Source organism: Malania oleifera, chromosome 10, assembly GCF_029873635.1.
Source record: "Malania oleifera isolate guangnan ecotype guangnan chromosome 10, ASM2987363v1, whole genome shotgun sequence".
Classification (NCBI taxonomy): Eukaryota; Viridiplantae; Streptophyta; class Magnoliopsida; order Santalales; family Ximeniaceae; genus Malania; species Malania oleifera.
In genome coordinates, this window is record NC_080426.1 from 19,452,874 (window position 1) to 19,524,962 (window position 72,089).

At 34.6% G+C, this 72,089-nt stretch overlaps 1 protein-coding gene and 1 long non-coding RNA gene across 3 annotated transcripts; one reads left to right on the forward strand and one right to left on the reverse strand.

Annotated features, from left to right (window-relative positions):
* The first annotated feature begins 14,718 nt into the window (after window positions 1-14,718).
* Window positions 14,719-31,446, forward strand: LOC131165609 (transcriptional activator DEMETER-like). 2 transcript variants are annotated; one of them, XM_058123548.1, is made up of 20 exons: window positions 14,719-15,084; window positions 15,552-16,359; window positions 17,049-18,929; window positions 19,007-19,369; window positions 19,874-19,964; window positions 20,049-21,492; window positions 21,595-21,674; window positions 21,804-21,888; window positions 21,984-22,075; window positions 22,145-22,213; window positions 22,338-22,374; window positions 22,475-22,557; window positions 23,363-23,803; window positions 24,186-24,222; window positions 24,310-24,367; window positions 24,582-24,721; window positions 24,870-24,935; window positions 25,166-25,280; window positions 25,366-25,404; window positions 30,853-31,446. In XM_058123548.1, the coding sequence occupies exons 2-20, from the start codon at window positions 15,756-15,758 to the stop codon at window positions 30,975-30,977; spliced, it is 5,850 nt and encodes a 1,949-aa protein (XP_057979531.1). In that variant the 5' UTR covers window positions 14,719-15,084; window positions 15,552-15,755; the 3' UTR covers window positions 30,978-31,446. The 2 variants fall into 2 exon arrangements, with proteins under 2 accessions (XP_057979531.1, XP_057979532.1); XM_058123549.1 differs by having other exon boundaries at window positions 15,557-16,359.
* A 13,734-nt stretch (window positions 31,447-45,180) lies between these two features.
* LOC131165610 (uncharacterized) lies at window positions 45,181-47,712 on the reverse strand. Its single transcript, XR_009139611.1, has 2 exons — window positions 47,514-47,712; window positions 45,181-45,422 (listed from the first exon to the last, which is right to left on the reverse strand). It is a non-coding gene; the product is annotated as an uncharacterized LOC131165610 (long non-coding RNA).
* Window positions 47,713-72,089: the final 24,377 nt, after the last annotated feature.

Below are 72,089 nucleotides of genomic sequence, written 5' to 3' on the forward strand. Positions count from 1 at the left end.
AAGAGTAAAGTTACAGGAAGATTGAGATTATCTCGGGGCTGTGGTCATAGCTGCAGGGAGATTAGAGTTATCTCAGGGTAGCTGTGTGGCCAAATCTAAGTAAACAATCTACCATTCAGTACTTAAGGATGAACGGTGATGTTTGGGTCATATCAAAGGTTTCCTATGCCAGTGCAGTGGGGTACTTTGTCAAGAAACAGAGGGATCTGTCAGTTTTGAGTTTCATAGATGGAGACTACATAAGGGACTTGGAAGACAGAAGGCTTACAATGGGGTACGTTGTGGGAAGGCCTAATTGTTGAAAGTCCAGGGTATAGTCTCAGGGTGTGCTAGTTACAACTAGATTGGAGTTCTTGGCAGAAGCTGAGGCTACTAAGGTAGCATTGTGGTTTAGAGAATCGTTCAAGGAGCTAGGTATTCATCTAGGTGGAGTTCGTGTTACCCCACTCAAGTTCAAGTGTTGCTTGGACTTGGTTTACGTCTTTAGGTGTTAGACGGGAGGCGGGTCCCAATCTACTGGATCAGGTGGAGCACCGAGGCTTTGCTTTCATATTTTCCAAGTAGTCAATATTCGCCAAGGTGGATGTTGTTGGGGATGTGGTTCATATTCTAAGCGGAACGCATGTATCGGGGAAAGCATTGTGAAGCGAGGGACCAAGAGAGAGATATAGTGTGCAGCATTGAGAGCAAACCGTGGCTCATATTCTAAGTGGAATGCATGCACCAAGAAAAGCACCATGAAGCGTGGGGCCAAGAGAGAGATGCAGGGTGCAGCATTAAGGGCAAACCGTTGACGACTTGGGGTGTAACCGTCGACGGTTTCAGGCAATGCTACAAGGTGTTCTTCTCAGCTTCAAATCGTCGACGGTTTGGCCTAAATCGTCAACGATTTCACTTGCGGATGTCACGGATGAGATCATCAAATTGGGAGTTTTTGGAGGAATTTCCTCTAGGGTATCGCTACATAAGTGTTTTAGATTAACTATAGGTCATTTGTACACAATAGATTGATATATTTTCAACATTATGTAACCCTAGATAGATTAAGCTTGGTGTGAGCTTCAAGGGCTTGTAAGCTTCATTGAGATAGTGGAAAACAATCGCTGCTCCCGTGGACGTAGGCAAATTTCCGAACCATGTAAATTTCTTGTGTTTTGATTGTTGTTTTCATTGATTCACATTGTTGAGTGATTGCTAGGTTCATATAGTTCATTATTGAGTGTTTGCTTGCTTATTTCATTAATTGTTCATGAGAGTTCGTGTGAGGTCTTACGTTATGCACATTCGCCACCGACAATTAGTTTATGAGGGCCGATTATTGAGAACAACTGGTATCAGACCTGGGTGATTGTTGGTGTGGTGAACGACAAGTGGTATTAGAGCGAGGAGATTGTTGTTCATACAACAATTCTTTTGAATCAATAATTACAATCATTTTTAGTTGGACCTGAAAGTCGCTTCTTATTAGAAGGAGTTCTTGTTATCCTACAATGTTCTAAATTAATTTAAAAAATGAATAAAATTATGGACAATTTGTAATTTTTTATTGAAGACTTTGGAATCATGAAAATCAAGTTACATTTCAATGAGTACAACCTAATCTTAAGGCTAAAAATGAATCAAACTTGTAACACCCCAACCTGGATCTGTCAAAGAGTACTGCGTCTCTTCTCCTCCACCTGGACCAGACAACAGGGGGTGGGCCTTATCGGACTAATGATTGGCCCCACAGACCAACACGTGTCCTTTTCAGTGTGTTTTGTACTCACTCACACACTTCCTAAGAAAAATTCCTAAAAGGTCACCCATCCCAAGATCACTCTAAGGCAAGCACGCTTAACCATGGAGTTTTCACTCCCGAAAGAAAGGTGCACCTAGTTGATATGATAGTAACATCTAATCCTTTTAAGTCTTTCTTCCACGAGGTATCACATTCTCCCCCACTTACAGAATGCAACGTTCTCATTGCGAACCCACATTTCCAAACCCAGGCGACGTGAATCTCATCACACTTTCAGCTGGGTAATTACTCTGATACCATTTTGTAACGCCCCAACCTAGGTCTGGCAGGGAGCAATGTGTCTCTCCTCCTCCACCTGGACCAGACAATAGGGGGCGGGACTTATCGGACTAATGATTGGCCCCACAAATAGGGGTGAGCATAATTCGAGAAAAACCAAATTAACCGACCGAAATTGGTTTGTTCGGTTCAGTTAAAAAAACTAGTTCGGTCAGTTCGGTTATGCATTCCAATATTTTAGGGAATCGGTTTCGGTTCGGTGAATAGAAAACACTAATTCGGTTAACCGATTAACTGAATTAATAATTAATTAAATTTTAAATTTAAATTTGTAAATGAAAATCCTGTTATTCTATATTTCTATTCCCTCTCAAGCTCACACTCTCAGTGCTCTCAGAAACTCAGAAGTCAGAAGGCCCTCCCTCACTACCTCTCTCTCGCTCACCCGAGCTCAGTCCACCATAGTTCGCACCACCATCTTCACGCGATGCTATCGTCTGTGCCCATCGCCATCGTTGTCACCGGCCATCGTCACCAGTACACAAGCTCCCTCTCATTCTCATTTTTATTCTCTCGCAGTCTCACGCACAAAGCAGTTCACTGAGAACCACCTCGACTCCTCCTCACTGGCATCAAGTTCGCCCGAGCCCAATCGTCTCCCTAACCAACCACCTCTCCTCCACATCAATCTCCACTTCTCAGTTCTTCGGTTCTCCTTCTTCGCGAATCGCCTCTTCCTGGCTTTGTCTAAGCCCCTCTTTCAGTATTCCTAGTTCGTGACCCGTCCTGATCCCGAATCCCTCTTCAATCGGCTCTTCCCTCATGTGGGCGTGGTGATGGATCTACACTCGGTGACTCAAGACTTCAAGGCTTCAACCTTGCCCCACCTTCCCTAGTTTCATTTTGGATACACATACACATACACTAGCACACCTTCCCCCCTTCCTAGTTCCCTCGTTTCACGGTTAAAATCGGCTAACCAAATTACCTGAAAAATAAATTCAGTCTGATTCGGTTCGGTGAGGCCCAACGGTTCGGTCGATTCGGTTAACAGTATTCTTTAACCAAAATTTTCGATTAATTCGGTTAATTAACCGAATTTGGCCGAACCGACCATTTGCTCACCCCTACCCACAGACCAACACGTGTCCTTTTTAGTGTGTTTTTTCTTCACTCACACACTTCCTGAGAAAATTTCCCAGAAGGACACCCATCCCAAGATTTCTCCAAACCAAGCACGCTTAATCATGAAGTTCTTATGGGAAGGCTCCCGAAAATAAAGGTGCACCTTGTTGATATAGGTAATAACATCTAATCCTTTTAATTCTTTCTTCCACAGGGTATCACAAAACCGCTTATGAGCTACTGATAACTCATTCAACTTGGTTTTTCATTTAAACGAGCAATTCTCAAGACTAATTTTTAGACTTATTTAATAAACACGTCAAATATGAATATAAATGAGCTCAGGTTGTTTAAGTTTGTGAGTAATTCATTCACCAGCTCAAGTGGCTCATTTCTACACTCATTTACAAGCTCAAAAGTGGGCTTGTTTAAAGAAAAGGGATTTTTACCCATAAGCTAATTATATAATTTAGAGACTTGGTCGCATAGGCCCCTTATGCACTTGACCTAAAAGTCCCAAGAGGGGGGGAATATTTTTGTCATTTGTGACCACTAATCACAAATTATGATTCTCGAACTCTTGTACTCCTTTTTAAAATTCAAAGAATCAAAAGAATCATTGAATGAACTGTAATTACCAAATCCTTCAGCCATTTAGGCTTTAAGCTTTCAACAATTTGGGTTTTAGGTACCGTTCACTACTTCAACTTTTAAGTTTTAGTAATTCAATATTTCGATCAAGAAAATAAGGTTTTTCAAATTGTTCATCGTTTCAAGCCTTTTATTATCAATTCAGACTTCACCATTTATTCCTTCATGCTTCATTATTGTTTGCATTACATCAGACTCCACAATTCAGCTTTTGGACTACATGTAAGACATCCCCAACATTTAAAGCAAAGATAGGCAAGAGTTGAGAGGCAACAATGATCGTTGCAACTAGTGAGAGGTGATTGTGATTGTGAATGGTGAATGGAAACTAGAATTCATTACGTCTATGTGCTTCAACCAACCCTAGTTTCATGTGCAAGTTGATTTTGCAACAAATGATCCTAAGCCCTTGCCTAAATAAACAAATGAGCCAACCTCGAGCCCTCTTGGCCTAACATGGCTTACTAATCTTGTTATGATGATAACAAATAAAAGGTAATTTAACATGATTTGTTGAAAGTGATGATACTTTAGGAAACGGGTGTTTAAGTTCAAGTTCGAAGTTATCACAAAGCTCATTGCAAGAATACATAAAAATGAAATGAAAAGTTCAAAGAACATATTCTAAAGACACCTTGATGAAAGCTTAGAGAATTGATGGAAGCTTAGAAAATTTAAGTTCAGAGACAAGATGGACTACATAAATAACAAGCATGAAGACTCCAAGCTTAGAATAGAATTAAATCTTAAGAGAGTCTCTATGTAAGTACTTCATTCAAATGATAATTTGATTGAATTTGAAGTTCATTAGGAAACTCATTGACTTAGAGACCATGTTTTGAAAAATTCCGAAAAATATTTTTCAAAAAGTTTTAAATTATTTTTGGGAAAGCAAAAGAGCAAAAAGAAATTGAAAACAAAAAGAAAAAAAATCACATTTTTGATCTTTCCAGTCGACTGACAAATAAATAAATTGATTTTGAAATAACCAAAGAGGACCCAAGCGACTGACTCTTTATTCCCAGTCAACTGACTCCTTGCTGACTTTGAAATTTTCAGTGTTTTAATGAATTCAGGCGACTGACTCTTTCTTCCCAGTCGACTGACTCTTCGAGATTTCAAATTTTAAATGTAATGGGAAGTTTCCAAATTTGATTTTTTGAATTCTAAACGTTATAAAAACTTGGGAAACACTCTAAGTCACTTGGGGAACACGAAATACTCTTGTTTAAACATCTATAAATACTACCCAAGGCTAAGGTTTCAATACCCCAAGCAAATACACAGCATTCAAAGCTCTCTTGCTCTCAATACTCTCAAAGCTCTCTTGCTCTCAAACTTTCTAAAGTTCCTTACTGAGTTTTGCTGTGAATCTCTCACAAATTTCTGAGCCTACTCTGAATTCTTTCAATCTAGAAAGAAAGCTCACGGTGATATACTTGTAAGGTTTCAAATTCTTTCAATTGTTATTTTGAATTAAATTATATTGTAGTGCTTAATTGTTGTACTAATCAACTCTTGTTGAGAGTGTCTTTGTACACCAAATTTGTTTCTTGTTCTATAGACGGTTCAGGTCTTTGAATCGTTGTTAACCCAAGTGTGGGGTATCGTTTGGAGAGACGAACTTTAGCCTATTGAAGGAGAGATTGTAAAGGCTGCTCCTGCCTGCAAAGGAGTGTGTAAGGTTGCTCCTACCCGTAAAGGAGTGGTATAGTGGAATCCTTGGGTGTTTTTCCTAAGGCGAGGACGTAGGTGGGTATAACCGAACCTCGTAAAACTCGCGTCTCACTCTCTTCCCTATTCTCATTTAATTTTCTGCTCATATAAACTATGTGGTTGGATTTTAATTTTTGGCTCATATGAACCACGTTGATTGGATATTAAATAAGCTGAAAATTAATTTGACTGTAGGATTGCGGAAACCAAAAGAGAGTACGTTGGTTGATCAATACTTATTGTGAAAACTATATGGGAGTACGTTGATTGGTTAACAGTCAAGACTTATTAATTGAAAGTTTATTTAAATTCTGAGTTTTTGGAAGAGTGTCGGAAATTTACATTGTGCTTCATATTAAGAAATCAAGTTTTCTAATACAGGGATTTTATCAACTACATACTTAAACTCTACTTTGAGTTACTCAAGTGCTGAATCTTTGAAGTATTGTTGAATTCATTCTATATTGTGAATTGTTTTTTGGTTATTTTGGTTGGAATGAATTAAATTGATGAAAGGGATATTCAAATTGGTATATTCATTCATAAAGGTTTATAACTAAATAAATTTCCGTTGAACTTGTGATTGAAAATCAATTTTGTATGTGTGGTTGCTGAACTTAAAATAAGTTGAGAAAGAATAAATTAAAGAAGGTATAAAGAAATTTTAAAAACCCAATTCACCTCCTCCCTCTTGAGGATACACCTTCCTTTTCAAGCCCAATCAAGCCCAAGTCTACCACTCTTAAGTCGAGCTCCATCCATGCTTTCTAAGATCATCCTGAGTTGAGATACCAACTATCGTGTCAAGTTAGAACATGTTGAGACTCAACTTGGCTCATCAAGCCTACCCAAGTTAGGTCTAACTCACCTAGAATTCACTTAAATTTTTTTTTACACTCTTAATTTGAGCTCTACCCATGCTTTATAAACTCATTCCGAGTCGAGAAACCAACTATCGAGCCAAGAACATGTTGAAAATCAACTTGGGCTCACAAAGCCTAACTAATATAGGTTTGACTCACTAGAATTCACCTAAACTTTTTTAGTATGTATGCTACTCTATCTAGTATGACCTACTTACAATTATCAAAATATGTGTTAACATTAATCCTACTAAAAGGAAGCTAATAAAATGGACTTAATTGAAACGACTTGATTATCGAAAACTTAAAATTAACTCTAATGGTTTTATTTTGAGATGGTTGTAGAACAATAGCATTACCCTCCATTCTGGTTATAATGTATTAGCTTTCATTAAGTTATGCGTCGTGTGGAAGTAACTTTGATTTCATTTGTAAATTGTTATGCACTCAAAAAACTTCATATTCAGGCAATATTAAAAGTCTTAATAAAAGGGAATCATACTCAAAATTGGTGATTGATTGCACACTAGACAAACGCAAAAGTTTCTTAAAAGATGTAGACTTTGATTTAATATTGTTTGAAGACTTTGAAGAAATCTCTTTCTGTTATATCTTAAGGTAAGTTAATTGTAATTTAGTAAACATTTTACAAATTTTGAGTGCATATATCAATTTTTAAGAAGTTAAAATGACACTTTTTTTTGCGTAAAATTAGGGATATTTTAATGATGTTATTTGCAGCATAGGACCAATTTTATTGTCACATCATAAAATTATTAACACTGCATCAATTTACCTCATCGAGCGCGCGTGTATCCAAGCTAGGCATTAGAAAAATACTTTTACTTAAATAATTTATAATGTGGCCGTAACACTTTCTATGGAGGAATAGAAACAATAGCATAGTAGAAAGAGTAGCCTTAGAATCATCTTAAAAATGAAGAAAAAGAAATTTTTTATTAATATATAAAAATCACAATTGTTTGACTACAAACTTCAAAAAGGATCATTGGGACCCACATGTCTCATACATGCCCATATATGGAAAGAAACAGAAATTTTGGTTTATTTGCCACTCATGTGGGCCCCTGGCATTCTCTCTGGGTGTCTGTGTTTTACCTGAGATTGGACTCTTACATTGTCACTATCATCATCATCATTATTATTGGTAGTTTTAAAAATAAATAAATAATCTGATTAAAAAAAATAATGTATTTTCAAAGGCGAAAAAAAGTACTTTAACTATATTTTTATTAGTTTTAAATTTTGTTTTAAAATAATTAATTCATTGTTAAAGGGATTTACTTGAACTTAAATATTTTTCAAAAATTATAAATTTATTTTAATAAATATATTAAATTAGAAAATATATCCTGAAATAGGGATGACTGATGAGAGTTCTTTTCTTGTATGGGAGACGGCATCAATTGGAAAGTCGTGCGGACTTTGCCGTGCTAAAGAAACAGCGACTGTCATAATGAAATAACAGACCAATGAAAAGAGGACCAATGATGTCACGTGTTACTGGGGTGGGGGCCAGCCCAACAGCTTTGCCCAGGCCCATTTTAGTAATTTTAAAATCCAGGTAGGTGACCGAGTCACCGAGACGTCTCTATGCAGCATGGACTCCGGAGGAAGGGCAAAATTGAAAATTGAGCATAAATAGTGGCCCATAATTTAAATTTAGGGTTGGCTTTCACTTGATAAAAATAAATGTGTGATAAAAATTGATGAAAATAAACGTGTGGATAAAAATTGATTTTAAAAGATGGTGAGTTTACTTTTAAAAAAATATACCCAATTGGTACCTTAAGCCATATATATAATCTCTTTTTTTATTTTTTATTTTTTCAATAATTATAAAAAAATGCATTTTTGTTTTTCAAATTTTAAAATTTATATGAAAAAGTTGGAAATATATATTCATTATTTTCAATAGGTTCTATATAAATTTTAGAAAAATAAAATATGGTGGCATTCTTGTAATTATTCAAAATTTTAAAAATAAAAAAACTATTTACCCTAACTAAACATATCCTTATAATTTATAATTTTTATTGCGCCCATTTCTAAGTGAAAATAAAATAAAAGATAATTAATACATAAAATGAATATAAAAAAGAATGAAGACAAAAAGAAGCAAGCGAAGGCCTTGTCCTACTTCCTCTCTTATGTATTCTAGAACTTGTATATTGGAAGTTTCTTGGGAGTAGACCCCACATTTGTAGGTAGGGCCCATATCCTTGTGTACTTAGGACACTGAGTCCCACGAAATTCACTTAATAATAGTCTCAATACTTTTTAGGCTAAAAGACAAGGACCTTATTTGCGATTTGACAAAAAGATATATTTTTGTAACGCTCTAATTTGGGTCTGCCTCCTCCACCTGGACCAGACAACAGGAGTGATTGGCACAGACCAACACGTGCCTTTATCCTCACTCACACTTTCTGAGAAAACTTACCAAAAAGTCATCCATCCCAAGATTATTCCAAACCATGCTTAATCGTGGAATTCTTATGAGAATACTCCAAAACAAAAAAGTATGCCTTATTGATATAAGTAATAACATCTAATCCTTTTAAACCTTTCCTCCATGGGGTATCACAATTTTTCAAAATTTTATGAATCTTTCTTGAAATTTTAAAAGTTTTATAGTCATTTCTTGATATTTGTCAAAAAAAAACACAAATTTCTCTTTGTATTTTATAAAAAGACAAACTTTTTTAGTAGCATAAGTGTCCCACGGATCAAATGTCAAAGAAAGTTTTTGAAATTTTTGAAATCTTAAAGCAGGTTTATGAGATTTTCAAGGAGATTTTTGTCTTTTTCTTCAAATCTTAGGAAATGTCAATATTTTTATTATTGTGTATATTTTACTATTATTAATTAAAAGAATTCAGATAGTTTTCAATGCGCATTTTTGTATTACACTGTGAAAAATCATCAAAATTCACGGTCATTAAAATTAAATATCCAAAAGGAGTTCATGTGTAATTTATAAATATTATATTTAAAATCACATATGTACTTTTTTGTAATTACCCACTTATAGTTTTGATGGCTTAAAACTAGCTACTCACAATTTGGAAAAAAATTTACACATTTATTCAATTAAATAAATACTTACACATGCTTATCGTGACCTCAAGCATTAAGTTTATGAATAAATAGGCACGTTACAAAATTGAATAATGTCATATGGGATTTGTAACGGTCTAGTGTCACATTATCTCATCGGTGACACGCTAACAAGTAGGCTCACTTATCGACGGATTAACCATGAATATACTAACATCTCGTCGGTGACATATTTTTTGAAATAATCTTCTGTCTTCTCTCCAATAATAATTAGGTTTTCTTACCTATTTGCAAGCTAATTAATAAGACCAAATCAACTGCATGGCGCACAAATATTACTTGATTTTATTTTACTATCTACTTTATATTAAAAATTATTTTTAAACATTTTAATTTTAAAATACATGCAATAAATAGAATATTTAACTAGTTAATTTGTTAATATTGTGTAATATACATGTTTAACAAATTTATCAGTAGCCCAATTCACTTTAATTAATGAATATCATACTATTAGCTAATAGCGTGTACCTTAAAATGCATGTAATCATGAGTAAAGAGTAAAAAATTAGTTACCTTATGATAACTTCTGCGCGGAACATACAATTAATGTATATGTCGACTTAATTATTTAATAAACTTTTTTTATTTCTGAAAAGAGTTCAATAAATACGTATCTTAAGTTGTGTATATTCTCATAATAAACATACTATTTATTTACTATTTATCATATTTTTTTAATTTAAAATCATAATTTTGGAAGCCTCGCAAACCATTAATTAAATTTTTAACTTTCTCACTAAATAAACCATGCATTGATGGGGACTTATAAGTCACTTCCATTGAAAGTGACCAACGGCACTCTTGCATTCATCCTCGCACAATTTTCATTTTTCCAAACAAAAAAAAATATTCAAATTTTGAAAGGTAGGGAGAGAATAAAAAAGAATCATAATTTTGAGATAAATAAGGTTAGGTCATTTTCAAAGGGAAGATCAGGCGAATCAAGACCCAGCTTAAAAAGCCCCGATTGGAGGAAGAAGCTGTCAGCCTACGAGGGAGGGCCCCCCAACTCTACGAATTTTCAACAGTGCCCACGTGGTTAAATTTTTATTTCAAATTTCTCCTCCCCAATTAAATTAAAATGAGAGACAAAGGAGTCAAGTCAGTGGAATAACGGCAGGGCCTCATTGGGGTTTGGGTCCTATTTGCAATTAATATTAATACTGCTCCAATTTTGCAATTTTTACATTTTTTTTCTTTTTTCCTCCTTCAATCAATTTTGACCAAACTTCTTAATTGCACTCCCAAAAAGTCAATCTTCAATGAAAGCCGTTCTTAATTTTAAGGTTTGGTTTTGTTGAGTTGAACCACTTGCAGTGAATGAATGTTATGCAAAGTTTAAGAATGGGGAGAGTTACATTTTTTATTAAAAAAAAAAAAAAAAATTAATTTTTAACCTTCTTTGTAATCTATTATTTTATTTTATTTTTTGTCTTTTCTTCATCTTTATACTATTAGGTCACCACACAAGAATGGTCTGGCCTTTTTAAACTTGTTTACCATTTTGCCCTTCTATGTATTTTTTATTGAAATAGTGCAAGGTGTTGAAATATACACATGATTTACGATGTTTTTTATTATATAGTTAAAAGAATTAAGTAAATTTAGATAAGGGTGAATCACGTGTACCTATCACGTGGTTTTCGTACTGATTGAGATAGAAGACAGTATGTAACGGAAGAAAAACAATAGACAAAAACCAAAAGTCATCCTGTTATCTTCGCTGTAGTGTTGCAGGTAATTATCGTGATAGAATATTTGTTTCATTGTGATTCATGACTCATACTTAAATTAAAATAAATAGTAATATAAGACTAGGAAATAAGAAACAACTAACGAAATATATATATATATATATATGCATCTCAAGTCAAGAGGAGTATTGTTGGTTTTATCATTTCTTAAAGATAGAGGTAACTTAGAAGAATGTTAAGAGTAGTCATTTTTATCGAAAATATCAAATCTTAATAGTCCACAGGTGGTAGGAATTATGTGAAATCCAGGCAGGATTCAAATCTATGACAGGTTAAGACTGGACAAATGCAACAACGACAATTGTTGTTAGCATGATTTTAAGCAATTATCGTGTTAGAGACTTTGTAGTGGCATAGCCTTAGGTAATTGTAATGCTAGAATTTTTGTTTTGTGTTGATTCATGGAATGGACATAACCCAATCAATAGGTTAAGAACATTTTCAATTAATTTTTGAGATTTTCAAAGGTTTACCAAATTTTTTTTAACTAAATTAGCTTGATCTTGACAATATTATCAATTTACAAAATATACATAGTAAAAAAATATTTTTAAATTACCTAAAATATCACACTTATTTTAAAGAAAAAAGTGGTGTCCATACCCTAATCGAGAAAGAAAAGAATTGAAAAAAAAAAAAGTTTGACCGTTTGAAAGCTATAACACATGAATAAAATAAACAAAATAGATAAATTAAGAGGCTTTTCTTTTGTTAATTAGCTCACTTAAATAATTTTTGGAAGATTATATCTTAAGTATATATTATGTTTGATATTTTTTTTTTAAAATAATGCATTCACAAGGATACAAATTGCAATATTAAAATGTTTATTTTACTTACCTATTTATCTCTTAATTAATTTCCACTTAAAAATGACAAGGCATTCAAAATTTGAAGTCATGTCTTGTTTTTTATTTTCCTAAGTTTCTAAGCTATTAATGTCATGTACATTTCAATGAGAACCACACTATTATGACATAAAATTTTAAATTTTTAGGAATAAATTAAAACATATTCATATACATTTTGTTTGGAGAGGTCTTGAATTTGTATTTGTATTGGATTTGCGTAAGATGTAATATAAAATTATATTAAAATTTATCCAAATTCACTCAAATCCAAATTCAAGGTCTGAAATTCATGCTCGCAAACACTAACATATCATCTATAATTAAGAAGGTTTATTCGACCTTGGAAGACTGTAAAACATTATATATATACTTAGTTGTCAATCTATCCCTCAAGAGATGGCAAATAGCCTCCAAATAAATGTAGATGTATGCAAACAATCACAATCAACTCAAAAATATATAAATGTAAGTCCAATTAGTCCTAGGGGACGTTTATAATAACCTATTAATATGGACCTTTCAAATATATAACTCAAGCGAGTTATGACTTGAATACTTAACCTTTTAGTAAATTATATATATAAAAATAATAATTTATTTGAGTCAAAAGTCACATAAATGACGTATTAGGTCATCCCCAACACATCTTAAATCTTTAATTAAACCCTTTTATAATCTACTTTATAACTCGCATTCGGAAGCGCATACATTATCTAATTATCTACTTTTATAGCATCTACTATGAATGTCTCAAACTCGAACCACTAAAATAGTTCATAAAAAGGAACTTTTTTTTTTTTACGGACAGTGCTATGCATGTACACCTCACCTTCATGCAATTACTTGTACATGCATTTTATGATAACATGCGTATAACAAATGTGCAAATAAGCTATATAAGCAAATTATGCAAAAAAATAAAAATAAATTCTCAAAATACAAAAATTTTAAAGGTAACAGTATTGAATGACATGCATGCATGAGCATAATAAGAAGGATTTGTATGTGTAAATGCGTAAAGTAAAATTGTGATGATGATTAAGATGAGAAGTTGCGGATAAATATGAATTTATATATTTACATATATAAATACCATGTGAAATATAAGCTCGTAGTCACACAAACACATGCATGCACATGCCCACATAGGTTCGTATCAAAAGAAGGCAAGTATGTACTATACAAGGGCTGTATTTTCTTTTAAATTATATAATTAAGGCAACGAAATATTTGCCGACGAATAATGTACCTTGTTGAACCAAATTCAAGGTCCATATTGATTGTATAATTCCAATAAATAAGTATAATTATATTTATATTTATCTATATTTATTATATATATATATATATATGTATATATATATATATATATATATTTTCTTGGAACCCTTGATAGCGGAAAAATATATTATATTTTAATATTAAATGGAGGGCAGGTGGGACCCGGGGAGGAACAACCAAAGGCGCGCCAAAAATAACAGGGTGTGGGGAGGGGGGGATAGAGTCATAAGGGATACGACCGGGGGACGTAGGGTGCGCAAAATTCAACACAGACGTTTAAGCTAGCAGGGTTCTATTCTATGTATCAGCAAAGATAAAGCCCCTTCTTTTGTTCCTTTTTTTAAAATAATAATAATAATAATAATAGTAATAATAATAATTTTTTGTTTTTTCATCGAGTCACGTGTTCCAGAGGGTTTCGTCAATCTCTTCACTCACGGCGGTGACCGGCCGGCGAGCACAACGATCCAGCTAGCCCTACTTGAGTTGCTGAGAGCCCTTCTGATTTATTATATGGAAGCTTTATTGCTGTTCTTCTTTAATACCCGGTTCCTGACGGTGTAATTTTTTTTTTTTTTTCCTTTTTTTTTTTGGGAACGGTAATTCTGAGGTCCTAGTGTTGGGCAGCGAACTGGAATATATTCTTTTTGCTTTGGTTTTTAATAATACGAATTTTTTTTTTTGAAGTAATTAATGCAAGTTTTGTATTCAAGCTAATGAATGATACATATTCATTTTATTTTATTTGTGTTGGATTTTTTCTAAGTATATTTGAGTCATTAATTGATTGCCAGTTTTCGGTGTGAACAGAGAGGCTTCACTGGAAGCCATATACAAATTAAACTCCAATTTTATTTTATTTTTATTTTTTGAAATAAAGCCCGGCCCAATTAGGAGCCCCTTCAAAGGAATCCAGAACATATTTCGGGATTTTATTTATTTACATATTTAATTTCTAAGGGATTTATGAAATGACCAAAGTACCATTGATGGGTGAAGAACAGAATTGGGGGGCAAAAAAGAAAAACTGAGCAGCGAAAAATGAGTTTATAAAGCTGAGAAGGCAGGGAGGGAGGCGTTTTTGGCCTCAACACAGTTACTTTTAATTGACGAAAAGAAAAGTAGGATTTGGGCTTCGCAGTTCCAACCCCAAGAGAGACGGATCGGTTCAACGACAATGACAAATAGATGTTACTTGTTGTTTAATGTTTAGCGACCACCAGCATTTTTGTGCATGTCAAAAAGTAATTAGGGACACTGTACATCCCGCTTTACGAAATGACGTAAATGCCCCCCAGCCTCACCCTCTTATCCTGCGAGAGTTTAATTACCAGACTTACCACCCCCAAAAAACCAGATACTGGCTTCCAAATTAGGCAACGAGCCAATTTAAGTGGTGAGATAGAGCTCTAAATGCCATTGAATAAAGAAGAGAGGAGTGGTGGGGTGCTCCTTCATCAAAACCCAAGAGGTGCCCCGTAACCACTTCTCACTTACAAAAATATATAAAGTATTGTCTATCTGCTTGGTTTTCTTTTCCTGATTCTCTCTCTCTCTCTCTCTCTCACATACGCACAGAAACACACAGTTTGCGGCAAAAGACTGACTCCGCTCTCCGGCATTGACCTCAGGCCGACCTCCGGAATACATTACCAGATCGGTGACAGCCTCCTCAACTCGTATGCTTTTTACATTTTTTGCATATCAATTTTCAGTGAATTCGTGCAGGCTTCCCTCCCGTCCCTCCCCCCCCCCCCCCCGGGGCGGCAGCCACACCCATCGAAGTGCTTGGCATTTCTGAGAAAATCTCAAGAAGATACTACAGAGATTTTCTGATTTTATTTTAACCCGCTCTTCAATCTCAGACATTTAAAACAAATTAAATCCTCCAGATTCCTCAGCTGTGTTTCCCCCCCACCTTCAATTTGTTTCCATTTGTTTTCCCATGTTTTCCTCATGCTCACCGGATGAGAAAGCTGGGGTGCAATTGTTGACGTATTTTGATTTCAAAGAGCTTTGCGGCAAAGAATTTCTCAGCATTTATTAGTTAGATGCTGTCCACTCCTTCCTGCTTGAAAAATAAAATCTTCAATTTTTTTTTTTTCATTTTTTTTTTTCGTACGTTATCTGACAAATCTCATGCTAGGTAAGAGGCTCCTCCGCTGTGAATTGCTTTGGGGGTTTTCACAGGATGGCTTGAAACAATGGCCATAAGAGTTCAGTTCGTTGATTGGCCGCAGAATTCAGCTACTCGGAAGAAACTACAGCTTCAGCATACTTGAAAAAAACAAAACACACAATACAAATAAGCACACCAGAGAAAAACAGCAAGAAAAATTTCGCAGGTTGCATGCATCCAACCATGATAAACTTTGGCAGAGGGTTTCCAATTCCGCAGGGAAAAGAAATCCAGATTGGGGCGCCCTGGGTTCCAGTGACGCCAGAAAAGCCCGCAGCAGCAGCTACAAGATCATCCCCTATGATCCCTGCTGCAGAAAGAGAAAGGCAGGGAAGCCAACTGGCAAGATCAAATTGGCAGGAACTGGCAGAATATCCTGCTGCTGGTTATGCCCCTGATGAACCAAACTGTAATGGGGCGGTTCAGAATTTTGATCCAGTCCGAGCACTGGCTCTAAATGGGGGAAATTGTAGTTCGGAGGTCGCTTTTGCTGAGAAAAATAGGATGATCAATCACATTGCTGGCTCCTATGCACAAGCCTTCATTAATAACGGCCCCGGTTTCAATGGTATTCGCCTTACAGACCTGTTGCTGGCTGCAACCGGAGCAACACCAGATGAAGGGATTCATCAGACAGAGAGGCCACGGGTTCCCAACCCGTATTCTCAACAAAACTGCAACTGGAGTGTCCCCGACCCTGTTAGTTTGTTGCTCGAGGACCAAAATCACATCTCAGGTTCAAACCTGTGGAACAACACAGGAGGCATACAGCAACGTGAGTAAATTGAATTAATGTTTTTCTTTGGTAATGTATTATGCAATTATGATTGTTATTCACTTTGATATGCTCTTTTGCCCTTCTCATCAAGGGAAAAGAAAAGAATAAAATATTACCGACTAGGTTTTTACACTTTCTTACGCAAACCAACTTTGCATTTTTTAAATTTTGTTCTGTTCTCATAGTTGCTAGGATAAATGTGATCCCTAGAGGAACATTTGGACACCCAGCGCAAATTAAATCAAGGAAAACAAACTCCCCATGCTTGTGTCAACCTCCAGACATGTCTTCCCAACATCTTTAGCCATAATTATGTAAATGCAGTACTTCATGCGCCACCTGAATTTTAACTGTTTTTCATCTTTAGCATCAACGGAGCCAAGGCTCTATTTCCCTTAGAAATTCACTGTGGGGAAGGTCTTTATTCTATAAAATAGACCTTTTGTATGCCTCATTGGGAATTTGCAGAAACTAAAAATGCAAAATTCAACACTAGTATTCTATGACAGGGCTTTGTTGCATGCACTGCAAATGCAGGAGATGAATGCAATGCAATGCAATGCAAATGCACAAAAATAAAACAAAATACCTTTAAGTGTCAAGTGCCTCAAAACTTTCCTTCTGCAATCAAATCCATTATCCATTCCGCAACCAATTGATGACAAATTGAAACTGTTTTCTTTCAGGTGGATTCCCCATCCCCTACCAACCCAGTTACGACCTAAATACACCACAAAAAACAGAAACAGATGCTGCTTCTAGTGTCACAAACTCATTCAAATTTGCTCCAGTAACCCCAGAGCAAGCCAGGAAGTTGGAGAACAAGCAGCTTTCGGAAGTGCTGAATTTCTCTGCAGAAATCTCAATTCAAGAAAAAGACAACCGGGATAATTTAGTTTCGTCGATACAAAATGAATCTATTGAGCACCATTGTGATGAACTTCTACAGAACATTGTGGACTCATCTTCCGCTGCCATCCCTGCACCATTCAGGGAAGATAACATTTCTGAAAGAGGAAGTGACCAAGGCATTGACCTCAACAAGACACCAGAGCAGAAGACGCCCAAAAGAAGAAAACACAGGCCGAAAGTGATAATAGAAGGCAAACCAAAAAGAACTCCAAAATCTGCAACTCCAAAAAAACCTAATCTAAAAGAGAACCCATCAGGAAAGAGGAAGTATGTTCGCAGGAAAGGTCTCAAATCTTCAACAACTCAATTGGCAGAAGTTAACAATGAGATCACAGACCCTCCTGTTCGATCAGCTGCAAAAACATGCAGGAGAGTTCTGAATTTTGACATGGAAAAGATGGGAGATGATATCCAGGCTAAAACAGGTCAGCATGACGAACTGCAGAACAGTAATAACTGGGCCTTTGATTTGAATACAGTTACTCAAGCCACACAATCATGCATCAGAACTAGCAGCATCTCTGGAACAAAATCAGCTGAGCTGCTTGGCCATCAGAATGGATTAATGGTTAAAACCCAGCAAGCAGAAATCTCATACAACCTTACCCATCCCGAGAATCAAATGCCAACTCATTACATGTCACAGCCTGAAAGACCTCCTCCCAAAGCCCCACAAACTATGATGAGGGATCTTCAAATGAAAAATTCAAATGCCATGAGAACTGCAAACAGTGGAAATGTTGAGCCATGGCAGGACAGTTTCAGAAATGGTTTTACCTCCATACACCATCACATCAATGCAGAGGGAATAGGCCAAATTGTCTTTCAAGCACAAACTAATCTTGAAAACCTTCAAAGAACTGGACAAGCACCGTTACAGAGTATTCCTCAACCAGGGCCAAACAATTTAGCTGATCGCAGTCAGAGAAGGGGATCCAAGAGAGAATATTGCCACACTATTGAGCAAACACATCCCCATGCTGTAAATCTGATGGGTTCTTCATTATTGTGCCAGGAGATATTTCAGGTAGACAAATATAACAGTAACAGCTGCCATATTGGCAGAGATTTTTCAGAAACTCCCAAGAAAAAGAGACTTGGAAGTGGTCTTGATACAGACAGATCAAGCATGAATCCATGTATTGCGGCTGATGTTAGCTCAAAACAAGTCACAATAAATTATGGGAATGATGTCAATCAAAATCATTTTCCCGCTCAGATGAAACATGGGAAATTGATGCCGTTCTTGGAAAGTAACAATGCTCCAAAAAATCCAAGTAATGGCATCAACGAATCCATCAGTGACTGGTACATTCGATCCATGGCCGCTCAATGTCATTTCCAAAGGCAACCCATTTCATCTGAACTGCCTTCACGTGCAGGGAAGACTGGAGATTCAATATCCAATGGATCCATTCAGTTCAACCCCTCAAGAACAGCTGAAAAATGTAACCTGCTGCCAGTAACTCCTCCGAAAAATGCCCCAGCATCCAGTTATAGCCAAGGCACTGACATTTGCCATTTCAATAGATCAGCAAAGAAGCAAACAACAGTATCAACATTGTCCAATTCGGTTACATCCAGTTCAGATAAAGGGCTTCTGCTACGCAAGAATTCATGTAATTACAATCAGCAATCCCCCATCAAGACAACAGGTACTTCCACAGCCTTCACTTGATTTACCAAAATATATACTCATTGTGGTAATGGAATTTTATGGCATTTGATACAGGTTCACCTGAAATACAAAAATACCGTGTTCCAATTGACGAGATTATATGTCGATTGAAAGCACTAGACTTGAACAGCAGGAACAATGATACGGTAGGGGAAGAGCAAAATGCGCTTGTCCCTTACAAACGAGATGATCAAATAGTTCCATATGGAGGGCATGATCATATCAAGAAACGTAGGCCAAGGCCAAAGGTGGACCTTGACGCAGAGACAACTAGGCTATGGAAACTCTTGATGGAAAAGGAGGGAAGCGAGGACCCTGAAGGAACAGATAAGGAGAAGGAAAAATATTGGGAAGAAGAAAGGAAAGTCTTCCGTGGACGAGCTGAGTCATTCATTGCACGCATGCACCTTGTTCAAGGTATGAGAACAAAATTCATCTGTTTTCACCTTCAAACTTCTCAATTTCATATTTGGAGCCAACATTTTACGATGTTCATGCAAATCCACTTTCCACAATCATGTTATTTGGCTTCAAGTTGGCATAATGTCATGCACCAGGAGTCATAAATGTTATGAACTGCATTATGAAATAGTCCTGTGTAACATATGAATATATATAGTCAAATAAACTTCACAAATCTGAATCTTTTGGACTAGTTGATTTGACCAACATAAATGTCTGCATTGTTGACTGGATAACCATGCTGAAAGTAGGAATTCTGGAAGTAATACCCAATTTTCATGAACACCATAAACATTTTTTTAAAAAGTATTACTTACTACACATCAAATGAGGATGCACAAAAAAATTTCTGTATAACATATGCAGTCCACTGCAATTATAGCTGGTTTTTTGAAAGCTGAATGCATAAATTGTAACTCACAAATAATATACGTAAAAACAAAATAATACCTTTTGCAGGAGACAGGCGTTTCTCGCAGTGGAAAGGATCAGTTGTTGACTCTGTGATAGGAGTTTTCCTTACTCAGAATGTATCAGACCATCTTTCAAGGTAATACCAAAGCTTCAGCATAATTATAATATCTCGCTTTCATACAAACAAAAATTGCTCAAACTTCTTTCCTGCTCTGTGCAGCTCTGCATTCATGTCCCTCGCAGCACGATTTCCACCCCAGTCAACCAGCAACAACAGAACATGCTATAAGGGTGAGACAAGAATACTGGTTGAAGAACCAGAGGACAGCGTACCAGGCACAAATGACACCATCAAATGGAATGCAAAGGCATCAGGTCAAACAATATATAACCAAAGCTCTACAACACCCCATGAATCATCGAGGTTTAATGGAGACTGTGTGACCTCAGGAAGAAGAGCAAACTTAGTCGAAGCGAAAAATCAAAGAGTAGAGGAAGAAGTCCTTTCATCACAAGATTCTTTTGACTCCTCTTTGATTAGAGCTGCTGGAGGAATCAGATCTTCCTCAGGTTCAAACTCAGAAGCAGAAGATTCAACTACCGCCTGCAAACCCAGCGGAATCCAAGGTTCTACTTCAATAAATCTTCAGCAGATTAGCAAGACTGCCATGTTCAAGGAATTTCACTGCCATGAAAATGCAAGCTCATTTTTTTATGACAGCTCCATGCATGTGCATACGCAATTAGAAGATGTAGAGCATGGCAGCCAAAAGATAGCATTGGAAGGAGTAGATAACCCAAAAAACTCATCAGCACTTACTTACACAACCACTACTACCGATCCACCTATGCAAGCACCAATTCATCTTTCCAGTAATTATCAGTTGCACAGGACTCCAGATGCTGGAATACAAGAAGTAGACTGTTTGGATCTATGGGGAGAAGAAAGCATTTCTTCTTGGGCTTCAAATACTTCCAGAACAAGCAAGGCAAAAGATGATAACTCTACGATCAAAAAACATGGACAAATGGCAGAAAACATGGGTAAAATGATGGTCCAACATGATGGACTATTTAGACCTCAAGGAACGCCATTAGTGGGACCATACGCATTATCAAGCAAGCACCAAATCAATCAATATGGATCTCACGTTAAGAATAATCAATGTCCATGCAACAATGATCAACATGAGAGGATGAAAGCCTTGGAAAGCTCCTCAGTTACAGGGCCCGTAAATCTCACTGAAGCAAATGCCAGAAGGCAGAACAATACCATGCAGCAAGTCTCCAATGTCCCCAAGCTGGCACAAGAAGCTTCTGATATTGATAAGAGAGTCTCCCTACAGGAAAAACAAACACAGTTAGAGAAATATATGGCTGAACCAACTCTAAAGCAGCAGGTTCATTTTTCCAACAAGGCATATAGTGCAGCAAATACCAATAGTTCAAAAGGAAAGAGAGGGAAGATTGAGGGCGAAAAAAAGAAATCACGTGATTGGGAAAGTTTAAGAAAGCATGTGCAGTCCACTAGTACAAAAAGAGAAAGAACCCAAGCTACAATGGATTCACTGGACTACGAAGCATTGCGAAATGCTAGTGTTCGTGACATTTCTGATGCTATCAAAGAACGAGGCATGAACAACATGCTTGCAGAGCGGATTAAGGTATATTATGAAATTCAATCTTACAAATCCTCAGACGTGCAATGAACAACTTCTAGATATCCAATAAATAAAAAAACTAACCATGGTTGCACAATGTTGCAGGCCTTCCTCAACCGGCTGGTTAAAGAACATGGAAGCATCGACCTAGAGTGGCTAAGGGATGCCCCACCTGACCAAGCGAAGTAAGCCCATCCAAAAGTTTCAATCTTATACATGTCTTAAGAGTAGAAGGCTATATGCAACATATCAAGCAAATAATCTTAAATACACAAAATTTATAGCTTTGGCTCATAAAGATTTCTATGCTGCAGAGATTATCTGTTAAGTATAAGAGGATTAGGGTTAAAGAGTGTCGAGTGTGTGCGGCTTTTAACATTACATCATCTCGCTTTCCCGGTAAGCCTTCTACGGAAACTACAAAGCATTTACAAGCTTAACAAAGTTGAAATGAATCTTACACTGAACCATATTATGATTATACCTTCATAAAGGTTGATACAAATGTTGGACGAATAGCTGTGAGACTGGGATGGGTTCCCCTTCAACCACTGCCTGAGTCACTCCAGTTGCATCTCCTAGAATTGTAAGTATCATAAACACACTCATCTATTTATTTTCTTCACGTAAACAAGCTAAATGCCTTTCTCTGTAGGTATCCCGTGCTGGAGTCAATTCAGAAATATCTGTGGCCGAGACTTTGCAAACTGGATCAGCGAACATTGTAACCCATCAGAACCTCTTTCAAATCACTTATGTTATTAGAGCAAAATTAACTACAAAAATAAATTAGTTTACATAGGCTCTCTGAATTGGCGAAGTTTTTCTGATTAATATACTGAATACAGGTATGAGCTGCATTATCAGATGATTACATTTGGAAAGGTATGTGATCGTATTTGTTTGAAAGATGCTCTATTGCATTCATTAGAAATATAGAACATAGATCGTTATGACAAAGAATTATTTATTGATACCTATGCAGGTTTTCTGCACAAAGAGCAGACCAAATTGCAATGCATGTCCAATGAGGGGGGAGTGTAGACACTTTGCAAGTGCTTTCACAAGGTTTGCTTCCCATTGCACTACTATTTACAATACTAACATCTTTCAGGTAAATAAAACAAGAAACAAGACATCACCTATAATTGTGTGATGCTTATGGTAGAAGCCCCCAAGAATCTGCAATCCGAACAGTTGTAAAATTCTCAAGATTAGTTTATAATTCAGAACCTGGGCTGATGAAAAGATGTAAGATGGTGCATAATATCACTATCAAAATGAACAAATGCAAAGAAGAGGGGACTGTCAATAATCAAATTCAAATTTCATCTCTTGATTAGAAAAAGTAAATGAGAAATGAATAGATGCAGAGAAAAACAAGATATGTGAAATCAGAAAAAAAAATTTGGGCAAGTGAATTTGAAGCAAGGGTAAAATAGTTTTTCCAACATTCAGTCAACCCAACGAAACTGGCAGAAGAGTTTTCTGCACACAAAACCAAGTTTTCAATTAACTCCTCTACAAATTAAAACTTCCACTGAGAACATAAATAACTATGTTCTTCACTCCTCACAAAGTTATGAGGTATGACAACTACTTTATATCTTAAGTAAAATAAAAATGTGCAATATATGCTGTCCAATCCATTATCTGCTTAAATGAAAAATAAGTAAAAAAAGATAAGTTTTAAGAGTGCAAAAAAACAAGAGTTAGAAACAAAATAAAATGAGCTCAATAATCATTAAACCTTTCAAACATGAATAATGCAGAAATTGGTGAGAAAGGAATTCAATTCGTGTTATAACACAGCTCGTCTACACAAATGCCTGTGTACATAAATGAGATTGATGACTAACCCTGTTTGTTGCAGTGCAAGACTTGCTCTGCCCGCTCCAGAAGAGAAGAGTCTCGTGAGTGCACCAGTTCCCATTGCAGCCAACAGAAAACCAAGTATAGTCGTTAATCCCATGCCACTACCTTCACCTGAGAAAGATCAAATTGGAGTGACAAGGTCAGAAACTGCAAACTGTGAACCTATCATTGAAGTACCAGCAACACCTGAGCCAGAAAGCAGAGAAATAACAGAAACTGAAATAGAAGAGGCATTCTACGAAGACCCTGAGGAAATTCCTACAATCAAACTCAACATTGAAGAGTTTACAACAAACCTGCAAACTTACATTCAAGAAAACAAGATGGGCCTTCAAGAAGGTGACATGTCAAAGGCTTTGGTTGTTTTGAATTCAGCAGCTGCTTCTATCCCCACACCAAAACTGAAAAATGTGAGCCGGCTACGAACAGAGCACCAAGTGTAAGTTGCATCTTCCATTTAGCATCTGATGACAAAACGTTCAGGTACCTTTACAGATCAGCAGATCAATTTATACTATGATTTAAACTATTCCTTGCAAGTAAAAAACTCCCCAAGCAGCAGCTGCTGCAGATTGACAACAGCTGCAAGATGTTCAAATGGGGAAAAAAATCATATTGTGAGTGGTAGTTTTATCATTGCACATGCCATAAATGAAAATTGCTTCAAAAATTAAAGCAACCACTAGCAGTAAGAACTAAATATAAGATCTAGATATTATTTTGGTACAAACCAATGATAAATCAAGACATATAATGGACACTAAGATATCCCCACATACTAAATTCTTTTCATTCCTAAATCCAATTCTAATCTTATGCAGGTATGAACTTCCAGATTCACACCCTCTGCTCAATAGGGTCAGTTATTCCGGTGATATTTTCCATTTGCAGTAACCTACACATCAAATTTTCTCCTATGTAACTGCCCCTTTTTAAAAATTACAGATGGATAGGCGAGAACCGGATGATCCAAGCCCATACCTTCTTGCTATATGGACACCAGGTAAGCATAAAATACAATACAGATGTGATAAATCAAAATAAAGATAGGATGATGAAATGTTAGTGATATGTAACATCAACATAGACTACTATTTAACATACACAGTGATTACAAGGGTGCAGGGCTGCTTGACATTCCAACTAGAAATTTTAGATTCTATTTTTTTATTCAAATGCTGATTAATTTCAAGTAATTTACCAATGTTTATTACAAGGTGAAACTGCAAATTCAATTCAACCGCCAGAGAGAAGGTGTGGATGGCAAGAATCAGGCAAACTGTGCAATGAGAACACATGCTTTTCTTGCAATAGCATAAGAGAAGAAAATTCACAAACAGTGAGAGGCACTCTTCTGGTAAGAGCATTTATACCATAATACCTGATGACGCTAGAGTACAAAAATAACATTATAAACTACAATGTTATTGTAATAATAATGATATTTCAAATCAAAAATAAAATAAGTAAAATAAGTTGTTTACCAAATTTATGTCAATGGACAGATACCATGTAGAACAGCAATGAGAGGAAGTTTTCCACTCAATGGCACATATTTCCAAGTTAATGAGGTAATATTCTCATTCTTCTGGTTCCAGTTTTTGTTTCCCCAAGTACCCTCTAAAAGGAATCCCCAAGTTTATAACTGCATGGATAAAAACTGTACAACTTATATGTTGGATATGTCTACAATAACGAAGACAGGAATAGCAATTTGCCTATTTGTCTATCCAATTGCCCCTCAAAAGCCACTTATTTCGTATTCAGACCAAAGTCAAACAAATGTGTCATTACCCTGCAGGTGTTTGCAGATCATGATTCTAGCCTTAACCCTATTGATGTTCCAAGGGCATGGATATGGAACTTACCAAGACGGGCGGTATACTTTGGAACTTCTGTATCAACAATATTCAAAGGTAAGGCAATGAAAAAATCTATAGCTAATTACATTCAAATTTTAAGTAAAACGGAGAAATGACTTATGAATCAATACTTTTCTAGGCCTGACAACTGAGGGAATCCAGTACTGCTTCTGGAGAGGTATAGTGTGCTTCCTTTTTGTTCAAATTTTCCTTGCCTGACCATGTGCTACCCCTCGTTGTTAAACTTCCCCTTCCCTGACTATAGCACCTTACTATCATATAGAGGTACTTTATGAATATAGATAGGATAAAAAACACTAATATAATAATCTACTTTTAATCTTTTTCTATTGATATATGTTTGGTTCTTGCATTTTATTTTGCTCAAATCCAAACTAATATGTGGGTGTGTGCACACATGTATTTATATGTATGCATGCATAAATATTACAAAAAATTGTATAAATTAAAAATAATAAAGCACAAAATTATAGCATTCTTGAAGTAAAATATCTCATAAATGATAGTGTTGATAGTCAACAAATCATAGATATCTTAGTTTGGATCTTAGGGTTATAGGTAGCAAATATAATTTGTCCAATGAAGGTTTCCGTTAAGGAGAATGGGGGTTAAGGTAAATTTTGATGCCCCCTCTTTGTCCAGGTATATGTGTTTAGCTGCATTACTTATTAGAAATGACATGGGAAGGCATAGGGTGGCAAATTTAAATTGGACTACAAATGTACTACCCCTAGTGAAGCAATGAGTTTATGGTTTCATTTCTAGCTTGCCAATCAAAAAGTATTAAATCAGATAGAAACCAAAGCCAATACTAAGTTTATTTCCTACGAAACTGTGGGCTAACATAAACACCATAACAATCAAGATACTCACACAGCAACATCATTTAGAATTCAAACACAAAAATATAATTGCTGACACACCAGGCTTAAGTAGCAATCACAATAACAGAGGCCATGTATCAATTGCAACTGTTTCAAATATTTTATAACAGACCAAGGATTCCCTTTTTCTTTTTATGTAGCAGATTTTTAAAAGCATGAAGACACGTGTCTAGTAGAAAATTTAGTAAAAATGAACAAGTACATGCACATGGTTTTTACACCAAAATCCAACATACTAATATTTAAATCGTTTAATACATCTTATTTAACTTAGATGCAGTAAAACAATAACTATGAGTATAAACCCTTTTTTTTTTTTAACATAACAGAAACCAATACAAAAACACACACACATGACAAAAACCCCAAAAAAAATAAAAAATACAACCGAAAAAATGGAAACAAAACTAAAAAATAAAGGCCTCCTAATCTCAATGGATATATGCTAATTACTAATTTGTGAAAGCACTTGAATGAAAAAAAAAATTTGTTTCAAAATCCCTAGGTAATCAAAGGCAAAGGTCCCAATCCTAAACAAGACCATATCCAAAATTGAAGTTGGAGTAAACATTATATAAATAAATAAACATTACTACCACATCATAACAAAAAAGGAAGAGAAAGGCCATTGTAAATCACCAAATTCAAGCAAGAAATGACCATCATTACACCCCATTAACAAACACACGCATACACATAGAGGGAGATTGAATTGGCATTGCACCTATTCGCTCTCCAATTTCATTTTTAAATCGTAAAAGATTGTAAAATTATGTCAGAAACAGTGCAACTAAGCTTCATCAACTGAAAACCAAAGAAAAATGGAATAAATTGTGATTTTACACACCCTAACCCCTCAAAAGCTGCCAGCCAAATTTCCTCACTGAAATCTGCTCTGATCTAAAATCTGGAACCTTCGGAAACCCGACAACCCCTATGTGATTGCACTCACAGCAGGTCATGGAAATGCTTGGTGGTGCAAGGCAGTGGCCATGGCTTTTCTGGTGGTGGTGTGATCCCCCTTCCCTCCCCCCTTCTAATGAATATTAATTTATTAATTAAAATTAATGATGATTTATAATAAAAATAAATGTTATAAAACTAATAATAGTATAAATATTTTTTAATAATAAAAGAGGAATTCATTAATAGAAATAATATTATAAATATAAATCAATAATATATTACTGTGAATTAGCAAATAAAAATCATATACTATCTCATTTAATAGACAACATTTTAAATGTTAATTAACATAAATATTAATTAAACTGTTAATTAAAAAATTAAACTTTTCAATTAAAAATTTTAATTATAAAATATTTATTAAAAATATTAACTTATTTAATAATATTATTATTAAGGTAAATTAATACATGTATCAATTTGTTATAGATTATAATATATCAATTATTTGTTGAAATATATTAATATTATTGAGATGATGATGATATAGATATGAATATAAGTATAATTAAAGTAAGTATCCAAATACCACTTATTCCATGAGTACCTTCAATCACAATTTCTTTTTAAACACAAACAAACAGTACTCAATAACTTCCAGCATTTTTCTATCAGCACTTATTATCATCAAATTGAATTCAGCACTTTGTTCAGTTTAGCAATTTTTCATAAGTGGTTTCAAATAATCCCTTCATATTTTTCAACCTTGCCCAAGGCATCCCAACAACTTGTCACACCTCAAGTGAAACTATGCAACCCTACTAATAATTCTTTTTAACTCAGACTTTAACTACATAGCTACTAAAAATGAGAACCTCCCTCCTTCTAGAACCAGGTCATTTGTATGCATTTACCAATTTTTTCTATCAAAAATAAATAAATCTAACTTTTCAACCTATGCTTACTGATCGTCTTCTCCTTTCGAAAACCAAGTCATTTGTATGCATTTACCAATTTCTTCTATCGCAAAAAAAAAAAACAATCTAACTTTTCAACCTGAGCTTACTAATCATCTTTCTATGTAGCAAAGTTTCTGATACTTCTAGAATCAATAACAATGAAGACTGCTTCCATCCAACCATGCAAGTAGGGCAAAAAGTTCTTTTCCCAACCTTTATTATTTATAGGGTCAGCATCACATTATGAATCACAATCCACATAACCATTTGCATAAAAAATTTCTATTCTAAAGCCTCTCAGCTGACCCAAAAATCCATTCTCCCTATCAGGATCATCCGAGTCCAGATCAACTAGACTTGACCAAGGTAAAATTCCACCTAAAACAGTTCACGAAACAATGCTTATATTGGCCGCTCATAATATAATCCAAATTAGTTGCCTCAGACCAAAAATACCATCAGCTTTATTGCTTAGATTTCACCAGATGTGATTGAGCAGGGTGATGCATTTAACTTTCTGGACTCTGGAGCATCCATGAAATTCAACTATCCTATGATTCAGTGGCTTTTTTTTTGGATAAAAGAAGCTATATATATATATATATATATATATAATAAAGAGAGAGAGAGAGAGAGAGGGGAAAGAGAGAGGGAGATAGAGAGAGAAACTACAGTGCAGATGAGGAAAAGAAATCCTCAAAAAAATAAAATAAAAATAAAATAAACCTACACAAAACTAACCAAGAAAGCCCCTCTTTAATCCCTTCCCATCATAATATTCCTTTCGCTCCATAAAGCTTTTTAGCCTTAACTTGGTCGAGTTGGTTCTGGGGCACAAGAAGATGGCCTTAGATTTTTCAGGCAATAAAATATTCTAGTTAACGGGTATTTGTTTACTCTTGAAGATTTGATTAAACCCCGTCAGCCCCTCAGCAATTTCCCTCCAGCCAAACACAACCCTTAAATTCTCATGCATTGAACTTAGTTCAGTCGCAATATTTAACTCCTGTTCTAATAATTTCATCGTTTACCACACAATTTATGTCCTCCAACAGTTACACTTTCAAAAGACTTGCCCGCATAAGTCTGTCCTTCTGCCCCTCAAGATCTACTATCATCCGCACTAAGCTTAAGTAAGTCGTGCAACTGATGCTTCATTTAATTAATAATCTTGTTGATATAAATAAGCCTTGCTAAGTCAAAAATTCTAAGGCAATTTGGCTAAATTACAAAGAATAGCTCAAGCAACAACTAAAATGCCTCTAGGGTATTAAACACGATGCAACTAAACTCTCCAGATACAATGAGAACACAATACATACTAGAACCTAAGTTTAAAACATGCAGAAAACAATGCCTAAAAGCCTAAATAACTACTACCCTAGCGACACTGTAACAACAGCCCCAAATGTAATTCATGTCAATGCAAAACCCCATATGATGCAAACACTCCTTAACTAGCAAAGGGAAGTGTGGAGCAGCAAAGCAAATCAAAATACACACTTTAATGCACACATGTGCATGCATATGTTGGAGGGATAGTGGGATAGTGTTTCCCAGGAACCCATATTGCTGGGAAAGGTTGGCACCTCAATGTTGGCTCTTCGCCACATGGTCGTTGGTGCACATGTTGCAGAAAGCTCATAATCTCCAAGGCAGTCCCAAATCAAAGTAGAAGGACAAAAGAAAAGAAATAAATGTTGGCTATTCGCCACATGGTAGTTGGTGCACATGTTGCAGAAAGCTCATAAGCTCCAAGGCAGTCCCAAATCAAAGTAGAAGGTAACAAAAGAAAAGAAATGAACAAGAAGAAGAAGATGAAGAAAGATAAGATGCAGCCTAAGAAAAAGAAAAGACAGTAAACAACCTGTTGAGAGGAAAATGAATGTTGTGAAGAACATTCTCCACAAACTCTCAAAGCACTGTTACAGAGGACTAATCTTAAACATATAATGAAACATCAACTATTCTAACCACTGATTCTAATGGGATGTGATGAGCTCTTCTCAGGTGCCATGACACAATCTATCACGTAGCACATGATAAGTAGACAGGTGCATGCATAGTACATACAACACCCAGAAAGAAATCCTAAAGACAAAAATAACCAGTCATAAGTCAAATAAAATAAAAAAATATGAATGACTACCCTTTTCAAATATAATCAGGCAACTCTTATTTGGTTGTCCCTACTCCTTTGCTCTATATAAGATGATTTTCACCTTTGTTTTCTGAAAGCAAGATTATTGGAAGCTGGGACTTTAAGCTCCACTTGCTAATTCAGATCAGTTCTGTTTATTTATCAATGTGAACTCACCTAGATGCTGCTGTCTACCATATTTGTAGAGCAAGAAATATAAAGCTTTATGAAAATATTCATATAGTGCTGAAACAGTCGTGGAAAAGATTTTCTTTGATGTAAAGGGCAGAGTAGTTGGTGTTAGGTAAATCATGGACAGTGCAATAAACATAGGTTTGGGGCTGAATGGGATCTTAATATTTTAAACTCAAAGCTTTCTCTAGTATTTTTCCCCTGTGTGCTTTAACAAGATGTAGACAAGCAAATGAATCTGAATCATAGGCAAAACTGTCCCACACCAATCCTATGCTAATCAATCTTTCATTTATTTATTAAAGAGAGAGAGAGAGAGAGAAGTCATTAGTACTTAATAGAATAGCCTGGTACTTAATAGCAATGTCTCAAATCATGAAATGCTGCAATATGTATATACTTTAGGGTGAAAGCTTCTCAAAATGTATTCAACTCATTCATGCTTGAACCTCAACCAATCATTTCAAGAAGGGGCTCAACCACACTTCCTTTGCTAACTATTGTTTGGAAAAATTGCCTTGCAGGGTTTGTTTGTGTGCGAGGATTTGACCAAAAAACACGAGCACCCCGACCTTTAATGGCCAGATTGCACTTTCCAGCAAGTAAGTTGGCCAAGACAAAAAATGAAAAAAGAAAAAAGAAGGGATAAGTAGGCCAGAAGGAGAAATCGAAAGTTTAAGCTACTAACCAAGATCTGTCCGTCTTGGAAAAAAGAGTGCCGACCAAGTACAAGAGCAGATCGTTGATTAACATGTTGTACATTCAATTACTCCCCCTCTGACATGGGGTGAATTCACCGCATGTTGTGCAGGCAACAAAAAGGAATTTCTGTTTATTTTAAGACATCCCATTGGTAAGTGGGAATGTAGTCCATACATGGTTAACATTAAGATTATTTCAATTCATGCTCGAAACCGAGCCATTTTTCTGAGATCAGCCAATGTCACCAAAAAAAAGGGGAAAAGGTGTTGTCTAAGATATCATTTTTGTCTCTTGACATTTATTTATGTAAGAATGGATGGCAATACATGCAACACAAAGGAAAAGCCTTCCATGTAGTACATGTATTTGGTGACATTATTTTGAGGTTTCTAATAAAACTTTTCAACTTTCATCTATTTATGAATCATAATAATATTTATAAGGAACAACTCCTGAGCCTATTGCAGAGGCAGCAGGCCATCAAGGATATGGTTATGATAAGATGGTCTACATCGGCAAATCTTAACTGGGAGTTTCAATATGTACTTGCCTGAAAGATGGGTTTTGCTAGCATGGCAAGAGCAGATTGAACTTTATCCATCATTTATCAGTAAAGAGAGATTTCTATTTATCAGTGAAGAGAGATTTCCTAGTTTAAGAATCAGTATCATTTTTTTGTTCATCATTGTCATTCATGCAGGTTATTTGCCTGATAAGATTCTTTGATAGTTTGAGAATCATGTGACAAGGAAACTCATTATCCGCCATTTTGTTCATCAATTTCATGCAAACTCTAAAAAGGCTCCTTGATAGGGCGCAGCTGGATGAAGTTTCAGAGCAGGATCAAGAATGGACATCCAACTCAAGTTTGTTGTTTGTTGATATGTCCTGTTCACTTTATGGTTCCAGTGTTGAAGCAATTAAAGAAACTCCCATGAAACTTTTTTATGAGGGAAGGCATTCAAGGCTAGGTTGAACGAAGGGGTTTACTGCTAAGAAGGATTCATACAAATCATTCTTGAGTAAAATGTGGTGGTGTAACATAGAAAAAAGAGGAATCATGTGGAGAAAAGTAATGTGCAATGCAGTTTCCAAGATTCCAAGGGAGTATGGGTGTCATTTCTTCTCCAATCAGGCTGGGGAAAGGCAGCCTTTACAAATGTTGCTTTTGAGGTAGAACATGGCAAGTGAATTAAGTTTTAGTATGTGCTGGGTGTGATGGGCAGGTATTTGTCTGTTGTCCAAATTATTTTGGTCATGTGATCAACAAAACTCTTTGGCTCTAAGATAACATCAGTAAATAAGGAGAAATGCATCAAATCCCATGCATTCACCATCCTTACAATTGAAAGACAAATTTGTTGCTTTTTTAAAGCTTATTCGCCTAAAGAGGGTGTCTAGGGACTGGGGACAGCAAACTTGACTCTGCCAAATTGGCGTTACATGTGTGAGAGGAATGCCGAATCTGTTCATTACATAACTATCACTCTAAATGATGGGAGAATGCAAAGAGGTCTTGTTCTACATCCCAGATGTAGGATATGTTTCTTGGTCTGTTCAGGAACCAATTGGTCGTTCCAAAGTCAACTAGAAAAGTTGCTGATGCTGGGATTTGTAATAAAAGGTCCAGGAAAGTGGTATGAAATTCAGTGCCGCTTTGGTGGGGAGGATTGAAGATAAGGATCATACGGATCATTGAGAATGCTGAAAGTGCTAACTATATTGTTTATCTCATTATGTTGAAGACTCTTTTCTTGGAGCACGGAACACAGATACTCTTATTAAGTGTTCCGGACCTTCTTGATTTGTAGGTCTGTTACTTCTTCACTTCTCATATGCTTTGAAAGTATGTGGGTGTTAACTGTTAACCTTCCTTTTGGCTCTATTCAGTGCTTCACTTATCTTTCCAGAGGAGAAAAAGATGCACTCTTTAATTTACTTAGATACCAGGTGGCTGGCAAACACAAGCCTTCGCTAGAGAAGAAAGGCCATTAACAGAATTGTATTTTCTTTACTTGGGGTTTAACTTATCATAGACAAATGTCTTCCAATTTCAACAATTTAATACTACCATCAATTTGCCTAGTCTTGCCATAAAACTGAACATGAATATGACAAATCATATATATACGTATATTCACAAGTCATGCAATTATGCAAGTCAAATCAGAATCAAGTACTGAAATATAATTACTGCTGAAGCAATGTAACCACCTTTATTTTAGAAGTAAATAAACTAAAAATACGGCCAAGCATTCGCACATGACTTGAGTCCAATACTCCAACAGCTTATTAAAAAACAAATGAAGGATCAAGGTGGAGAAACAAACACATTCTATGCTCAAGAATTAAGATGGAATTTGACCCTTCAACTAGGCACTAAACTAAATTACTAAACTGGTCAATGACCACCACTATCTAAACTGTCCAGGAACAAACATGGTCTGAAGGTATAATTATTTCTTTCTGTCTATGAATGATTTAATTATAAATTCAATTCCATTATTGTAGAAATAATCAATGGATAGAGTTCCAAGATTTAAGTATTCCAGTATTATTTTGCCAAATTACCTAAAATATCATAAAAGAAATGAAAGAAAAACAATGCAACTACAGAGAACTAAATTGCTACTCTCTCACCGCAAGTTAAATCTCTTCAATTTACACATCCATTAAACAATACCCTAAGGTTCAAAGCATATTTTGTTAACTTCCTTCCAATTACATATTCTTATTGTGCATAAAATAGATAAGTCAATCAATAAAATTCCATAAGAAAGCAGATTGGATGAGTGGGACCAAATATATGCACTTAAACATCCTATATCAACATAAAAAAAAATTACGAGACAATGTCAAACTAACTGATACGCTTAAATAGACTATTTCCATACAAACATCAGAGCAGTGAGACTTACCATATATGGCACTAACAATGAAGAAATTGCATCCATCTTTTAGCCACTTGTCGATTACACTGCTTCTGCAAATAGAAGATAGGACTCATAAATTATAAAAGCATGAGGTATCTCAAATGTCTTTTCTAACACCATAAAAGAATTCAAACAGACACTGATTTGAACCTGAGTGACATTTCCAACTTGCATAAAGTTCTACAAAATGTAAATTTTAGAAAAACTATCACAGAAAACTGCTTTGAGAAATTATTGCTAGATCTTCAGTAAACAATCTGACGTCAGAATATCCTTTTACGCCAAAAATCATTAAAATCGGGATCCTACATTAGAATCACTAGGATGGTTTGCAAGATCAGGTCATAGAATCAGATCAAGGATCATAAAATTCTAATAAATACAGAAATAAATATGAAATTCTTGCTTTGTTTTTTCATAAATTCTATGATATGAACCTACAAAATCGGCTACTAAGTGCTGAAGACTCAAAAACTACACGTATCTATGGTAGGGCCCTCATATTACAAAAAGAAGAAAAAGATGAAATGTTCAAATTGTAGCATTCATTACTTAATCAAACGGGCTTATAATGAAAATGAAATCCTTATTTATTAAAAAAAAAAAAAAAAAACATAAGTTTAAAACTTCATATTAATCAACAAACAACCATACAACATGAACATCCATTTTTCTTTTCAAAAAAACAAGGTCTTAGCAAACAAAAGCTGATCTATCAAGCTAGCTTTTATATTAAATGCTAGTATCCAAGCCACCATTTGTCTCGTTAGTATCACTTGGACTATCATCAATGACTTAATCAAGGCTATCAATAAAATCATGACCATCATTATCATTATTATTGTTAAATGCGTCAATGCATTATTTACATATCTTTATTCTTAATGTTTGAAGTTTGACCACTTAATAATCAGCAATGAACCAAAAAATAAATATTGGAGTCATAATTTCATTAATGTAAAATAAACCCAAAAAAAAAAAAACAAGCTATATGAAAAGTATTTTAGTAAAGATTTTTAAAAGATGAAAAAATATAGGGTCTTACAATCCCATCATGATCCTACTATGACTCTACCAATTTGAGATTCTATGTAGGATCAGCATGATTTTAGTAAAGTAAGATCCTAGGACAATCCAGATTGCAATTTTAAAAACCATGTTTATCTAAGTGATAAGCAATTTGCTGACAGACTACCCTATTTATGCCATTAATAACATAATTTGAATCTACAGTGAAACATGGGAATAATGGCAACATAATGCACAATCATCCCAACTAAAGCCTCAGATTTGGTGCTACATTTTGTTAGAAATCCATCAAATTTTCAGTTGCAATCATCTTACGATATGAGAGACACCCTTTTTCCTTCCACTAAGAAGCACATAAAATTGTAAAGTCATGTTTCTCTTATTAAAAAACTGTAGTTCCATCATGAAAGATTCGCATAAATATAATACACCATAAGCTCAAATTCTTAATATTCCAAGTTGCAAATCACAAAAAAACACCTTGCATGGCAAAAAGAATGAAATTACAGAAGATAACCTAACTGTAAAGCTTGCTCTAAGAATGTGTAGTGAGGTACCAAAAACAACTTTCCTGGACAATATTCCAAATCATATTTAAGGAGGGAAAAGGACATTCATCAAGCACTTCATACAAAAACTCACTCTTTCTCATGTCAAAATGAATATTACAAATAAGTTTTCTGACTTCTCTCTAAATTAGTCTAATTTGACCTTGAAAATTTAAATCCATTCTATCAAAAACATGGATTAAACATGTTCAGATGCTTCTTAAATCACCAAAACCTAGATAATAAAACTGGCAGATATATGCACAAGCACAATCTTGCTCCATGGGTCAAGTTTATGAGATCAAATATCTGATATTTAATGGCTTTAATGTGCATTCTAGTTCCTACACAACATTTATGACTGTCAAAAAAAGGAAAACTGTCTGCTAATGAGGCAATTTCGTAGGAAGGCAACAAGGAAAATGAATAGAAAGGAACTATAAAATTAAAAAGAAAAACTCTATAAGCAAATAAACCTACTACAATACGTGAACCATCTCCTCCGGACTAAAATTTAATTTAGTATCGAGTTTACTGCTACTTAAAAGTTAAAACCCAACATAATTTGAAATAAATGAACTGCTTTGTTTTCAAAAATGAAAAAATATTCTTAGCAAATCAAATTTTCAGACAAGCAATGCTTACTATGTTCTATTTCAGTGGGCAGGTAATTGAAAGGCGTACACCTCACATAGTTCTTAATAACAAGTTTGCAATATATTCCAACTTGTCAAAAGGCCTAAAAATGGAACTTTGTCCTAAATACATGTTTATCCACACTAGATTTACCATATATATTTCTAGCATATAAAACCTAAGAAAGAATTTCTCTAGAGCTGTAGAACTAACCTGAGCATGTCAAATGATTAGTCTTTCAATAGCAAGAAAAAATCTTTACCGAATCCAACAAATACAATTATGTTTCAATATCTACTAGCACACAGCAAAATAGATTCCTAAAACACCTAATATTCTAAATAAATTTAATAATCTAACAAAAACAACTAATAGCATATTAAATATTTATTTCCATATTTGTCCCCTTAAATCAATATTGTCATTTTCGGACTTCGATGTAGGTGGCAAGTATGCTCTTCTATCTATTACTATAAAAACCCTTAATGACAACTTGCCTTTATCATCAACACGCCTGACAAAATCTGTATGGTTTGAACAACTGTAATGATATTTCACTAGGAGATGCATCTTCATATCTAGTATAGATCCAATATCAACAATTGCTGGATAGAATGTAATGTGTATTTAATACAAGTCACAAATCTCAAAATTCAAAAACATATTTAGAAAACCAAACACATTTTTAAGGAATGCCTAAAAAGTGGCCCTAAAGTATACTTATTATTTACAGATGCAATTTCCAACAAAAATTAGAAAATTCCCTATTTCTTCACTACAACAACAACAAACCCTTAAGTCTCACTAAGCAGGCTCAGTGGAAATCAGCATAAAAATTTTGCATTTAAAAATCTGTGTTATTTATTATTCAATGTCTGTCACGCCCCAACTATTGTCTTGTACAGCTTTTCCCTTTTCTATTCTGCAAGTGGAAAATATAGAACCATGTAATGTTTTTTTCTTTGGTATTTTTCAGGTGGAAATTGGAAAATGTCAAGTAAATTATTTAATTGAATCTTCAGATCATTAGAGTGCGTAATCAAAAATGAAATTAACATGTTTTAGAACAGCCATACCAATTCACAATTTTCTAGGGGATAACAATTGTTTATGGTAACTATGGTCCAACCCCAAAGAGCGAGATGCTGGTAAGACAATATGGTAAATGATTTAAAATTTTAAACGTATTTGATTTAGTATTATCAAATACTATTTTAGCCTTTAAATGGAAATGGAAAATGTGTTCAATGATGGATATTCACAATTCCAAATATGTGACATGAGTTTGAAAGAAGGGATCACAAGAACAAGCTATCTCCTTTCATATCATGTACATAATCTTGCATACATTTTGCATTTCATCTTCTACTTGTACATTTGCATAATAATGTACAGAGACATAACCAAAACATGCACCAAAATGTTTACATCAATTTTTTTTTATAAAAGAAGAAAATACATTAGAATAGAGGAAGAAAGCAAACAGTCCTTAAAAAAAAAAATAAAAAAAAAATAACAAGGTCCCTGAGCTACATTGCACATCAATAAGTTGTACCCCAGAAACAAATCCAACGTAGAACGTCATTAAGTACACAAAAAAAAAACCATATTCCGCACCAACTTTTTTTGCCCCCTTCATCTAGTAATTGGGCTAGTTATATTTAAATAGTAGCTTGTTTTATAATAGTCACACTTGCAAACACTGAAGAACATTTTATAAATGGATTAAAAATTAAAAGTTAAAGCCAAAATCTACAACTTTAAGGTGCTTGCATGCGCATATCCATACATAAGAATATGCTCACAACGCATATATATGCAACATTAAAATCTACCACTTCAATGTGCACATACACGCACAAGCACATACACATGAACAAAGCTAATCATGAAGTTTAATGACGCAAGTCATTTTGTCTTTCGTGTTATTGCCTCCTTGCCTACTTATTTCTTTATTTATTTTTAACATCAAGGAAAGAAAATAAAATTAAAAATAAAATAGCTAAATAGAATTTTTAAAGCAATAATAATATAAACTATAATATTGAGAATATATTGATAAAAAAAACAAACATTTGAACTTAAAGAAATGTTTGAACTCCCAATAAAGAAAAGATGTTTTTGTTTTGGTGCCTACTTGTTGCTTTAATATTAAAATCATGAAAAAAGTAGAATAAAAGGAATGAAATACTTTAAGGTTCTGTTTTGGGAGCATGATTTCAGGCCTTGGATTTGCATGAAACTCAATATAATTTTGTACCATGTGTTGTCCAAATCCACAGAAATCCAAACCCAAGGTCCAAACTCCAAGCTCTCAAACGCCATGTACAGCAACAAACCAAACCATAAGTACCACTAGGTGGGGTCAATTCCAAACACTAGGTAATAGAATTTTCTAAAGCAATAATAATATGGGCTATAATATTGGGAAAATGTTCATAAACAAAGAAACCTTTGAACTTGGAGAAATGTTTGGACACCCAATAAGAAAAAAGCTAAAGTTATCTTCTTGCTAAAATTGTCCATTACTATAGTTAGATATTACTATAGTAATTGTATTTTTTAAATGTAAAAAAAAATGCTAATTATCTAAATATATGTTGTTCAATACTGCATATTTTGTATAATCGCAATTTTTCAAAATTACATTATTTTTTTCCAAGTTGTCAATCCAACTCAGACTGAGTTGCATTTTTTTTCTTTTTCCTTTTTTTTTTTTTTTGTTGGATTGCAGTTTGCACTCACCTACCCAATTATAAACAAGGGGGTTTTGAGAATTCTATAAACATCCCATAATTAGTGATCACATTTTGAATAACCCCGTGTAGATAAAGACAATTTATTAAATATAATAGAACTTGTGAAGGTTTTTTAACAGATGGCAGATATGCAAATGTCACATGTTTATGCCTTAACATATAAGAATACATTTGGATGATAGATGCAATTAAGGAAAATTTATTAAATATAGCTTATAATGGCATTTTTATTACCTATAGCACCCAAAACATTCTTTTTTTATTTAAAAGCCCTAGATAGACCTTAGCAACAACACTTTTTTAAAATAGTGAAAAAGAAAAATATATTCAGAAAGAATTCAACACAAGAAAGGACAAGAAATCCTCAATATGAAAGTGAAGGGCCTACGACAATGACGGAAAGCCCCCAATAATCGACCCGTTTGCCAAGTAAAGTCTCATGAAATCTTCCCTCTTTGCCTTCAATTACATCTGAAACTAAGTTATAAACTTTATTATGACAGTCCCTCATTCTCATTGGTTGTCCGCGAATTCCATTATCAAGAAGTGTATCCACGGCTTCTTGTATCAATTTCTCCTGACATATTACTAATTCCAAGCAAAAAAAAAGGGGAAAAAAACAAACAAACAAAAAAGCACTTTCTAAATAAGATCCCCTCTTTTACCATTGCCTTTACCACCATCCACACAAACTTCACCTCCAGTAAGGTTATCTGTCAGCAATAGAGCTTGTATATTCTTCCACTAATCTTCCACATAGGTTTGGGCGAAATTCCATCCCTTCACTGATAACTCATCAGCAACTTTCTACCCAATCCATTCTCAAAAAGTGAAACACGCTGTCGGAACATAATAAGTATCCTCCAGTAAATCAGAAGATTCAGGAACATAACCAAATTGTTCACAAACCTCATCACAATATAAAACTCCACAACAAAATCAGAGTCAAACTTACTCTCATCACTGGTACATCATTCCATTTCTTTTTCTACTTAATATGATTTGCTTCTTTGTCCTTATCCAAATCTATCTTCAGATAATGCTTCCCTTCCTCAATATAATATTTCCATCTCTATTTCGTTTTAAACCTACTTGCCACACATCAAAAGTTGTTCTATTATCAACAAAAGAAAGTTCCTTCTTTAATCCCTCGTGCCCCGCCATCTTAAAAGTATACATCTTAGCAGAATTGATCTTCTTACATAGCTTACCAGCAGTTAGTCTTTCATAACAGCTCCGGACTTACAATCTGCCACTGTATGCAAGCCCTGACAAACTCGAAGTGCACCCAGATCACCAGAAAATGGATGATTCTGCTCCACCCAAGAGTTCCTACCACCAACAAACTCCAAAGGGACTTCTCTAGACGCATCATCGGTACTACACCCACATCTCTTTCCCCTTCGAATTGACCAATCAAAAGAGATTTAACAAACCCAATTGACCCACTTGACCCTTCCATGCAAATTCACTTCTCCATGTGCACATCCTCAGATTTGTTACATGAACCCTGCTACAAGTTGAATCCTCAAGTGGATGATAGTGGTCCTCACAAACTCATCTTTGCAGTTGCATGGCCTTCAAAAGCCTTCTGAAGCTCACCAAGACATCCCTGTCTTTTATTTGAAATTTTTTGAGCAGAGGCATGGGCCTTCAGTACATTATGCTATTCACAGCTTAAAAATATTTGGAAATTGGGTATACAGATAATGTGATCCTATCTCAAATCTTTTACAACCCAAAATCTGGCCCAAGTCCAAAATAATAATCAAACACCTCAGTCAGCCCACTCCATCCCATCTTCAACGCATTCCTATCCACCAGCAAAACCCGACACAACTCTCTAGCGGCTGTTGTAGCCCCCATATGGAGACGACAGCTCCAAAGGGTTCGTTGAAGTGAAAGGATACGTGAGAAGGAGTTGTCGGAGGCAGATCAGAGTTTGGAAGGGAACATCAACTCGTCAGAGAGAGACGAGGAGCTTGGAGGAATCATTGGAAGCAACCGTCGAATCATCGGAGAGAAACGAGGTGCTGGAGGAATCGTCGGAGTGATACAGAAGTTTGGAGGGAAAAAGATTCGTCGAGAGAAAGGGGGTTGTGCCGCTCCTATCAGGCTGCGTTTATCTATTTATTCTTTTTTATATTCTAAAGCAGGTGCTCCCAAAAGGCATATGCCTTTCCAAATGGGGCGTGAAAGGCGAGTTTTTCTCACCGAGGCATACGCCTTATTCCCTGAGGCTTATGCATTTGAGGCTTTACGCCTTTCCAGTTATGCCTTAGGGTGTTTTATGCTGAAAATGCCTCAAGGTGCGCCTTACGAACGCCTTTTAAAACACTGCTTATAATTAAGTGAAACGGATTAATAAATACAATCTACCAAAAACCAAATGTTTCTTTCCAATATGAAAGTAATAAATTATATATTAAGGACTTTACTTAGCAAGGTTAAAATACGGCGCGAAAGCATTGAAACCCAACTTAAATATTATTGCCTTGGATTTTATCTTCAATCCCTTCCTCAAAACAGAGAACAAATCAAAATTTTGAAATGCATAACCAGGGGGCACTAACCACAGCAAACCACAAAGGTGCCTCCCAAAACCTGATCCTTCACATTAAGTTTCCTAAACCTACCCAATTCACAACTGACCACCAGCACAGTCCCAAACTCCCCCAAATCACCATCCTCGATTCACTATGAACATCTACCCACCAACCTTTAAGACACCACAATGCTTACAGCATAGCATTGCATGACCAACCAGATTTTCTAGAAGGCCATCAAAACCTCTTCATTGTGCTAAAAATAATGAAGCTAAACACACTCAACCCACTAACTAGCCATAATGATCTACTACACCATTTTCTAAAATAAGAATATCTTGAAATTCCAAATAGACTTTTAGAAAACTGGGCATACTCTAGATATGCCTGACACAATCTGATATGTTTAAAATAAGTTAATCTTTTACAAAACTTGGACACTTTTTTTATATGCCTATAACACATTCTGATGCATTTAAGAAGAATATAATTTATATGGGCATTTTTATTTTTTTTTTATTGATATTATTGACAGTAATGAAGGCGTAGTTCTCAAAGATTGGGAGTAAGCTCGATAAAATGAAGGGTAGAAGGTAAAACACCATCAAATACGGGGAAACTTTTTTATTTTTCACTTTTTCGATAATGGATTTTCATTATTTTGATAATATCATTTATTATATTTAATATAGATAAGGAAGCAACTGCCAAAAAGTAAAAGCAATCAACTGAATATGCTAAGCTAGATGAGTGGTAGAATGTTAGAAGATTAATTAAGGAATGAACATATTCATGGTAAGCAAGGCAATAGCACCCATATAAAATAAGAGAATGGAGTGGCTAAGATGGCTTGGGCCTTTGGGCACATGAAATGTAGGGCCAATTAGTGCACCAACAAGAAGGTGCGAGCTAGTTACTATTAGCGGCAGTACAAAGGATAAAAGTAAACCTAAAATAACTTGGAATGAGATAATAAGGATTTAACGGCCTTCAAATTGTTGGACGAAATTTTCCAAGATCGTGTAAATTGGAAAAAAAATATATAATATTCACATAGCTTACTCCACCTAACGGGACTTAAGGCTTTTGTTGTTGTTGTTTATAATATGAATATTTATTACAAGCAGCTTCTTTCATTATTATAACAATTTAGGATTGTTCATGAGGCAATTTAGGATTGAAAACGCGATGACTAGTCATAAACAACAACAAAATCAAGCCTTAGTCCCACTAAGTGGGGTCGGCTATACGAATCCTTTTTCGCCAATTTATGCGATCATGGACCATATCTTTTGATAGATTTAAGGATATTAAATTCTTACTCACTATTTCCTCCCAAGTTATTTTAGGTCTACCCCTACCCTTCTACTGCCCCCCACAGTAACTAAGTCACTCTTCCTCACAGGTATACTATGTGGAAAATAATACATTTTAAATACATTTAGAGCATAAATTTGTATTCTAGTGCATTTATTGTATCATATATATTTGCCCCATGTCTATGCCCTTGTCTCATGACTATACTATTAAATATTATTACTCTGAAGGTGGAGCTATTTAGTTCAACATTTAATTATAAAGAAAAACATAAGCCTCGAGGCATTAAAAATATGCATTTTCCAAATTAACGTATATTTAAAATATGCATTTACCAAATTTTCTAGCATGAAAAAAGACCTAAAATAACTTGGAATGAGGTAGTGAGGAATGATTTAATAACTCTTAATCTAGTAGAAGAAAATATTCTCGATCGGGTAAATTGGTAGAGAAAGATTCATGTAGCCAATCCCACCTAATGGGACTTAAGGCTTGTTATTGATTGATTGAATGAAATACTATTCTAAATAGTGAAAGATAAGTAAATAGAAAATAAATTTATAACAATAACATACAAAAAAAGTAACAGGGTCAAGGTTGGCTAGTGAGGCGACGAGCTCTACAAACAAATGGATCAACATGGGTTGGAAAATGGAAAGATTGGTAGAAGTTATACATTTCATCACCACAAATCAGCAGTTATTTCCCTCTCATTGTTTCTCATGAAGGCCCCCATCCCCCCCCCCCCCAACTCAACTCTCTCTCACACACACATACACACATTCATATTCATATTTTATGCAAAATCAAAATACTTCAGCCCAACCCAAACCTTAAGAATACTTTTTTTAGATAACAAAAATTTCATTAGAACATGAAAAGAATAAACCTAAAGAATACTTTTAAAAACCTCGAATACAATCATGAACCAAATCATCAATTTTATGTCTTTTGTTGGCCTTCCATTTTTCATGTGAGGACAATAGCAATCTCCCCAAGAAAACAAACCAATGTACCAAACATATCTCCATTAAACGTGGCATCATTATCGTCAATCACAACTTAGGCAACTTCTAAATGCACTTGCTTTATCTTCATCAAATAAAATCTCATAACTCACTGAAGTGGAAAATTAAAATATCTTTGATTCTTCTCATCGTCGATAGGCACCAACTCCAGCAATTTCTCATGTTTCTCCTTCAAAGTCGTTCATTTAGCACTAAAATAAATTAGTCATCTTGACCATGATAAAATTCAGAATATAAGCTGGGAAAAAAAAAAAAAAAAGTGTGGCTTAATATAATTCATTAGTGGCCAAGTGTTTTTCACAAACATGTAGAAATCCATGGCCCTGGCTTGACTCCCACTATCAAGGCTTTGACCAACCAATAACCTTGATAACCACCTTTTGGATATTGATTGAATCAAAGCAAACCAAGCAGATTGGCAAGTTCATCAAACTTCAGTTAACCTAACCAATGAAAGCAGTGACTCAAAAACATACAAACCGATCTCACAAAAAGTACAACTGATCTACTGCATCAATATAATTTAAATCCCACTTAAGCCCAACCAACTCAAAAAATAATTTGTGCATCCTAAACAACATAGATGAATCAAAGCAAACCAAGAAAGTTATTTCTACTCCTGCAGACCTAATATTTCTTCAAATTCTAAAGTTAATGCCGGTGTTTGAACAGAAAACAGGACATCCATAAAAGCTAGAAGCATGTGCATGAAAATGCAAAGACAACTAGCCCCTCGAGAAAGGCAATTATTTTGTATGCAAACCTATATGAGTAACAACAATGCATATAACATATGCACATTAACAAATCCAGACTCCAATTATCCTATGCCAGAGCACTGTTATTGAGTAGCTTCTCCTGCTGGCTTATCCAAATGGTACTAGCATTTATAGAAGACAGAATACTTCATTGAATATTGTTGATGGACTTGCAACATTAAAGACCAGCTATGTGACACATTGGTTAACACAGATAGATGAACATTGACAGCAAAAGCATGGGTTGACCACCTTGGTTGATGCTCTGATACTAAATATTGCAATCTTTGATGAAAAATAAACAGCATAAAAGCATACAACACAAATTAAATACAAAATTTCAAGGACAATTTCGATGATATCAAGTTAATGAAACCTTAATTTCATTGCTTCCACTTTAGTTTATTGGCCAACAGTGAACACAACGTAAGCAAGAGACCTTCCAATAATTCTAAGTTCAAGCCAACTTATTTAAGCCTCATTGGTCATAGAAAATATGCCAAAATCAGAAATTTATTTTAATAGCAAGGATAAGCACGTGCTTAAACTCATATAAGGACTGGATTTATAAATAGTAGTTGATCAGATAAAGCATATCAAACTAACATGATAAACGTTTTTATTATTCTAAGTAGGTAATCAGGTATGCTGCAATTAAACTAACCGTCATAGAATATAGAATCTTCCTTAGAGAAGCTTCGTTTAATACATACAGAATGCTTGATTTCAAAAAACAAAAATAGAAATAGCACTTGCAAGCTCGAGCCACAGTTGCAAACTCAATGCCCTGACCCCGGTCTGCAAATCCAGTAGAAAGTCGCGTGTATTCCTCCTCCCCCTACAATATCAACATCAAAAACAGAATACATCAAACCCAGCCTGTACACTTGAACAAAACTCAGAACAATCACGTGATTTTCTTTGAAACCATAGAATCTAATAAAAGTATTTTAAAAAATAAAAATAAAAAATAGCCAAAGCTTGTTCCGGACATTTCAACTGACTGCCTCACGGTACCATGCAACCAACCGATCATCAAAAGAAATCCTCACCCCTCCATTTGGACCCCGAGAGATTCAGAACCCTAAGCTGATTTTCCGAAACAACTTTCCGACACAAACAAGTTTACCTGGTATTAATTTCCTTTTTTTTTTCTTTTTTTTTTTCCTTTTCGAAATCAGACCAAATGCGAGGGAAGAAATTTCAAAATTCCATTTCTAGTTCTTCTATTTCCATGCGAACAAAACAAAGCGTAGCTAATTCTAACAAATTCAAAAAGCGGCGACAATGAACTAGGGTTTAAAGATTACGATATTTTGATCAATCGCAGAATTCCAATGAAGAGCATACCTGTTTTCAAATGGAGTGGAAGCAGAGTTCATGAGAGAGGAGAGGAAGAGAGGGAGAGAGAAATGGATTTCTGCCATGGTAGCAGAAAAGGCAATGGAGTGCGAAGAGAGAGAGAGAAGAGAAAGTTCGGAGGAGTGAAGAGTGCGCATTTAAGAGACTGCCGTTTCTGAAGAGGTTTCCTGTTTTAGCCGTCTTTTATTTGGATTAGTTTGCCGCCTTTTGCTCTTCCCTCTTCTTCCCTTCCCCTCGCTCTCTTATTCAATTTTGGGGCATGCTTGTGTCACTGACGGGAGGATGCAGCTTTGTGCAACTAATGATGAGTGCATTTATTTTATTTTATTTTCTGTGTTTTCCACTTACCATATTTAAAAAACAAAAAAAAAAAAAAGTTGTTTTCTCAAATTACGATTCCCAAATGAAATATCCTCTAATTTTTATTTAAGAAAAGTAGTTACATATTTAATAAGATTCTCGTCGTCACTAACTTTCCAAATTAGCCTTGCCGTGGAAAGGTTATTGAATACTCAAGATTTAAATGTTTTAACTTAAAAAGAGAAAGACCATTAATAAACCATATTGTCTCGTTATTTTCTAAGTATTATGTTTTTCTTAAATTATTGTGGTCACTTTTTTAAGTTGTGATAAAATTACAATATAAAAAATTATTATTTATTTTCTTAATGTGTAAAAATACTCATGTACATATGGAAAGTAATTTGATGAAATTTCACAAAATGCATTTTTTTGGTAGAAGTGGTGTTAAATATTTATGGTGTGTATTCGATGATGTGTATGAGAGAGGTCAATGCATAATAAATGAAATAAGTGATATCCACTATTTGAATATAATAAAAACTTTTCTTAAAACTAATTTTGCAGTGCTGTAAAAAAATATATATATGGCTCATAAGTGAATAGATGATAAAATTGCAAATTTAGTGTAGAGTTGCTGAATAATTTTAAACTATTGAATATTAGAACTTAAAATGAAAATCATATTTCTTTCATACGTGAAAATGGCAAAATTATATTAAGATATTTATATATTTGTTCAATAGATACCGCATGGTGTGTTTCTTATTTTTATTAATTCTCTAATATATAAATAGCAAAAATGTTTGATAAAAAATAACAAATGAGTGCATAAATCATAATATTATTTTTATTTAACTTTGTTGGAAAATGTATCTCTTCATAAAACATAAAATAGCACTTTTATTTGGCATAATTAAAAAATAATATCTTAATTTGACAATGAATCTAGATCTTGCGTCTATGCTGTTTTGGGCTTTAAAATGGATAACTAACAATAATTTTGTTTAATTTGGTAATTTCTTCCCTATAATTTAAGGGATTTGTATGTTTTTTAGGGAAAAAACACATCGATGCAATTTAAACAAGTGTAACTGTGAATCATACTTATAGATCTTGACTTCTCCAATTATTTGCATGGAAAAATTGTGTTCTATAGCTTTTTGATGAGTATGTTAAACATAAAACTCTTTGTAAAGTTCATCATTTGTCAAAACAAAGTAAAGAGGTATAATACGATAACAAAACTAAGGATGAGAAGACTCACCGATGATCATATAAAAGCAATTAAGCACGTCGAGGGAGGAGTTCTTGTTCGCGCCGCGGCGACTTCTCCTTTTGCAGACAAGAAAAATCTAAAGATTAGGGTTTGAGTTCTTATATTATGTGTCGACTGGGTAGATAGTCAATATAGACTTTTTGGAGGGATAAAATTGTCCAATATACATTACAGCGAATCTCTTGCCAAAAGAGTTATGTTGCCATGTTTGATTAAATAAACTATTAAGTGGTTTTACCAAACACCACTAATTCACTTGCACAATATGTTGATTTATAAAGTGAAATGAACGAGAGTAAATTAAGTATTGTATAATAGCACAATAATAATTAATGTTATTATAAGGAAAGTGACTATGACAAGGCTTGTGATTTTCCAATGTAATACACTAGGAATAATTGTTCTCGAATTTTATTATTGGAGAGCATGTTCATACTATATCATGTTTACAAAGTAAAATAAATTCTTGCATGGTCACTTGCCTTAGTTCACTACATTTTTTACCTCATTATCAAATTTATATAACATTATTGCATTATTTTATTATGCAAGTCAAACATAATCATACATTTTTTTTTTTGTAGGTGGAAACCAAAATTGGGCGTGAGCTACACAACACAAGATAACACATCTTTCATTCCATGTCTATTTCTACCCCTTTTAGGATTCCAATCCAATAGATCTAACATGAAAGTTTAAAGTTTTAACTATTTGAATATTTTTAGGAGACCCGTAATCCTAATTTTTAACCAAATAAGAGTGTGACTTTATCCAAAAGTCGGCAAGTAAAATAAATGCAACCTAAGGCTAAGAAGGCAATTAACAATTTAATAAATGAATTCTAAAGAGAAAAAAAATTAAAAAAAATAATATATATATATATATATATAATAATAAATAACAATCAATTAATCCTGACAAAACTCAACAAAAAAATGAGGGCTCAAACCAATGAGTTTTTGGGAAAAATAAAAAGTTCAAACCCAAAAAAATGTCCACTTAATAATAGTATAAATTAAAACTTCAAAATTTAATTTAATGGAATGTTATTGGGTATTGGAAGGACTATACATGTGTTGGATATGTGGCTCATATTGAATGGAATGCATGCACCGGGAAACAATGGTGAAGCAAAGAATAAGGAAGCTGGTATGTAGGAAGAAATCGTCGACGGTTTCGTTCAACGCATATCATGTATTTTGAATCAGGAGATCAATAGATTGGGAGTTTTAGAGGATTCTCCTCCGGGATTTGCTACAAAAGTGTTTTAGATGCGTTCTAAGTCTTTTGTATGCATAAGGTTGATATATAACTATATTTTGTAATCCTTGGTGTAAGCTTGACAATCTAATAGTGAAAATCAACTACTTACTCTCGTAGACATAGGCACATTGTCAAACCACGTAAATTATCGTGTCTTTGATTATTTGTTTTCCTTAGTCTCTTTATGTTTGATTTGTTTCCGTATATTCATTGTTGGTTGCTTGCATTGCAAGTTCTGATTCAATTTGTGGTTTCCGTTGCACATTGGCATTCAGACCATTTTGCACAACAAATTGGTATCATAGCTATTGGTTGCAATGGCTGGGATTTCTTCGGTAAAGTTCAATGTTGTTTAAGTTCGATGGAGTGGGAAACTTCGGACTTTGGCATAGAAGGCTTAAAGACTTGTTGGTGCATTAAGGTATAGTGAAGGTTCTATACAAAAAACAGCCGGAATGCATAGACGACGTGAGTTAGAAGGAGTTGAAAGCAAAGGTTGTGGCTACTATCAAGCTTTGTATGGCCGATGACACAATGTATCACGTCATTAATGAGGAATCTCCGGCAGCAGTTTAGTTGAAATTTGAAAGTTAGTAGATGTCTAAGTTTTTATTGAACAAGTTGTATCTTAAGCAAAGACTTTATGGGCTTAAGATGACAGAGGGTTCAGACCTGAATCAACACATTAACGTATTCAATCAAATCATCAACGATTTGAGGCAAGTTGATGTGAAGTTCGAGGACGAATAAAAGGAATTGATGTGGTTGAATTCCCTACGTACGTCTCCTACATATGAGAATCTAGTTACGACTTTGACATGGGAAAAATAAACCCTAGAGTTTGAGGATATCACGAGTGCATTGTTGGGGTTCCATTAGAGGAAGAAGGCCAACGATGAGAGTTTACAAGGTGAAGGGCTCGAGGTTGAAGGTAATCGAGATCACGAAAGAGGCAAGTTCTGAATCGGATTGAGTAATAATAAAACTCTGTCGCAATCCAGGAAAAGGAATGACTTTTGGTGTTTTTAAGTGTAGGAAAATTAGGCACGTAAAACCAAAGTGTTCGAAGTGGAAGAGGGAGAATGTAGAAACTCAAGAGGGTTCGTCAAAATCTGCGAATGTAGTAAAAGAATGAGACTCGTGGAGTAGTGATGGTGATATGTTTTATGTTTCATCGAGTTCAGAACACCTCATGGATTTTTGGATCCTATACTCAGGATGTTCTTATCGCATGGCACCCAGCAAAGACTAGTTTCCGTTCTTATGGGAAACGATGTTGTCTGCAAAGTTATCAAAATGGGGAATATCATAATTAAGATGTATGATGATGTGGTAAGGATGTTATGTGATGTAAGGCATGTACCGAATCTATGGAGTAATGTGATTTCATTAGGCACTTTAGATTGTAACGGGTATGGTTACAAGTATAAAAATGGGATAATGAAAGTGTGTAAAGTTGTATTAATGGAGATGAATGGACAGAAGTTAGTAGGGAATATATATATATATATATATATATATATATATGCACTACTGGGTAACACAGTTGTAAGTGGAACTGCAGCTGCAAATTCTTAGTTAGGTAATACTGTTTTGTGTAAAACAACCACACACAAAACAGTGAGTATTCTTAACTAAATTTATTTGGATGTTTGGGGACCGGTGAGGGTAGCGTCATGAGTTGGACATATGTACCTAGTGAGTTTATCACGAAAGGTATGGGGGTACTTCATGCGACACAGGTTGGAGATGTTTACTAGGTTTAACTTTTGGTTGAGGTGAAAAACCAGACCGGGAGAAAGATCCTCAGGTCAGACATTGGAACTGAGTACGCTGGTGTTTAAAGAGTTTTGCAAGCAACATATTAGGTTGTGTGTAGGGTTTGCAAGGAACTTCTTGGTAAAGTCAGTGAGTAAGACATGTTTCTCGATAAACCGATCACCAAGGGTATCACTAGATGGGAAAGTTGCAGAAAAGGTTTGGATAGGTTATGCGGTAGACTACTATGGTGTGAGTGTGTTTGGAGGTCTAGCCATGCACGTTTCTAGTGATGTGAGATTTAAACTTGTTGTAAAGTCTAGACGGTACATCTTTCTAGGGTATTACAAATGGGGGTTCAAGCTATGGGATCCAATAGAAAATAAGGTGGTGATCAGTGGAGACATGGTTTTTGATAATAAAGCCATGGTGCAACGTACTCAGGTAGATGAAGAGAACAGGTGCCAGAAAGCTGCTGTAGCAATAAGCATGTGATGCAGGTGGAGTTACAGACTCAAGGCAGAGATCACATTGTTTATATTGTAAGGAGTCATAGTTCAAGAGATCAACAGGATCACAATGGGCTCAGATGCACTATCAGACCACCTCCCAGTTATAAGTTTGATGATCTGTTGTCTTATGCATTCATTACTACCAGCAAGGGTCCTACTATTTTTCAAGTTGCGATGCACGGCAAAAGGGAAAAATAGATGGATGAGTTATATGGTGGAGGAGATGGAGTACTCGCATACGAATCATATGTGGGAACTGGTGGGGCTTCCAGAGGGGTAAAGGGCGATATGATGCGAGTGGGTAATTTTTCTGTTGTTTTATGTGGATGACATGTTAATTGTTAGAAAGATTTTGACTTCAGTGAATCAGTTGAAAACTCTGTTGAGAAAAGAATTTGACATAAAGGTTCTTGGGTTGGAGATTCGTAAGGATAAAGTTGTAGGGATATTAGGGTTATCTTAAGGTGGCTTTGTGGACAAAACTGCAGGGAGATTGTGGTTATCTTAGAATGGTTTTGTGGAGAAGGTGTTGGAGAGGTTTAACATAGTTAATGCAAAACCGATCACCGATACACCATTGGCGAATCAATGTAAACTATCTACTGCTCAGTACCCAAGGATGGATGGTGATGTTCAGGACATGTCAAAGGTCTCCTACGCCAGTGCAGTGGGGTGTTTCAATAGGCAATAAAGTGATCCGTCAGTTGTGAGATTCATAGATGAATACTATGTAGGGGACTTGAATGACAAGAGGTTTACAATAGAGTATCTATTTACTATTGAAGGAATACCTACTTGTTGGAAGTCCAGGGTACAGTCTCTGGTTGCATTTTCAACAACTGAGTCGAAATTCATGGCAGTGGCTGAGGCTGCCACTGAAGTATTGTGGTTTACAAGATCGGTACTTAAGGAGTTGGGTATTCAGTTAGGTGAAATTCATGTTACCACAAATAAGTTCAAGCATTTCTTGGACTTGGCTTATGTCTCTAGTTGTTAGATAGGAGATGGTCCCAATCTACTATCCCATGTGGAGCAGCAGGTTATGCTTTCATATTTTTTCTAAGTGATGAATATTCACCAAGGTGGAGATTGTTGGATATGTGGCTCATATGGAGTGGAACGCATGCATTGGGAAAGCATGATGAAGCAAAAAACGAGGAAGTTGGGCTATAGGAATAAACTGTTGACCGTATGGTCGAAGGTATGATCGACGATTTTGGTATCGGGAGATATTGTCGACGGTTTCAGTCTGTAGGGGAACAACTCTCGGTATTAAACTGTTGACGATTTGCTAAAACTGTCGATGGTTTTGTTTGGCGCATATCACAAATTTTGAATTGAGAGATCAGTAGATTGAGAATTTTTAAGGATTTTCCTTCGGGATTTGCTACATAAGTGTTTTAGATGCATTTTGTAACAACCCAAAAAATAATATGTGAGTAAGTGTGATCCTAAAAACTTAACTTAAATTTAAATAAATAAATAAATAAATAATTAATTAATTAATAAGGATTATTAATTAATTAATATAATGTATTAATATATTAATATAATATAATATTAAAATACTATTATATATATATATATATATATGTATGTATACATGAAGGATCAGTCGATCCTTCAAATTGAAATTCAATTTCAAGGAACCCCCCATAACGAATGGAGCTCTCTCTCTCTCTCTCCTCGAACTCTCTCTCTCTCTCTAGCTTTTTCCTCTGTTTCCCGACCGAATCGAAAAATGAACACCATATTCAAGTCCTAGCTCCACTCATGAACACTTTAATCAGACAGGATTCGTCATTGGGACGTTGTAGGCACCACTCAAAGGCTAAGGTAAAGGGAATATATTATGTCAGGTATTTAAAAAATTTACCCAATTAAATTGAAGCACGTGAATTTAATTCGATTTGTTTTATTTAAAATATACCCGATTTAAATTGAGTATGTGAAATTAATTATATTTATGTCCATATTTTATTTTAAAATATGCATGAGTTAAATTAAATTGCAGGAATTTGATTATATAAGATTTTTGGGAAATTTTTTTGAATTAAATGAAACTGCAGAGATTTGATTTTATTAGATTATCGGGAATAATATATGTGTTTTTTCTAAGTATTTTGGCATATAGAAATGGGAATTTTGAATTATTATTGTTATATGTATATTTTTGGGAATAGTTTGGATTATATTAAATAGGTGAAATTAATCATACCATTATTTACAGCAGAACAATATAGTTTTTCTCAGGCAGATTATTATATTATAGATTATCACTCAATCTGTGTGGCATAAGTATAATTATTTTTATCGCATAAATGAGCTTGTTAGAATAATTTATGTTTATTCATAACAAGTACGGTATGATAATGATTTTCATAAAATGTTATAAATATTATGGAATTATGATACGACAGTTTAGTCGGCTTAATGTTGTGTTTAGCATGATATGACAGTTTAGCCGACTTAATGTCGTGATCAGTATATTATGACAGTTTAGCCGGCTTAATGTCGTGATCAGTTATGAAATGATGATTTTATACAAAAATATGATGTGACAATATTCAGACAAGTTTTATGAGATAAAATCATGTATTAGTGTTATATATGTATATAGACAATATTATATGGTATAAGAACCCCGATGGACCAGATATGTTTAGGAAGCTCAGTACCGCAACTATTATGTTATGTTACGTCAATGCAACGACACTTCTTAGATAGAGTGTTGGTATTGGGATATGGGTCTGGACCAAGTTAGGTGGGCAAATCGTACTATAGATTGGCCCGCAAAGTGTTGCGGAGAGCAGGATATGGGTCCGGACCAGGTTGGGTAGGCAAGCACAACCCAATCATGGGGGTTATACATAATATTATATGATTGTCCATCCAGGGAAAAATTTAGTTATGTATATGTATATCAGATGATTTACGTACTCAGAGAAACTTATTATGATACAGTGTGTATTTTCCATATATATATATATATATACGCGTGAGGACGAATTTACCATATTTATTAGTTAAAGTTTACTATTTAAAGTATATATTTATGCTACACAGAACTCATGTTGCCACACACTGATAATAATTTATTCTTTTTTACTGAGAGGTGTCTCAACTCATGATTATCTAATTTTTCTTTTTTAGATATCATATGAAGTATAACAGTGATCAGAGTAGCGCAATGAAGCGTAGATTAGATAGAAGGTTTTATTTAGAATAGATTTTTATTAAATTATGTTTTTTATGTATTTAGAATTTTAGGGGTGTTAATTATGATATTATATATGATATTGTTATATTGGGTTAATTAGTACTCTGGTGATTTGTGTTTGAGGTCTTCCGTTGTATGAAAATATTGTTACAAGTGGTATAAGAGTAGTGGAATTTTTGGGTCGTTACACATTCTAAGTCTAATGTACGCATAAAGTTGATATATAAACTATATTTTGTAATTCTTGATGTAAGTTTGACAAATTGATAGTGAAAATAAGCCGCTTGCTCTCGTGGGTGTATGCACATTGCTGAACCACGTATATTTTTGTGTCTTTGATTATTTGCTTTCCTTATTTTCTTTGTGATTGATTTGTTTCCGTATATTCATTGTTGGTTACTTGCATTGCTTGTTTCGATTCGATTTTTGGTTTTCACTACACATTGACATTCAAACCACTTTGCACAACAATATGCACAAAGAACACTCCTCCTTATCTGTTGTTTCACCCATCTATACATGTGTTTAAATAATAATTTTTTATCAAATATCACATTTATACCTTATATCTGGACAAGTTTTGAATTTGGAGTTGTTTTTTATTATGATAAAATTATATTAAAATTTGTCTAAATCCACCTAAATCTAAGTCTAAGATCTGAAATTCATGTTCCTAAACACAATAATAGCATTTTTTTCAAATCTCTCATCATGCAAAACATTGAGTCATGATGTGAGAAAAATTGATGTTACATAACTAAAACATTTTTATTATATTTTTAAAGAACAATCAACCTATTGACAACAAATATTTATGTTGAAAGCCTTTGTATTGGAATGGAGATGGTTGATAGCCTCCTAAAACAATCCCCATCCCACCCCTCACCCAAAAAAAAAAAAAAAAGTTCTATATATTTATGATTCAAATTTAAATGCAAGTTTGCTTAATGCTTTAGCACTTGTTAGACAAAAAAATTAAGTGTTTTTTTTTAGTGGTGTATTAAAATAAGAAGACATATTGACGAGTTAAAATAAATAATAATAAAAGTATAAAATAAATGCTCAAAGAGCCTATCGCAAGATGGATGCGGGTCCCAATGTTGTCATAGGAGTTATGGAAGCATTCATTTTGATTTGTTGAATATGGAAATAGACACATCATATGTGTGTTGTACAACACATTTTATATATATTTTCAAATATTTGGTTTTATTAAAATTCATTAAATACGAATAAATGACGTGTATTGAAATCTAAAATATAAAGGTAAAATATACTGACTCGAACCCTACAACCCCCTCCTAAAATTTGTTTTTTGGGGCGCTTATTCCCCTAAAGAAGAGGTTATCTCTTTGTCAAATATTAAAGAAGGCATGTGTATTTTCGACAAACTTGAGGAGCGTACAAGGGAGATCTCTGAGATTTTTAAAACCTCAAGGGAGACTCATGTCTTTCTACAAAAACTCAAGAAAAATTGGTATCTTTTACTATAAATATAAATGAAAACCTATAATTTTGTAGATAACAAATTTTCAATTTTTTATGAATAATAGACAGTGAATTATTTAAACACTCCAAAACTCTCAAGTCCTGAGGATTTGACTTTAGTAATTAATACAACCAATAAAAAAACTTTATTTGAGTTTAGTATTTTAGGAATCACAACCATAATAAAATAAAATGAAATTATAATATTTCATTGAGGTTGTCATATCTTGTAATTTAATATCGTTAATAATGCTCATTTAATTGGGATTCAAGACTTTTTGATATACAATAGTGGTTCAACTGGTAATAACAATAATATTTATTTTTTTTACAATTACAAATCTTCTATAATATTTCAAATGCATTAACAGGATAATTAAAAAGTACAATGAAACAAATTATAGGCAAGCAAATAAAATTTTCATATTGCCTGTAACGACCCCAAATATATATGTATATGATTAATGTAATAATTTTTTAGAAAAATTAAAAATTTTAAAAAATTAAAATTAAAATTAAATTATTAATTAATTAAAAATTTAAATAAAATTAAATAAATAAAAATTTTAATTGTTTAATAAATAAATAAATAATAATATAGTATAAAAATAATAATAATATATAAGATAAGATAGGATTGATGACTCTGGATCCAATTTTAGATAAGGATACTTCCCCCCATCCCCCTCTCTCTCTCTCTCTCTTATTTTATTTTGTTAATTAATTAATTATTTATTTATTTTATTTCTTAATCCCTAAGAAATCTCTAAAATTACTAAAATACCCTTCCTCCAATTATGTTCTTAATTCATTTTTTCAGAAAAAATTTTAAAAAATAGTTGATTGAAAGGTAAGTGGGTTTGGTTATGTCAGTTTTTTATTAAAATGTTCCTAAGGGTATTTATCTTGGGATAGTTTACAGTATTATTATATTATGTCAAAAATAAATAGTTTTAGCATGGAAATTGTGTGACATGAGCTTATTTTTATTTAATTACGTTGCATGTTAGATACAGTAAAATTATATGATGTTGTTTTAGCTGCATATATTAGGGATATGTTTGGTGATATTAAGGCAAAGGGGGATGGTGCTACGTAACATCCCAATCCTTAGGACTTTAGTGTGAGGGTTTGCTGAATTGGGAAGGCTTGCTGAGTAGGCCTATCGTACGGGGTAGTGTAACGATTTGCCTATTTTACCACAATAATTTTTTTTTTCCCACAAACATAAATATCACTCTTAATAATATCCTTGATACCAATATAGTAAAATTAACCCAAACCGATGGGTGTCGGGGATACACCTATCATACACAACAAACACCTAAGCAGCGGAAAATATAAATTACATACATACCATCCAACAATTACAATACCAGGGTGCTACTAATCTATCAAATATATATATACATCCCAAAAAGATCAAAAGGGTAAAACTAGGATCAACCCAAAAACCATCTGACCCTATCTCAGCAACTCACCCTCTCACCGAAATAGTATGAACTGCCTCTACTAACACGGAGCTCAGTCCGCCTGTTTAACTGGATTTCTTGAAATGTTTTGTAAGTTGGGGTGAGATATCTCTCAGTAAGGGGATTAAACTAATATCAGTTGTGTGGCGGTATGAGTATATTTGTGCTATAATAGATAAACAATGCATAACACATATCTAAATAAAAACCGGTGATATATTACTGGTTAAAACATACATAATTATAATCATGTTAAATCATACTGTATTTCAGTTATTATAAAATTATCTGCTATAACTGTCACGACCTGCTCATTTTCCCATATATATTTTTTTTCTTTATAATCAAAAATCAACATCACACGTCTCACATACCAGCTCAGCAGGTCACCATCTACCTAGACCCATGGGTACCAGGGATAAAACAGAACATACAGCAGAAGCCTACGTAGCAGAAATCATATAATCATATACATCTCATCATAACATGCATTATAACATACTAGAGTACTACAATCACAATATCTCGGTATATACATCCCAAAAATAAATTATAGGGACCATTCTCACAAAAACCTAATTGTCCCTACCAAAAACTTACCCTTCCAAAGAGGGCAAACACTGCTCAAGATCAGCGGGGCTTTTCCTGCTCTCCTATTAGGAGCTCCTGAAAAATGTATAAGATTTAGGGGTAAGACACCTCTCAGTAAGGGAAATAAACTAATACTAGTGTGTGGTAACATGAGTATTATGTGTTCTAGATATACCATACATAACATATTCAATACTGTTTATCAAATATGGGAAAACATATGTATATCAAAACACGGCAGAACATACTGCATTTTCATAAACATTTCTCATCTCATATCATAATAATAACGTAGAAACATCCCTGGTAGATTAGCCAGTTGTTGTCATGTATTACCCCCACATAACTGGGTTATGTGACTCGAAGGCGGGACCTGATAATGGTTGGCCGACCACTGTCAAGTCAATAGTCTAGTCTGTAGGTCCGATGGGTCTACGCAGACTGGTCCGTACAGTAGGGACGATAACAGCACACTTCTTGAAAATAACCACATCGACCATCCAATCTCACACCACTCCGTATAGCGGCGTTAACATAGATATCATGATCACGAAGACCATGGACACATAGCAACGGTACCGTGCAAGTGCTAGCCTAAACCAAGCCAACTAGCTTCTGATATCGTATACATATACTAAAATCGTGATACATAAATATCTCATATCATTTATTTTCACATCAATCATATCATTTCACATAGCACAGCTTGTACGCTGGCAAATCTCATCCACATAGCACGACCCGTACGCCGACAAACATATCCACATAGCACGACTCGTACGCCGGCAAACACATCCACATATATATAAAAATATCTCGATCCGTACGCCGGTTTTCCATAATAAAAACCCATCTCATAATCACATTCCCAGAAATTGTTTCTCATACATTTTACACTCATGCCACACTAAACAAGTTTTCCACGTATTCAACATATCATCATTTTCAACAGGGTTTTCTCAAATATAAATCATATATATATAAACATATGTATTTCCTGAAAATGAGCGCTATAAATATATACATACAATTTTCAAAAGAACTAACTTAGTTTATCCCCTTACCTGATCCCTGGACAGCCCTTAAGAAAAATCCTCCCCGCACCCGCAGGGTTCCTAACTCATCACCCTGAAATGAAAACTCACAGAATTAAACTTTAGTATTTCAACGTGTATAACATTTCTTATAACTACCATTAAGTCAAATTCGACTTAAAAGCCTTACCTCAACTCAGGGATGATTCCCAACGTTCCCAATCAACACCCCTGGAAACGAAAACTTTCAGTATTAAACTTTAATATTTTAACACATAAAACACTTTTCTCAACTGTCACAAATCCAAAAATTGAGTAAAAAGTCTTACCCTGGATTTGGGATGGTTTCCACCTTACTTTCATCGATGATCCGCTCTAGCAGATTCAGAGAGAACTCCGCCAGGAGCGTCATGGTGACTTCGGATTGTTGATCCGGCGAAGATCTGGCCCGAAATCAACGAAAGAAGGAGAGAGGACAGAAGGGGAGAGAGAGAAAATAGTCAGCTTCTTAAAGAAGCTTTAAACTTCCAGATTTTCATATTTATAGGACAGCGAAATTCGTCGACGAGCCCGACCTTCATCGACCAGTCCTTCACAAATTTCGTCGATGAGACCCTGTATTCGTCGATGAAATTCAAGCTGCCTCAGAACCCCTCTTGGTATTTTCTCGTCGACAAAGCCATGTGTTCGTCGACGAAATTCTTAAAGCCTTCGTCGACGAAATCCTGTGTTCGTCAACGAAGCTTGGCAGCTTCCTTCTGTTTCTTTTTCCCATTCCTCTTTCTTTATTATTTAAATTTAATTTAAAATCCAGGTCGTTACAATAACTGATAGTACTAAAATATTACCCATGATGGATAGCTAGCTGATATCATGTATTACCCCCCATGACTGTGTTGTGCAGCCCGAAGGCGGGACCTGACAATGGTTGGCCGACCACTGTCAAGTCAAATGTGCCTGTAAGTACGATGGGCCTGCCCCACCCTAGTCCATACTAGTAGGGGAATGTCTACAACACTACACTGAAGCCACATTAACTATCCATCTCCCACACTCTCTACTGGCAAGTGTGGTAGCACTAGTTTGAACTGAATTGTATAGCTACAGTACCGAGCCCTGAATACTGATCTAAACTAAACCATCTGGGTTTTGATAACATATAGTATGTTTACATATACTGTTTTAACATGAAACTTAATTGATAGCATTTTTATGAATTCTAACATATCATACATAATCACGGTCTTGCGTCAAATAGCATACATAATTACTGTCTTACACCGAATAATATACATAATTACGACCTTGCGCCTACTATCAATCATGGCCTTGTGCCGAACATATTATAACATACTGAACTGAAATTCATACTGTTTATCATAAAATTTTGAAACCATAATTTCTTGTATTATTTATGGTTTTCCTGAAAAACTGTTGTAAACATGCTTTTACTGAAAATCTGTTATAACATAATATTCGTAAAATGATACTCATGCCACACAATTTTAAATAATATTAAACTGAATACTTAAGCTGAATATATTTCTAATTAAATATTTTAAAACTATTTTTCCTGTCAGCAGTATTCCCAAATATTATGATATAACATACATAATTACCATAAATACATGTTGTTTTAAATGATAAATTTCCATAAAAATAAACTGACTTAATTTATCCCCTTACATGCCTACTGAGAATCCCACAAATCTAACTAAATCTGCACCTGTGGTGTTCCCAACTCAACACCCTAAAATTCACATTTTTCCCCAACAAAACTTCAGTATTAATTCATCTACTACACCTCCTAAGTCCAGAAATACCAAATACCTTATAAAATTTAAAATAATTAACTTACCCAAATTTTGGGATGGTTCTCAAGTTAGCCTAACCAACGATCCACTCTTGTAGAAATGAAGAGAAACTTCCTAGGAGTAGCGTGGCGGCTTCGGATCGTCGATTTGGCGAAGGACGAGGCTGAAATCGAAAAGGGAAGGAGTGAAGGACAATTTTTAGTGAGAGAAAGGGAAATTGCGAGCAAAATTTCATGCTGAAAATTCGAGTTGGACTATTTATACACCTGCCTTCGTTGATGAGGCCAAGTAAAGAGTTCGTTGACGAACACTTATTCATCGTCGATGAATTTCAGATCCTGGAATAGCCTTCTCGGTAATTCCTCGTCGATAAGACACGTGTCCTCGCCGACGATCCCTATAAGCCGCTTCGCGTTCGTTGACGAGAACCTGTTGTGACCTATTTTAAAAATTCTCTTTTCTCCCTCTTTTATTAGTTACATACCATAATTTTTTGGGTCTCTACAAGTAGGGTGCTTGAAGAGTGTTCAATCTTAGTGAGTGCTTTGATGTATACTAGATACTGTCACCAACAGATAGAATTTTATACATGTAAACATGGCTCACAGTATTAAATACTATTTACTATGATATACCATAATACTCATCTTAGCCACACATTGATAATAATTAAGTCTTTACTTATTGAGCGTCGTCTTACCCCAATTATTATCATACATTACAGATGTCTTGAGAAGCATACTAAAAATCTGAGTGGCGCAGCGAAAACGTGGATGGGATTAGAAAAAGTTGTTTAGATTAAATATTAAATTCGTTATCTTTGTATATTTTTGAAATTTTAAGGATGATTTTTGATATTGGAGATGTTATAATTAAGTAATTAGTACTCTAGTAATAAATATATTTGAGGTCTTCTGCTATAAAATTATTTATAGGAACCCACACGAGTTCGGGCCACTACATTGGCTCAATAGCAAATTTATACACATGTTTTATGTTTTCCATTTTCTCCTAAGTTGTAAAATTAAATAATATATTAGTCACAATAGAAAACTTATTAAACCACATAGATACGGGCAATTAATAAAATTATGAAAACATTAATAGCTTCCATGGGTACTATTAATAATGTTATCACAAGACACGAATTTTACTACTTTTGTTGCATGCATCAAAATGCATTTCCTTCTTGAGTGCATAACATTGAGTTTCTTTCAAGTACAAATATTATGAACTTTAATAAGAACGGTATTTGGTTCTTTTTTACTATTGTTATTTTTACACTTTTGATTAGAGTTGACATAATTAATCTATTCGCAACCAATCCATAATCTACCAATCTAAATCAACACCATCATCTAAAAGGTGCTTTATTTTTTATCAAAAAATCACATGTTGTGTCAATATTGTGTTAAATAGGTACAGTGTGAATTGTGGTTTCTTTTTTGTTGTCTTCTCTCTCTCTCTCTCTCTCTCTCTCTCTCACACACACACACACACAAACGAGTGCGTTGTATTGTTTTTTATTATTATTTTTATTTCATTTATTTTCACCTTAATAGAAATTGAATCTTACTTGATAGAAGTCGGTCATGTATTAAACCACTTAATATGTTGTGTTTTGTGGTTGCTCACTTTTATTTTATTTATTGTGATTTTGTTTTTCCTATTCGTCAATTATTGCGTGGTGGTCATTGTAGTCCAATACTTACTAAATGAAATTTCATCAAGCATAAAATCTTTTGGTGACATATGTGAAATTTGTTTAACACAATTACCATCCTTCCCTTAGTGAGTGACTCAAAATTTGTCTGTTGAATATAATTTTGCACAAATATAATTGTCAAACATGTTATTTATTAACCATCTCATTTGGATGAACTTTAACGTTAGCCATGAATAACGTATAAATTACTTGTTACTTGAATCACTCTTCTAATATGCTTCATAACACCTTTTTTTTTACCGTTTATTGTGCTCTTGTTATGTATTCTATTTATTTCTAACCATTAAAAGACGAATGATTTAAAAGTATACCTAAAAAGGGGTTGTGCGTAAACAACTTATATAAAATAGGTGCTTGAAATATGTTTATAAGTTATGTCCTTAATTAAAACCCTAAAAACCGAATTCCCCCTAAATGGGAAGGCTGGAAGCTTAAAACCAAAGTTAGGCCTTCTAACTCTGTTGAGAGCAAAGGGCATTGTTGATTGCCGCTATGAGCCGTACCCCAATGATAAAACTAATGATGAGAAGACTCACTGATGATCATATAAAAGCAATTAAGCATGTCAGGGGAGGAGTTCTTGTTCGCACGGCAACGACTTCTCCTTTTGCAAACAATAAAAATCTAGAGATTAGGGTTTGAGTTCTTATATTATGTTTTGACTAAGTAGATCGTTAATATGTACTTTTTGGAGAGATAAAATTGTCCAATATACATTACAACGAGTCTTTTTCCAAAAAAGTTATGTTGTCATGTTTGATTAAATAAACTATTAAGTGGTTTTACCAAATGCTACTAATTCACTTACACAATATGCTGATTTATGAAGTGAAATGAACGAGAATAAGTTAATTATCTTATAACAACAAAATAATAATTAATGTTATTCTAAGGCAAGTGACAATGACAAAGTGTAGAAATCTCCAGTATTTTCGAATATCTTGAAATAATTTAAGAAAGTATATATTGTATATTATTGAAAGAGATTTGTTTAGGAGATTATTTTCATGTTTAGATCTTTCATAGTATTATAAATAATGTAAATTGGTCTGTACAAAATTATTCAAGAAATATAAAAATTTCATTCAATTTTCATGGTATAGGAGATTAAACCTAACTATCAAGGGCGGAAATCGCCGGCCAAAGTAGAGGTTCGATGACATCTGAATCTCACGAGATCCTCCAACAGAGTTCCACCAGGTTCGAGAACTCCATGGATTTCTCTACATAAAGGCCCTCATCACTTTCTACTAGATGCCACCATAACGGCCGAGACAACCGTTGTTACTCGCCGGGATCAGACGACTATTCCAACAACAGCCGTAGCTGTAGTCCCATCAATGGCTATAAAGCCCATCATCTGGATTCAGATCGCCGCCACCGTCGTTCGGACTCCTACGGTCGTCCAAATATCATAACAAGCCCTAGAAGGTTCGGCGATGATGACCATCGCAGGATCAAGAGTCATGCGTATCTCGATCGCGATTTCAGGGGTAGGCATGGCGACTATTCGGAGTCGGACGAGGATTTGAAGGGTTTGAGGTTCGAGGAGTACCAGAGACTCAAGCTCCAGAAACTCAGGAAGATGTTGAAGACGTGTATTTGGAGGTTTACGCCAAGCCCTCTGTCACTCTTCAATTTTCAGAAAGAGAAAGAGGAAGAGAGTGAGGGAGGGAAGATGCTGGCGGGTCATTAAGTGAGATCGAGGACGAGTTGTTCTCTCAGACCTTCAGGAAGAAGGGTTACATCGCGCTCATGACGTACCTCAGGACCTACAAAATCGGGGACTACGTTGATATCAAGGTTAATGGCGTTGTGCACAAAGGAATGCCACATAAAATTCTACCATGGTCGCACCGGCCGTGTTTGGAATGTCACCAAGCGTGCTATTGGCATTGAAGTCAACAAGCAGGTTGGTAATAGAATAATCAGAAAAAGGATCCATGTTAAAGTCGAACATGTGCTGCCTTCAAGGTGCACCGAGGACTTCAAACTCAGGAAGTTGAAGAATGACCAATTGAAAGCCGAGGCAAAGGTAAGAGACGAGGTTATCAGCACGAAGAGGCAGCTGAAGAATCCCAAACCTAGTTTCACGACGGAGCTAGAAGCAGAGGCAATTGAAAAAGAAGAGCAAAGACGGGAGCAAGACTGTTATGTTTTTGGTTTTGACACACAGATTGGGATTGATGAGAAAATGTTCAGACAGCCGGGGACCAAACCTCATTTAGTTATTCCACAAACATTTCTTCGGGTTCTTTAGCCCAAAGAGGTAATTTTTTGCAAGCCCAAAAATAATATGTATATAAGGATTAAAAGAAAAAATAAATAAATAAAAAGTAAAATTAACATTAAATAAGTAATTAATTAATAAACCCCCCTTGCTCACCCTCCCTCTCACGCCCTTCTGTATCTTTTGCCCTCTCTCACCGTCTTTCTCTCTCTCTTTCTTCAACCTCTTTCTCTCTCCTCGATTTCCTCAGCTAAACGTTCGTTCGAAGAATTAAAAATACCCTTAGGTTCCAAATTCGATCACCAACATTTTAATCGGAATAAATTTGTCATAAGAACGTCGTAGATACCACTCAAAGGTTAATGTAAGGGAAATAAATTATGTCTGAAATTTTATAAATTAATCAATTAAATTGTAATATGAGATTACAAAAATTATATACACGTTTTTTCTAAATATTATAGGATAATGTAGGACGTATAATCTCCCCAATCCTCGGGAACTCTCACTTTTAAAATAATGTTGCATAAGTGAATACAGTCTATAAGTGTTTTAACAGTTGTTGTTGTTTAACAAATTATTATATTTTGTATACACTAAAACTCATTTGGCCACATACTGATAATAATTTATTCCATCCTTACTGAGAAGTATCTCACCCCATCACTATCATATCATTTTTCAGAATATATAATTACATTCTGAGGAACCCGCTCACCCTCTCTCTCACGCCCCTTTGTATCTCTCGCCCTCTCTCACTGTCTCTCTCGCCCCTCTCTCTCTCTCCTTTACCTCTTTCTCTCTCCTTGATTTCCTCAGCCAAATGTGTGCCGATCGAAGAACCCTTGGGTTCCAAATTCAATCACTAACATTTTAACAGAGTGGATTTGTAGTAAGAGCATCGTAGGCATCACTCCAAGGCTAAGGTAAGGGAAATAAATTATGTCATAAATTTTTATAAATTAACTTATTAAATTGTAATATGAGATTACATGAATTATATAGACATTTTTTTGAATATTATGGCATATGGAAATTGGGTTTTGGATTATTATTATTATTATGAATTGATTAAATTAGTATTCGTGAGCCTAAGGATTTTATAATAATAATTATTTTAAAGTTGAACCGATTGAATTAAAGTATTTGATTTATGGATGATTATAACGGATTTTATGAATAAATTAAACATATGAAATTAATGATCTTAGATTATTAAAGTATGATTTATTATTTACAGGTAGTTTAGTAAAGTATGGTTAAATACATAAATTGTGTGGCATGAGATTAATATTTTATTTTAATAAACCGGTTGTGATTGATGTGATGTGAGTACTTATATGTTGTGTGATTTAATGTCCTTCATGCATATCACAATATAACGTTGGCAGGCAAATGACGAGTTTGTTATATTGTCCATGATATAAGTTGCGATATAATGTTGGCAGGATTATGAGGAGTTCGTTATATTGTCATCTATATAAATGAGGCAAAAACATTGGCAGGATGGATGAGGAGTTTGTTTTTGTTGATGTGCTATGAATGGTGTTGTGTGTATTGTATCTGTGAAAATTCCTATGTGGGCCATGTACTGAGATTTGCTCGGTACACAGTGAGAATGATGAATACTAAAGTACTTGTACATTATCCTTGGTGGGTGTGAGTATGTGTAGGTGAATTGATTACATTATGATTTTGGATGTGCTGTGTTATTATGAAAAGTACGTGTATGCGGATTCTGTGGTATGATTGATGATGAGTGTGTGTGAATACATGTATGTGAATTAAAATGCATAAACAAATTATGGCGAGGTAAGACTCTTCACTCGAGGGCTTATTGAGTAAGGCGAGTGCCCTAATAGGTATCAATTGTAGCCACACCCAAACTAAGTGGGCAAGGTTACATAAGGTATCAGAGTAAAGGGGCGTTACATGTATATGTGTGTAATCTCCTCAATCATCGGGAACTCTCGCTTTTAAAATAATATTGCATATGTGAATACAATCTATAAGTGTTTTAACAGTTGTTGTTGTTTAACAAATGATTATATCTTGTATACACTAAAACTCATTTGGCCATACATTGATAATAATTTATTCTATCCTTACTGAGAAGTGTCTCACCCCATTACTATCATATCATTTTTCAAATGTCATGTGAACTATAATAGTAATCAGAGTGCGCAATGGAAGTGTGGGTCGAATAGAAGGTCCTTTGTTAGAATTGTTAGTATTTTATTTATGTTTTGATGACATCTGAACCGTATTGTGTATTGAGATTTTTATTGTGATAAATGTTAATTTTTAGTGCTCTGGTAATTGTTATGAAGATCTTCTACTATTTTATTACATGGTATCAGAGATTTATTTTAAATAACACTCCAAACCCTAGTTTAGGGTTCAGGGCTACAATTGATACCTATTAGGGCACTCGCCTTACTTAACAAGCCCTCGAGCGAAGAGTCTTACTTCGCCATAATTTGTTTATGCATTTTAATTCACATACATGTATTCACACACACTCATCATCAATTATACCACAGAATCCGCATACATGTAATTTTCATAATAACACAGCACATCCAAAATCATAATGTAATCAATTCACCTACACATACTCACGGACGTTACACTTTAAATCCAAAACTCATTGGATTATTGATTATAGTGCTTCTGACCACATGACCAATGCCTATAATCTTTTCTTATCATATTCACCCTATGGTGGAAATTTGAAAGTTAAAATTGCAGATGGATCACTCTCGTTTGTCGTTGGCAAAGGGAATACCACTCCATCACATTAGAGTTCGTTCTTCATGTTCCTAATTTATCCTGCAACTTATTATCCATTTGCTAGTTAACTAAAAACTTCAATTGTTCTGCTAAATTTCTTCTCTCTCATTGTGTTTTTCAGCACCTATCACCGGGGAAGACGATTGGCAGCTCTACTACTTTGAGGAGGTTAATGTGAGTGAACAATGTAAAACTACTATTTGTGATTCTGCATCTGTTTATAGTGATAGTGAAATTTTGTTATTGCATTTTAGGGCGAGTCATCCAAATTTTCAATATCTAAGACGTTTATTTTCTTCCATTTTTTCAAATAAAACGTCTTCTGAATTTCAGTGTGTGATTTGTGAATTTGCAAAATACCACGTAATTCCTTTCCAAAATCCTCATACAAACCATCCATATCCTTTACTATGATTCATAGTGATTTATGGGGCCTTCACACTATCTTAATCGCACTCATACGAGATGGTTTGTTACTTTTATTGATGATCATACTCGTATTTGTTGGGTTTATTTGTTGAAAGATAAAACTAGAGTCCGTTCTATTTTCGCTAACATTCAAATTTTATGTACTGATAACGGTATGGAATATGTCAATGATATTTTGATAGGAATGGTGTGATCCCAAGAGGGGAGTGAATAGGGTTTTAAAAACTTTTGGCAAAATTAAGCATTTATGCTGATTCACCACATATCATATCCCATTCAATGTACATGCACATATGTAAAATAATTTTAATAATGAAAGTAAACATACACGTGTGCAGTATATCTTATTTAAATCAAATGTGTGTATGCAAATAATTATGACATTAAATAAAAATTCATACACATGCTGAAATTAAAGTGTAGAAATTTAAATAAGATAAAGAGAGAGTGACACATAGATTTGTTATCGAGGTTTGGCCAAACCAGCCTACTTCCCCACCATGGGCATACCTCCCTAACGATTCCACTATCCCTGCTTACTTAAACGGGTGGAGCAGAAGCCGTTATAACCTCTCCTTACGGGGCGAGGTAAACCCTAACTCAATTACAAGGCTGAGCCCAACTTATCTTCCTTACGGGACGGAGACACCCCAATTTAATTTATTGGGCTAAACTGAACCGATCTCACTTTCGGGGTTGACACTCCCCGGTTCAATTTACCGGATGAACTCAACCGATACATTAAAAATATTTTTCGTACATATAAACATTCTTCTAAAAATACAAGCAGAGATGTACACATTAAAGTTCAAATACATACACTCTCTAATGATATGCAATAATGCTCCGTAGAGTAAGGGTGCTATCAAATTACATTTTCAATATTTGAAAAATAATGTGTGACGCCTCGATTTTTGTACAAATTTTTTTTATAAACAATAATAAATAATCTACACGTCATCGACAACATCCATAAATCGGCCACGTCAACAACCCTACTACCTTTCATACAACCTGATCCGCATTGGGTACCAGGTAAAAAGTCATTTTATTTATAAAACCTAACAGCGGAAGATAATACATGCTTAACAATCAGAATACAATACCCAGAGTATCAACATACATATACAAATACATCACTATCCCATACTAAAAAACAACTCAACTCTAGGGGAATTACACCTCCCCTAATCCAAAACTTACCTTGTGTGTTAGGGTCTTAGCTCCCTAAGGTCTCGGAACTCTATCACCTGGCCTATCTCTGTTCCCTGAAAAATTTAGATAATTTGGGTGAGACACATCTCAGTAAGAATGAATAAATTATTTACAGTGTGTAGCCATATGAGTTCAGTTATAACATGTTATACTTTTCAAAACAGCATTTCATCTGAGAAAAGTACACTGATAAATATATTCTCATAATCATATAGGTATACAACACAAGCTTTTATAAACTTTAAAATCATTTCTCAAGTTCGATTATTTTCAACACATATTTACCCGCAAAGTTCCTGAGAATAGGGAAGATCACCCGCCCATACAGGTAGTTTCCCTCTACCCTAACACGTTATGTAGCCAGATGTGGTCACATCTGATACCTATCAGGGCACTCACTCTACTCAGTAAGCCCTTACGCGGAGAGTTTCACTTCGCCTCAATTATTTATGTTATTAACTCACACAGTTCATTTCTCAATTTTATCATTCTTTATTTCGCAATTACCATTATTTATTTCATTTCTCATTTTAGCCAATTTTATCATTCTTTCTCTTTCCATTCCATTTTACTATCCAGCTCATGAGTATCCTTGGTACCTAGTACTAACATCGCGTCTATAACTTATGACTACCTTGAGGATCTTTCTTTCCACGTCATGCTTCCCCCCATGGTCAGGGTTGTGCGGCCTGAAGGTTGAATCTAACCGCAGTTGGCTGATCCGGTTAGATCAAAATATCATATCACATCTGTAGTACGACTGGTCGGCCTATAGCCCTAATCCGGACTCAGGGGGCCCAACAATCCTACAAAATGGCACAGTCGACTGTCATGCCACATGCTCCAAGAGTCCGTGTGGTTGCACTACACCACTAGCAACGGTACCGTGCTCAATATCATAACCATCAATCAGGGTTCACTATCGCATACACGCAATCATTATGCGGTATTGGCATTTCATCAATCATATTTTAGTATATCTCAATTCAGTTCAATATAAATATTCTCATAATTTTTTGTGCACATTTCATCATCTCATAATAATATATATCGTGTTTCACGTATTTCAACATTCCTCAAAATACTCATATCAGTAATTCGCAAAATCTCATTTTTCATGCAAATCATTTCTACTCACATATAAATTCCACATTTCATTATTTTTCACTAATCACATTAATCATTTTCATTTAAATATTTTTTCATAAAATACTCATCGTTATATTTCACATTTTTCAACACATGTCATGTGCCACATAGTTTTCATCTAATATTCATAATATATTAATTTCACACTCCAAAATATCATAATTTAATATTACTCAAATGCCACAAAATTTATCTCATATTTATAGCATAATAACTTTCAGGCAAAATATCATATTTCATTTTCACATATTAATTTAAACAGTAATTCTAAAAATGTTGCTATAATTTATTCCCCTTACCTGACTTACTGAGAGTCTCATTAACACCCAGATCCTACGCCCTTGGCGTCTAAAACTCAAATCCTGCAATTTGCATTTTTTCCAGATTAATTAACTCATTTTTTCAAAATAATACCCATCTAACCATCCCTAGGCTCCATATATCTGAAATCAACATTTAAACTAATATATGACACCCCCACTTAATTTCCTGAATTATGCCTATGGGTCCCAAAATTACACCCGCGACACTCACCCGACTACTTCAACCTCAGATGCTAAATATTTTACCATTTCTAAATCAACCCTAATTAATTAAAAATAAGCCCCTTAATAACTCTCATATCCCAAATTTGGGATTATACCCACGACGACTTCACGAGAAATCCATTCCGCTAGACTTGTAGATAATTACCCTTAGATTCTCGTGGTGGTGTCTGATTGTCAATCGGGCTTATAATTTGCAAGAAATTGAGAAAAAAATGAGAAATTAGCTTACCCTAGGAGATACACTTACACCGCTGCTACCACCAATTCGCTCCGGTAGAAATGACGGTAACGGAGAATAGAGTCCGGTGGTATCTTCCGATTTCCGATCGAGTGAAAATCTGTCACGAAACTGAGGAGAGAGGGAGAGAGAACGAGAGGAGAGAGAAAGAGATTACGGGGGGGAGGAACTGCTCTGTGCAGTTTTTTTTATGGAAAACAACTGTTGAAGCTTCTTTAAGCATCAGGAGTGAATATATATATATATATATATATATATATATTAAATATTTAATTAATATTAATAATAATATTTTTTATTAATAAAAATAAAAATAAATTTTAATTATTTTTTTCTTTTCCCTTTAAATTTAATTAATTAATTAATTAATTTTTTATTTTTTTAATAATTTTTTTTTGAATTACTCCACTAATCTTGTATAGCCCTTATTTGGGTTATTACGTAATGTATATGATAAAATGCTCAAAGATCCGAACCCTATAAAATATTTCTCCATAAATATTTTCAATGAGAAGTAGAAGAACCTAGGGTTTTGGTTTTTCAACATAAAACTTTTTTATGAAAGCATGGATGCAAAAATAAATGCCCTAAAATAAAGATTCTCTCTTTCAAAAGATTTTCCAAATAATAATAAAGAGAGTTGGAGAGTGTACAAATTTAACCCTATAGTGATTTTTGAAATAAGAGTGTGTGTGGGGGAACTTTGTTTAAGTGAAAAAATTGAGAGAAAATATTTGTTAATCAAAGTTCCTAATCTAAGCAAATGAAAGGGTATTTATAAACTTGGGCCAAAATATGACCGTTGGGGACACAAAGGGAATTTTGGAAAATGTTTAACCATGTTTAATTAAAAATTAACCCCTATTTACCACGGTAAAAACTTGGCAACCCGATAGGTTCGGTCGACTAAGGGAACGGTTCGGTCGACCACTTTTATAAGTTTGGTTGACCGAGGCAAATTTGAACTACTGATTTGGTCAACCGTCTCAGGGCGATTTTGAACCCTTCGTGGGTTCAGTCGACCATGACTTAGGTTTGGTTGACCGTTCATATGGGTTTGGTCAACCGTAGCCAATTTAAACTA

Bases quoted from the DNA above. Each gene is read 5' to 3' on its own strand.
- LOC131165609 (XM_058123548.1), top strand. From the start codon at position 15,756: ATGCATCCAACCATGATAAACTTTGGCAGAGGGTTTCCAATTCCGCAG. The intron at 21,493-21,594 runs GTATATTATGAA...ACAATGTTGCAG, and splicing joins TGCTTGCAGAGCGGATTAAG to GCCTTCCTCAACCGGCTGGT. The intron at 21,675-21,803 runs GTAAGCCCATCC...TCTATGCTGCAG, and splicing joins GCCCCACCTGACCAAGCGAA to AGATTATCTGTTAAGTATAA.